The sequence below is a fragment of the Zonotrichia leucophrys genome, chromosome 7 (genome assembly GCF_028769735.1).
Source record: "Zonotrichia leucophrys gambelii isolate GWCS_2022_RI chromosome 7, RI_Zleu_2.0, whole genome shotgun sequence".
Lineage (NCBI taxonomy): Eukaryota > Metazoa > Chordata > Aves > Passeriformes > Passerellidae > Zonotrichia > Zonotrichia leucophrys.
The window spans coordinates 1,980,485-2,042,329 of NC_088177.1; the positions used below are offsets into that span (position 1 = coordinate 1,980,485).

Genomic DNA, 61,845 nt, shown 5'->3' on the forward strand with positions numbered 1-61,845 from the left:
AAGGTTTTGGTGAGTGTTGAAAACCCTTCACTCCAAAAATCCCCTGGAAACTGTCACAGAAGGGGTTTTAATTCTCCTTTTAGATTGTAAATTTGGCTCTGGCCAAACCACAAACCGTGCTTAGCAAAGCTGGGTTTAACCGAGCACAAACTTCCCGTGGCCAGGAATTCCATGGGGAAAATGTTCCTCCCCTTCCTGCAGGTGTGTGAGCCCAAAACCTGCAAACAGAAGGGAAATCCTCGTTCCCACGTTTGGGATTTTGGAACTCGTTCCTTCATTTTAAGAGAGGGAGAGGTTGTCCCATAATCAAACACTGCTCACGCTTGCAGCACCTGCAAATCAAAAAATCCTTCCCTCAGCCCGAGCTGATTTATAGGTGAAGGTTTTGGTGAGTGTTGAAAACCCTTCACTCCAAAAATCCCCTGGAAACTGTCACAGAAGGGGTTTTAATTCTCCTTTTAGATTGTAAATTTGGCTCTGGCCAAGCCACAAACCGTGCTTAGCAAAGCTGGGTTTAACCGAGCACAAACTTCCCGTGGCCAGGAATTCCATGGGGAAAATGTTCCTCCCCTTCCTGCAGGTGTGTGAGCCCCGAGCCTGCAAACAGAAGGGAAATCCTCATTCCCACATTTGGGATTTTGGAACTCGTTCCTTCATTTTAAGATAGGGAGAGGTTGTCCCATAATCGAAAACTGCTCACGTTTGCAGCACCTGCAAATCAAAAAATCCTCCTCTCAGCCCAAGCTGATTTATAGGTGAAGGTTTTGGTGAGTGTTGAAAACCCTTCACTCCAAAAATCCCCTGGAAACTGTCACAGAAGGGGTTTTATTCCTCCTTTTAGATTGTAAATTTGGCTCTGGCCAAACCACAAACCGTGCTTAGCAAAGCTGGGTTTAACCGAGCACAAACTTCCCGTGGCCAGGAATTCCATGGGGAAAATGTTCCTCCCCTTCCTGCAGGTGTGTGAGCCCAAAACCTGCAAACAGAAGGGAAATCCTCGTTCCCACATTTGGGATTCTGGAATTCGTTCCTTCAGGATGGAGAGGGAAGGCAGAGGTGGTGCCACCATCCAGAGGGAAATCAGGAGCTTGGGCTCGGTGACATCCCCAAAATCAGATCCCAAACGGGATGGGGTGCAGGGAAAATCTGCATGGAAACACAAAGGATTAACTAATTAATTAATAATAATGAATTATTAATTATTAATTAATTATTTAACCTCTAATAACCTCTAAACACCTGTGGGAATTTGCAGTCAGCCCCGACATGGGAAGAGATGAGAACCTTGACTCCATGTTCAGAAGGCTGATTTATTATTTCATCATATATATTATATTTAAAAAATGATATATTAAAACTGCACTAAAAGAATAGAAGAAAGGATTTCATCAGAAGGCTTGCAAGCAAAGGAGAAGAAAATGGAATGATAATAAAATCTTGTGACTGACTCTGAGAGTCCAAGCTTGTGATTGGGCATTAATTAAAAACTGCTGACTGTGATTGGCCATTAATTAAAAACAACCCACATGGACCAATCACAGGTGCAGCTGTTGCATCCCACAGCAGCAGATAATCATTGTTTTTCTTTTCCTCAGCTTCTCAGGAGAAAAATCCTAAGGAAAGGATTTTTCAGAAAATATCATGGCTGCAAACACCAACATCTATTGGTCCAGCATATTATTAAATACTTTAAATATATTCAATAAAATACATTTACATTATATGTAATATATTTATGTATCTGATTGTATAAAATGTATTTACTGTATCTGATTTGCACTTAGGAAATGGCTTTCCTAAGTGAAATTTGTTTTTATCTATTTATAATTATTTCTCTTATTATATAATAATCTATAATCTATAATCTATAATATATACAATATATACTATATACTATATACTATATAATATATACTATAAAAAAATGATTGAACCTCTAATTAGAAATAAAATGCAGATTTGGAGTGGCTGGGCAGGAGGAAAACCCCAATATAGAAATTGTATATAAATTATGAAAATAGATAAATTTAAAAATAGTATGTGCTGTTTATATTTGCATTTTATGTATAATGTTTATTTATATAATATTGAATTTTGTCTTTAATTTATTGCTTATTTATTATTTAGAATTATTTATATTATTATATAACAAGAGATAAATATAATAATATATAATATAAAGAAAAATTATATCATCTCTAATTAGAACTAAAAATGCAGATTTTGAGTGACCAGGCAGGAGGAAAAACACAATATATTAATTATATATCAATTATAAACATATATATATAATTATATACATTATATAAATAAAATTGTAAATATATAAATAAAAATAGTATGTGTCATTTTTATTTATATAATCTATACAATAGTTATTTATTTTATTTATTGTTTATGTATTTAATTTTTCTTTATTTATAATTATTGATATATTATATTATATTATATTATATTATATTATATTATATTATATTATATTATATTATATTATATTATATTATATTATATTTATAATAATATATAAATAAAATTATATATAATATAAAGAAAAATTATTGAACCTCTAATTAGAACTAAAAATCTATTTGGAGTGGCTGGGCAGGAGGAAAAACACAATATATAAATTATATAGAAATCACATAAATATACAAATTAAATAAATATCATATGTTGTTTATATTTATATTTTATTTGTAATATGGTTTTATTTTATATAATTTATATAATATTTATTATTTCTAATTTTTACCTGCAGAGGCATTTCCTGGTGAGAAACCAAAGCAAGCCATGAGAATAAAACAAAAATAGAATTTTTTTTTCCCCCCTTCCAAAGTGGTTTTCATTACAACCCTCCCAGTTTATGTTGTGAAATTTGGGGTTTTTTTGGCAGATGGATCCTTTTGCTTCACTCAGGGAGGGAGAAGGAAACCTGAGAGTTTTTGGCCTCAGGCCCCGCATTAATTCTTCCCTTTTTGAGAGATGTTGGCCTCCAGCTCTTGGCCAGGGAAAAAAGCAGGATAAGGCCACGTGTCCTCGTTGCGTGTATGGCTTGGGATCTGGGAAATAGAGGCAAAAAAAAACCAAAAAGAGCCCAAAAAGGGCCTTAAAATGGCCTAAAAACAGCCAAAAAATGAGCCTGGAAAGAGCCTTAAAAGGGCCTAAAAAGGAACTGAAAAAGGCCTGAAAAGAGTCTGAAATCAACCCAAAAAGAGCCTGGAAAGAACCTAAAAGGAGCCTAAAAATGCCTGGAAAGGACCTAAAAAGACCCTAAAAGAAAAGAGCCTAAAAAGATCCCAAAAAGAACCTGAAAAGAGCCTGAAAAGGGCCCAAAAACGGCCCTAAAAGGGCCCTAAAAGTGGCCTAAAAAGAGCCTAAAGACAGCCCAAAGAGAACCTAAAAAAAAGCCTAAAAAGGGTCTAAAAATGGCCTGAAAGAAGTCCAAAAAGAGCGTAAAAAAAGGCATGAAAAGGACCTGAAAAGAACCAGAAATTAGTCTAGAAAGAGGTGGAAAGGAGCCTAAAAAGGGCCCAAAAAGGTCCTGAAAAGGCCTGAAAAGAGCCTTAAAAGGGTCTAAAAAGGAACTGAAAAAGGCCTGAAAAGAGCCCAAAAAGAGCCTGGAAAGAACCTAAAAGGAGCCTAAAAATGCCTGGAAAGGACCTAAAAAGACCCTAAAAGAAAAGAGCCTAAAAAGATCCCAAAAAGAACCTGAAAACAGCCTGAAAAGAGCCTGAAAAGGGCCCAAAAACGGCCCTAAAAGGGCCTTAAAAGTGGCCTAAAAAGAGCCTAAAGACAGCCCAAAGAGAACCTAAAAAGAGCCTAAAAAGGGTCTAAAAATGGCCTGAAAGAAGTCCAAAAAAGAGCCTTTAAAAAGTCTAAAAAGGGCCTGAAAAGATCTTGAAAATAGCCTGGAAAGAGCCTGAAAAGGGCATAAAAAAAAGCCTAAAAAGAGCCTAGAAAGGGCCTGAACTGAAACAGAAATGTGTCTAGAAGAGGCTGAAAAGAGCCTAAAAAGGATCCTAAAAGGACCCTAAAATGAGCCTCATAAAAGGATCCCAAAAAGAGCCCAAAAAGACCCTAAAAAGAGCCTAAAAAGAGCCTGAAAACAGCCTGAAAAGAGCTTTAAAAGGAGCCAGAAAAGGGCCTTAAAGGGTCCTGAAAAGGGCCTAAAAAGAGCCTAAAGACAGCCCAAAAAGAACCTAAAAAGAGCCTAAAAAGAGCCCAAAACCGGCCTTAAAAGGTCCTGAAAGGAGCCTAAAAAGAGTCTAAAAGGAGTCTGAAAATAGCCTGGAAAGAGCATAGAAAGAGGCTGAAAAGAGCCTCAAAAGAGCCTAAAATGGGCCTTAAAAAGGGCCTAAAAAAGGCCTGAACGGGGCAAAAAAAGAGCCTGAAAAGACCTTGAAAAGGGCCTGAAAAGAGCTTAAAAAGAACTGGGAAGATGTCTAAAAAGGGAGTGAAAAGAGCCTGAAAAGGGCCTAGAAAGAGGCAGAAAAGAGCCTGAAAAGGGCCTGAGAAGGTCATTAAAAAAACCTGGAAAAAAATTTAAAAAGGGAGTGAAAAAAGCCTGAGTAGGGCCCAAAAAGAGCTTGAAAACAGCCTGAAAAGGGCCCAAAAACGGCCCTAAAAATGGCCCAAAAAGAGACTAAAGATGGCCCAAAGAAAACCCAAAAAGAGCCTAAAAAGAGCCTGAGAAAGGCCTAAAAATGGCCTGAAAGAAGTCCAAAAAGAGTCTAAAAAAATCTGAAAAGAACCTGAAAAGAACCAGAAATTAGTCTAGAAAGAGGCTGAAAAGAGCCTAAAAAGGGCCCAAAAAGGGCCTGAAAAGGGCCTAGAAAGAGCTTGGAAAGAACTAAAATGGGCCTTAAAAAGGGCCTAAAAAAGGCCTGAAAAGGGCCTAAAAAAGGCCTGAAAAGAGCCTAAAAAAGGCCTGAAAAGGGCATAAAAAGAACCTGAAAAAGATCTAAAAAGGGAGTGAAAAGAGCCTGAAAAGGGCCTAGAAAGAGGCAGAAAAGAGCCTGAAAAGGGCCTGAGAAGGTCATAAAAAAAACCTGGAAAACATTTTAAAAGGGAGTGAAAAAAGCCTGAATAGGGCCCAAAAAGAGCTCGAAAACAGCCCAAAAAGAATCGAAAAAGAGCCCAAAAAGGGCCCAAAAAGGACCTGCAAGGATTTCTGTTGGGTTTCAAAGGTGCCTTCAGCCCCACCCTCACCACAACAACAACAAAAAGATAAAAAACTGGAATAATCAATCATCACACGGGAATGAGGCGCAGAAACGAAGGGAAAGGAGACATGGAAAGTTCTGGAGCCTCCATCGTGAGGGGGACGGAGCTGCTCTGGGATGAGGCACCCGGATGGACCCAAAGATGCCTGGAATGGTGATCAGGCTCCATTCCAGCAGCACTCTGCATATTTATGGAAGATTTTTCCTTTTTTTTTTATCCCAAACAGTTACTCTTCACCTAATTTTTTTTTTTTCAACAGTAAAATAACAAAAAAACCCCAAACCCACTGAAATCCAGCCACTTTTACTATCTGCAAATTCATCTGAGAGATTTACAGGGCTGATGGCAGCCAGGGCTGGGGGAGCTCTGGAATTCCTCGCCCCAGGACGGCGCATTCCGGAGCAGCTGCGGGAGCTGGGGCAGTGACAGCTCGGGAAGGGCCGCTGACAGACGGGAATTGGGAATTGGGAATTGGGAATTGGGAATGGTCCTGCTGCCCGTGCCAGCGCCCTGCTGCCAGCAGGAATCCCTGCACCAGAAATTTCGGGAATTGAGGGGGCTCTGGAAGCGGCAGCAGCTGCATCCTGCTCCTCTGGGATCCCAAACTGGGGTGTGCAAACCCAAACTGGGACGTGCAAACCCAAACTGGGATGTGCAAACCCAGATCCCAAACTGGGATGTGCAAACCCAGATCCCAAACTGGGATGTGCAAACCCAAACTGGGATGTGCAAACACAGATCCCAAACTGGGATGTGCAAACCCAAACTGGGATGTGCAAACCCAAATCCCAAACTGGGGTGTGCAAACCCAGATCCCAAACTGGGATGTGCAAACCCTAACTGGGATGTGCAAACACAGATCCCAGTCACAACTGGGACCTACAAACTCAGATCAGTCATAACTGGGATGTGAAAACTCAGATCCCAGTCACAACTGGTATGTGCAAACTGAAATCCCAAACTGGGATGTGCAAACCCAAACTGGGGTGTGCAAACCCAAACTGGGATGTGCAAACTCAGATCCCAAACTGGGATGTGCAAACCCAAATCCCAAACTGGGATGTGCAAACCCAAACTGGGATGTGCAATCCCAAATCCCAAACTGGGATGTGCAAATCCCAAACTGGGGTGTGCAAACCCAGATCCCAAACTGGGATGTCCAAACCCAAACTGGGATGTGCAAACCCAAATCCCAAACTGGGTGTGCAATCCCAAATCCCAAACTGGGGTGTGCAAACCCCGATCCCAAACTGGGCTGTGCAAACTCAATCCCATCACAACTGGGACCTACAAACTCAGATCCCAGTCACAACTGGGATGTGCAAACCCAGATCCCAAACTGGGATGTGCAAACCCAAACTGGGATGTGCAAACCCAGATCCCAAACTGGGATGTGCAAACCCAGATCCCAAACTGGGATGTGCAAACTCAGATCCCAAACTGGGATGTGCAAACCCAAATCCCAAACTGGGATGTGCAAACCCAAATCCCAAACTGGGGTGTGCAAACCCAAACTGGGATGTGCAAACCCAAACTGGGGTGTGCAAACCCAGATCCCAAACTGGGATGTGCAAACTCAAATCCCAGTCACAACTGGGACCTACAAACTCAGATCAGTCACAACTGGGATGTGCAAACTCAGATCCCAAACTGGGATGTGCAAACCCAAACTGGGATGTGCAATCCCAAATCCCAAACTGGGATGTGCAAACCCAAACTGGGATGCGCGATCCCAAACTGGGATGTACAATCCCAAATCCCAGTCACAGCTGGGCCCCACAACCTCTCCCCTTCCCAAAGCTCTTCCCTCCCTGTCCCAGCCACCCTTTCAGGTCCCACTTGGATTTGTTAAACTTTTAAACCCGGATTAGCCAAACTTTCAGGCTTGGATGGGTCAAATTTTTAAACCTGGAGTAAGCCCTGATACCCTGGTGGGGTTGTGGGAATTCACAATTTCCAAAAAAAAAAAAAAATAAATTCAGTTTATTCTTTGCCTTGACTCCAGTGGAAAGCAGCAGAGCATTTCCTCAGAGATAATGAGAAAATCAAATTAAAGCTGCTCAGCCATGGTGACCAAAACTCATTAACAGCACGTGCTTTTCACCAGGATTTTGAATTTTTTAACCAAATTTGAGGAAGTGCCAAGGCAAAGACAGGAGCCAGCCTTGATCCCCAAATGATCCCAAAAATCAGGCTGGGATTTGCATTATCCCAACCCAGGCAGGGATTAATTAAGGATAAATTAATTAAGGCAATAATTAATCCTGACCCCTCAACTTTGAGAGGTGAGAAGTGACCCACAACCCTAAAACTGGCTTTCCTGCTGTAAAACAAAACATTAATTTTATTATATCATTAATTTCTGACTTTGGTATCTCATCTAAAAATCTATCCCAATTTTTTCCATATTTAATTTGCTTTTTTTCAGAAATTCTCCCTTCTTCTTTTCGTCCTAAATACATCCCAACACCATTAATAAGAAGGAAGTGAAGCATGAACAGGATTTAATTTAATTTCTGTCATCTCTTTCCATTCATGTCCCACTTTCTTCGTCAGTGTCAAAAATTCCTTCCATAGAAAAAAAACCACAGACACTAAATTTAAAAAAAAATCCAAAGGTTAATACTATAATAATAAGAATAAATTAGAATTAATTTAAGAATAATCTGTACTTATTATTAATATTTTATATTATTAATATATTCAGATAGTAATATTAATTATAGGAAACAAATTATTATTATTATTATTATTATTATTATTATTATTATCCTCTTTCCTCCACAGGTTTTGTGTTTTCCATGTTATTTTTTGATTTCCAGAATATTTATGGATATTGGACGTCCCCACTGCTCCTCCCCGTGCTGTTAAATCAGAAAATGAAGTTAAAACCAACCCAAAAAAGAGGGGAAAAGGGGAAAGAAAAAAAGGAAAAAGAAGCAATAACTAAAATTTAAAAAGAGATTAAAAAAAAGAAGAAAGAAAAATAAAAAAGATAAAAAAATGTTCAAAAGCCACCAAAAAATAACAGTAAAAAAAGTGAGGTACAAAAAACAAAGAACTTGAAAATCACCCACAAAAAATTAAAAACTAAAAAAAGTAAAAAAAAAAAAACAAAACACTTTAAAATTCTCCAAGATAAATACAAATTATAAAAGCCCCAAATTACTATACAGTCCGTAAAAAATATATACATTTTTAAAAACTAAAAAAAGACAAAGATCCCAACTCCCCTCACAAAATTCAAAAATAAAAATCCCCAGCAACCCACACTGAAATTGGGACAAATTACCCCAAATGAACTTTGTGAGGGGACCTTAAACCCTTAAATCATTTCCCTTTTAAATATTCAAAAATAATTATGAATATTCAATATATTTTTCTTTTGTTTTCCCCCTCTCTGCCCCCAACCTGCAGCTGCTTTTTCTGCCTCTCCAACAGCAAAATAAATGAGATTTCTTTTCATTTTCATTAAAACAATAAAAAACGACAATTAAAATTATTTTAGCCATGATTCTAGCGATCATTGTTTTAAAAAAAATGCAAATAAAATTCAGTTTTCTTCAAGATTTCTGGGCTCTGAGGGTCTCTAAGAGGATAAATTACCCTAAAAAGGGATGGTAAATATTCCCAAAAATAATCCTGGAATACATCAAAGAAAATAAAATTTAAATTATGTTGAAGTCAGGGTAGAATTTAATTTAAACAAAGATTTTACCAAGCAATATTTGTCACCAAAAACAATTTCTCCACCAGAAAATATTTGAATATTTTTTATTAAAAGTGCCATTTCTGGAGAGGATTTAAAGCAGTTACACAGCAATAAGAAAACATCCGAACACTGAATAATGAAGAATTTTTCAGGATTTAAGTTTTAAAAATAAACCTTCTATAGGCTGTCCAGTGCAAAGTAAATAAAAATCATATTGCATACACATATATATCTATATATAAAACATAAAAAATACATTTAACTGCACAAATGGATGGAATTTGCCATTACTTCTGAATTATTTTCAGGTTCAAAAATTTATGGATTTACAGAAACACCATTCCCAAAGTTTAGGGGTGGATTTAGGCAATGAAAAATTGAATATATTTAAATTATTACATCTGTGAACCCAAAGTGAGACCAAGACATGACTGAAAATTGATTTTATCAAAAGAAAACTGGAACATATTTAAATTACAACATTTGTGAACCTAAAGTGAGATAAAGACATCACTGAAAATTGGTTTTATCAAATGAAAAGTTGAATGTATTTTAATTACAACATCTGTAATTTAAATTACAACATCTGAAATTTAAATTACAACATCTGAACCCAAACTGAGACAAGGACATCACTGAAAATTGGTTTTATCAAATCCAATAATACTTTTTTTAAGTTCTTCAGACAGAGATCTGAAAATTCTGATAGCTGAAAATATTTAATATAAAAATTCTGCCTTAAATTAAGGTCGGATTTCTGTACAGTCGTTAATCCTGCCAAAAATATGGTGAATTTTAAGACTCTTTTCTCAGCACATTTTCCTACAAAATCAGCATTTAACACCAAATCCAAGCAGAGTTTTCCATAAAAAAAAGATGAAGCAAAGGGAAAAAATTAAATTCCCTCTTAAATTCCATATTTCTTCTGCCACGTGCCTCTTTGCATTGCATTAAGAGCATTTGCATATTCAATTCCCCATTAAAAATAATCCCAAGATTTGCAATAACAAAGGGATTGGTGCATCCAAACAATCACAACTCATCATTAATATCCTCAATTCTTGGAATTCTAAAATTCTGATTTTAAAACATAAAACCCGAGATCAAATCCCTTCACATGCCCAGGTTGCACCCTTGAACCTTCAGCTGATTTATTGGGGTTTATCCCAAATAATTCTTTCAAATAAATCTTTCATATCCAAATAATTCTTTCCCAAAAGAGGTTTTTAAATTCAATTCAGAATTTCTTCACTTTCCAATGAGGGGGAAAAAAAATCATTCATCCAAGCAAAACAAAACCCAAAGATTTTCCCTCCTGAAATGTCATTTTTTGTTGTTGCAGCAGATTTTTGGGGTCTCCCTGCCATTCCCAAAAGCTCTGGAATGGCGTTTCCTCCATAATAATAATAATAATAATAGATTATTGTAAATTATTGACAGCGATTATACAAGACCACAGAGCTCTGGGAGGACTCGTTGGGATTGCAAGAGTTAATCCCAAAAATTGAATTTAGGAGCAATGACCCAAAATGTGGGAGCCAACTTCCACTTGGAGGAATTCCCCGTGGAGCAGAGAAGAAACCTGGGATGGTTTGTCCACCAGAAAAAATAAAAATAAAAATAAAAAAAAAATCAAAAATAATCTGGAAAAATCCTTCATGGAGCAGAAGGAGGAATTATGGGATCATCAGGGAATCCTGGAATGGTTTGGGTTGGGAAGGGCCTTAAAGCCCACCCGGATCATCCAGGGACACCTTCCCTGTGTAAAAGGGAAAATGTTTAAGGGATGCTGAGCTCTGTGCACAGAGCAGGGAGACAAAACAATTCCTGCTCCAGCTGGGCACCAAGGACAAATGACCCAAATCTCAGCCCAGGAGCACAAACAGCTGTGGGAGAGGTTTTACAGCAGCTTCTGTGAGCCACAGAGAATTCTGAATTTTGAAGAGGATCTATTTTTACCCCTGAAAGAATTTTCTACCAAGGTCTTTGATATAGAAACCAAGAAAGAAAGATAAATAAGTGAAACCTGCAGCTGCCTATTCCAATGGGCACTTTGCTTCTTGTGACCAATGAGTAAAGTGTAAACTTAGAAATTTTGTGAGAATGTATAAAAAGCACATTTGGAGCCTTCTGAAAATGGAGTGTGTTGCTTTGTGCTGTCTCTGTCTCCACTACAACAAACCCCGTGGGCTGCAGAGAGAAAAACAAGCAGGGTGGGACTGCAGGGGCTGAAGCTGGGATGGGACAATGAACTGCAAGGTGCAAATGGAGCAGAACTGATCCCAGGGACAGAGCCCGGGAGCGCTCGTGCATTTTGGGGCCATTTTGGTTCATCTTGGGTGCAGCCCTGGCTGGGCTCTGGTGCTGCCCAAGGTGGATCCATGGAGGAGATGCTGGGAATGAATCCCTGCTTTATTCTGGGGCTCTGCCCGGCCTTCCCAAGGCTTGTCCCAAGCTGCATCCAACCTGACATTGAGCACTTCCAGGGATCCAGGGGCAGCCACAGCTGCTCTGGGAATCCCATTCCAGCCATAATTTACTTGGATAATAATCACAAAATCATGGAATGGTTTGGGTTGGGGGATCTAAAGCTCATCCAGTTCAAACTGTTGCCCAGGGACATCTCCCACCATCCCAGGCTGCTCCAAGCCCTGTCCAGCTTGGCCTGGGACACTTCCAGGGATCCAGGGGCAGCCACACCTGCTCTGGGAATTCCATCCCATTCCCTCCCCACCTTCCCAGCCAGGAATTCCTTCTCAATATCCCACTCAAATCTTCCCTTTCCCAGTGGGAGCCATTCCCTGGCTCCTGTCCCTCCATCCCTGTCCCCAGCCCCTCTCAGCTCTCCTGGAGCCCCTTCAGGCCCTGGAAATTGCTGGAAGCTCTCCCTGGATCCCTCCTTTTTCCAGGTGAGCACCCCCAGCTCTCCCAGCCCAGATCACAATTCCAGCCCTGCTGGATGACACAGAATCCAGATAAGGAAAGAGAGAATCCAGATCTTGAGAAATGAGAGATCCATGAGAATCCAGACCCTGGAAAACCCTGAACCATCAAGAACCGTTTTCCTTCGGCAAGGAAAAAGCTTTTCCATCCAAATTTTGCAGCTGCACAATCGCCCGTCCAGGAGCCACAGACTGAATTCAGACACCTTTCTGCATTCTAAGAACACTATGGAGGAAATTTCGGAATGTCAACAAGCCTGGAAATATTCCAAAATCTTTTTTACAACCAAATATAATTAGTGACACAAACCAGCAAATAATTAAGGCAATATTGGTGTAAAAGAAGCCAAATTTGTAGCAACTCGAATTTTTCAGGGAGCAGCTCCAAATCTCTTTTTTGAGTTAGTTTGAGTGATCCATCCTTCCTGAAAACATCCATCAGGACAATAAAATTCCTGGGAGAAACCTGTGCAAATCAAGAGAGAACACAGCAGAGTTCCTTCCTTATTTATTCCAAGTGCTCACTTGGAATTTTTAGGATAATGAAGCGGCTTGACCAGAGCTGTGATTTCGAAGTGGTGATATCCCAATATCACAAAAATAATATTTTAAAATAAAAAACTTTATATAAAAAATTTAAAAAATAATATTTTTGTGATATTCTGCGGGGACACCCAATTGCAAAGGAATAATCCCTTTGCTTTGCAAGATCAGGAATTCTGCTCTGGCTGCTCCAACAGAATTTGGGATAGGAATTCTACATTTTCCATAGCTTCAAAACAGGAGGAGGATGAGGCATTTTACAGAAAGAAAATATTTAATTTTGTATTATTGCCAGGAGAAATAAGAGCTCTGATCAAGCAGAAAAAAAAAAAAAACCAAGCTCGTATTTGTTGTCTATGAAACCAGAGGTGTTCTCTATGAAATCAAGATAAGCTCACACACACCCTGATAAGAAACTCTGAGTTGTTTATGCACATCAAAGGTTTAAATCCAGTTCCCACCTTTCCATGTCATCCACCCAAAGCTCCTTGCGAGAGTCTGTCCAAATTTTCCCTCATCCGCCTCACGACTGTGAATTTTTTTGACTTTTGATCGTGATTGTCACAGTCCTGTCCTAAAAACCAAAAAAACGTGCATTTTCCTCAGAAAATGGGGGATTTAAAACTCGAATCCTCCCCGCTGGGGGGGTTTTTGTGGGGTTTATTTCCAACACTGTCGGGGAAGGATTCCCACTGAAACACCCACGGAGTTCGGGACGCGCCTTCCCGTAAATCTGCTGGGATGGAATCAGCGCTTTCTCCTTGGGGACCCTGCGGGTTCCTGGCGCCGGGGGTGTCCCTGGAGCTGTGTCAGGACAGGGCCATTGCCACCAGCGGTGCCACCAGCAGTGCCAGCAGTGTGCCCAGGCCGGGCAGGGCACGGCTGCCCGCGGCCGCCCTGCGCGCCTGCAGCACGGCCAGCACCGCGTTGGTGGCGTTGGTGGGGATCTCCACGTTGCAGATCATGCCTTCACAGCACGAAACGCACTCCTGCCGGGACAAAAGGGTCATTAACTCACGGTAATTAGCTCGGGGTAATTAATATAGAGATTAATTCGAGGTGATTCATTCAGGGCGGTTTTAAGGGAGAAACGCGCATTTGGTGTCGCGAAGCTGAGCTCAACAGACCCAGCCTGGCCAGGGCAGCAGGTGGAGCAGATAAGCTAAAAACCATCCTAAAATCCAATTTATCCATGAAGCAATCCTCCAGATCAGGAGTGCGGTTTTTACCTGGAGTCACTCATCCCCAGGCTGAGGTGGGATGTCACAGAGCCACTCTGGCACTGCAGAAAACAGAGCTTCCCTTCCTAACACATCCACTCAAAATCTGCCCTGCAACCTTTCCAGTTTCAGCTGTTTTCAAGCTGAAAAATTCTGACTCTAAAAACTTTGTTCCCACTCAATTTTCCCTTCTAGGTTTTGTGCATGAATCCCATTGTTCCCCCTGCAGAGCATGCAGAAATCCCATTGTTCCCAGTGCAGAGCATGCAGAAATCCCATTGTTCCCAGTGCAGAGCATGCAGAAATCCCATTGTTCCCAGTGCAGAGCATGCAGAAATCCCATTGTTCCCAGCATAGAGCGTGCAGAAATCCCATTGTTCCCAGTGCAGAGCATGCAGAAATCCCATTGTTCCCCTGAGTAAAGCATGCAGAAATCCCATTGTTCCCAGCATAGAGCATGCAGAAATCCCATTGTTCCCATTCCAGAGCATGCAGAAATCCCATTGTTCCCAGCATAGAGCATGCAGAAATCCCATTGTTCCCATTCCAGAGCGTGCAGAAATCCCATTGTTCCCAGTGCAGAAATCCCATTGTTCCCAGTGCAGAGCATGCAGAAATCCCATTGTTCCCAGTGCAGAAATCCCATTGTTCCCAGTGCAGAGCGTGCAGAAATCCCATTGTTCCCAGTGCAGAGCATGCAGAAATCCCATTGTTCCCAGTGCAGAAATCCCATTGTTCCCAGGGCAAGAAATCCCATTGTTCCCCAGAGTAAAGCATGCAGAAATCCCATTGCTCCCAGTGCAGAAATCCCATTGTTCCCAGTGGAGAGCATGCAGAAATCCCATTGCTCCCAGTGCAGAAATCCCATTGTTCCCAGTGCAGAGCATGCAGAAATCCCATTGTTCCCAGCATAGAGCGGGCAGAAATCCCATTGTTCCCAGCATAGAGCATGCAGAAATCCCATTGTTCCCAGTGCAGAGCATGCAGAAATCCCATTGTTCCCAGTGCAGAAATCCCATTGTTCCCAGTGCAGAAATCCCATTGTTCCCAGTGCAGAAATCCCATTGTTCCCAGTGCAGAGCATGCAGAAATCCCATTGTTCCCAGTGCAGAGCAGCTCCTGGCACATCCTCCTGGAACAACCAGCCCTGGAATCACCACCTCCACCCCCAGGAGCAGCGAAGGAGTAGGCCAGGAGTAGGGCAGGGTAGACCAGAAGCAGGGCAGGAGCAGGAGTAGAGCGGGAGTAGAGCGGGAGCAGGGGAGGGTAGAGCAGGAGTAGAGCAGGACAAGAGCAGGGCAGGAATAAGGCAGGGTCAAGCAGGAGCAGGGTATGAGTAGAGCAGATGTAGGGCAGGAATAGGACAGGAGTAGGGCAGGAGCAGGGCAGAGCAGAGCAGGAGTAGAACACAAGCAGGCAGAGCAGAGCAGGAGTAGGGTATGAGTAGAGCAGGAATAGGGCAGGAGCAGGGTACAAGCAGGACATGAGCAGAACACGACCAGGCAGTGCAGAGCAGGAGTAGAGCATGAGTAGAGCAGGAGCAGGGCACGAGTAGAGCAGGAACAGGGTACAAATAGAACATGAGCAGGGCAAAGCAGAGCAGGAGTAGAGCAGGAGCAGGGTACAAGTAGATCAGGAGCAGACCAGGAGTAGGGCAGGAGCAGGGTATGAATAGAACACAAGCAGGGCAAGGCAGAGCAGGAGCAGAACACGAGCAGAGCAGGAGCAGGGTACGAGCAGAGCATGAGTAAAGCAGGAGTAGAGCACGAGCAGGGTACAAGTGAGCATGAGCAGAGCAGGAGCAGGGTACAAACAGAACACGAGCAGGGCAGAGCAGAGCAGGAGTAGAGAAGGACTAGAGCAGGAGCAGGGTACGAGCAGAGCAGGAGCAGAGCAGGAGCAGGGTACAAATAGAACACGAGCAGGGCAAAGCAGAGCAGGAGTAGAGAAGGAGCAGAGCAGGAGCAGGGTACGAGCAGAGCAGGAGCAGAGCAGGAGCAGAGCAGGAGCAGAGCAGGAGCAGGGCATGAGTAGAGCAGGAGCAGGCAGGAGCAGGGTATGAGCAGAGCAGGAGCAGAGCAGGAGCAGGCAGGAGCAGAGCAGGGTACGAGCAGAGCAGGAGCAGGGTACGAGCAGAGCAGGAGCAGGCAGGAGCAGGCAGGAGCAGAGCAGGAGCAGAGCAGGAGCAGGCAGGAGCAGAGCAGGAGCAGGCAGGAGCAGGCAGGAGCAGAGCAGGAGCAGAGCAGGAGCAGAGCAGGAGCAGGGTATGAGCAGAGCAGGAGCAGAGCAGGAGCAGAGCAGGAGCAGGGTATGAGCAGAGCAGGAGTAGAGCAGGAGCAGAGCAGGAGCAGAGCAGGAGCAGGCAGGAGCAGAGCAGGAGCAGAGCAGGAGCAGAGCAGGAGCAGAGCAGGAGCAGGGTACGAGCAGAGCAGGAGCAGAGCAGGAGCAGGGTATGAGCAGAGCAGGAGCAGGGTATGAGCAGAGCAGGAGCAGAGCAGGAGCAGGGTACAAATAGAACACGAGCAGGGCAAAGCAGAGCAGGAGTAGAGAAGGAGCAGAGCAGGAGCAGGGTACGAGCAGAGCAGGAGCAGGCAGGAGCAGAGCAGGAGCAGGGTATGAGCAGAGCAGGAGCAGAGCAGGAGCAGAGCAGGAGCAGGGTATGAGCAGAGCAGGAGCAGAGCAGGAGCAGGCAGGAGCAGGGTACGAGCAGAGCAGGAGCAGAGCAGGAGCAGAGCAGGAGCAGAGCAGGAGCAGGCAGGAGCAGGGTACGAGCAGAGCAGGAGCAGAGCAGGAGCAGAGCAGGAGCAGAGCAGGAGCAGAGCAGGAGCAGGGTATGAGCAGAGCAGGAGCAGAGCAGGAGCAGAGCAGGAGCAGGGTACGAGCAGAGCAGGAGCAGAGCAGGAGCAGGGCAGGAGCAGAGCAGGAGCAGGCAGGAGCAGAGCAGGAGCAGGGTACGAGCAGAGCAGGAGCAGAGCAGGAGCAGAGCAGGAGCAGAGCAGGAGCAGGGTATGAGCAGAGCAGGAGCAGAGCAGAGCAGAGCAGGAGCAGAGCAGGAGCAGGGTATGAGCAGAGCAGGAGCAGGGTATGAGCAGAGCAGGAGCAGAGCAGGAGCAGGCAGGAGCAGGGTATGAGCAGAGCTGGAGCAGGCAGGAGCAGGCAGGAGCAGGCAGGAGCAGGCAGGAGCAGAGCAGGAGCAGGGTACGAGCAGAGCAGGAGCAGAGCAGGAGCAGAGCAGGAGCAGAGCAGGAGCAGGCAGGAGCAGGGTACGAGCAGAGCAGGAGCAGAGCAGGAGCAGGGTACGAGCAGAGCAGGAGCAGAGCAGGAGCAGGGTACGAGCAGAGCAGGAGCAGAGCAGGAGCAGAGCAGGAGCAGAGCAGGAGCAGGGTACGAGCAGAGCAGGAGCAGAGCAGGAGCAGAGCAGGAGCAGGGTATGAGCAGAGCATGAGCAGAGCAGGAGCAGAGCAGGAGCAGGGTACGAGCAGAGCTGGAGCAGGCAGGAGCAGGCAGGAGCAGGCAGGAGCAGGCAGTGCTGACCGTGTGGCCGCTGTCCCCGCGGCGGTGGCAGCCCACCAGGTGACACTCCTCGCCCGTGGCGCAGCGCTTGGTCACCGAGGTGCTCTCCCCGTGCGCCGTGAACAGGTGGGCGGTCAGGCAGTACCGCGTGCCTGCAACAGCCACACACAACAGCTTGATTCACAGCATTAAACACAAATCCGGAGTTTGATTCATCATTAAAAGGAATCCGGAGTTTGATTCATCATTAAAAGGAATCCGGAGTTTGATTAATCATTAAAAGGAATCTGGAGTTTGATTGCCATCATTAAAAGGAATCCAGAATCTGACTGCCATCATTAAAAGGAATTCTGGAGTTTGATTGCCATCATTAAAAGGAATTCTGGAGTCTGACTGTCACTATTAAAAAGAATTCTGGAGTCTGATTCTCATCATTAAAAGGAATCTGGAGTGTGACTGCCATCATAGAAAGGAATTCTGGAGTTTGATTGCCATCATTAAGAGGAAATCTGGAGTTTGACTGCCATCATTAAAAGGAATCTGGAGTTTGATTCCCATCATTAAAAGGAATTCTGGAGTTTGACTGCCATCATTAAAAGGAATCCAGAGTTTGATTCCCATCAATAAAAGGAATTCTGGAGTTTGATTGCCATCATTAAAAGGAATTCTGGAGTTTGATTGCCATCATTAAAAGGAATTCTGGAGTTTGCCATCATTAAAAGGAAATCTGGAGTTTGACTGCCATCATTAAAAGGAATCTGGAGTTTGATTGCCATCATTAAAAGGAATTCTGGAGTTTGATTGCCATCATTAAAAGGAATCGAGTTTGATTCCCATCATTAAAAGGAATTCTGGAGTTTGATTCCCATCATTAAAAGGAATTCTGGAGTTTGACTGCCATCATTAAAAGGAATCCAGAATCTGACTGCCATCATTAAAAGGAATTCTGGAGTTTGATTGCCATCATTAAAAACAATTCTGGAGTTTGACTGCCATCATTAAAAGGAATCTAGAGTTTGATTGCCATCATTAAAAGGAATTCTGGAGTTTGCCATCATTAAGAGGAATCTGGAGTTTCACTGCCACCATTGAAAGGAATTCTGGAGTTTGATTCCCATCATTAAAAGGAATCTGAAGTTTGATTCCAATCATTAAAAGGAATTCTGGAGTTTGATTCCCATCATTAAAAGCATTTCTGGAGTTTGATTAATCATTAAAAGGAATCTGGAGTTTGATTCACATAATTAAACACAATTCTGGAGTTTGACTGCCATCATTAAAAGCATTTCTGGAGTTTGCCATCATTAAAAGGAATTCTGGAGTCTGATTCTCATCATTAAAAGGAATCTGGAGTGTGACTGCCACCATAGAAAGCAATTCTGGAGTCTGACTGCCATCATTAAAAACAAATCTGGAGTTTGACTGCCATCATTAAAAGCATTTCTGGAGTTTGATTCCCATCATTAAAAGGAATTCTGGAGTTTGATTCCCATCATTAAAAGGAATTCTGGAGTTTGATTGCCATCATTGAAAGGAATCTGAAGTTTGATTCCAATCATTAAAAGGAATTCTGGAGTTTGATTCTGATCAATAAAAGGAATCTGGAGTTTGATTCCAGTCATTAAAAGGAATTCTGGAGTTTGATTCCCATCATTAAAAGGAATCTGGAGTTTGACTGCCATCCTCCAGGTTTTTTCAACAACATCTTTAAATTAACTCTTGGGAAGCACATAATTATGTGTATATACACAGAGAAACATATATAGGTGATTAATATGGATGTATTATTAAAAAGCTGCTTTAATATTATTTTTTTGTCATATAAAACTGAGAGATGGAGATAAATAATTTCTCACTGTTGCCTTAAAACCCTGAAGAAAATAAAGCTACAGAGGAAATTCTTCAGGTGTTTTAAACAAGATTAAAATTAACTCTTGGGAAGCATATCATTATATATATACACAGAGAAACACATATAGTTAATTAATATTTATGTGTTATTAAAAATGTGTAAATAAACATTTTTAATTAATAACTATATAATTTTATATAATTAATAATTATTTAATTTATAATATAAAATAATTTATAATTATATAATATTTTATGTAATTAATAATTATATAATTTTATATAATTAATAATTATATAAAACTGAGAGAGATGGAGATAAATAGCTTTTCACTGTTGCTTTACACTCTGAAGAGAATAAAGCTACAGAAAATTCTTCAGGTGTTTTAAACAAGATTAAAATTAACTCTTGGGAAGCACATCATTATATACACAGAGAAACACATGTAGTTAATTAATATTTATGTGTTATTAAAAATGTGTAAATAAACATTTTTGTTATATATTAATTATATAAAACTGAGAGAGATGGAGATAAATAATTTCTCACTGTTGCCTTAAAACCCTGAAGAAAATAAAGCTACAGAGGAAATTCTTCAGGTGTTTTAAACAAGATTAAAATTAACTCTTGGGAAGCACATCATTATATACACAGAGAAACACATATAGTTAATTAATATTTATGTATTATTAAAAAAACCTGTAAATTAATATTTTTGTTATATATTATATAAAGCCAGGAGAGATGCAGATAAATAGCTTTTCACTGTTGCTTTACAGTCTGAACAGAATAAATCTACACAGGAAATTCTTCAGGGTTTTAAACAACATCTTTAAATCAACTCTTGGGAAGCACATAATTATGTGTATATACACAGAGAAACATATATAGGTGATTAATATGGATGTATTATTAAAAAGTTGCTTTAATATTATTTTTTTGTTATATAAAACTGAGAGATGGAGATAAATAATTTCTCACTGTTGCCTTAAAACCCTGAAAAAAATAAAGCTACAGAGAAAATTCTTCAGGTGTTTTAAATAAGATTAAAATTAACTTGGGAAGCATATCATTATATATATACACAGAGAAACACATGTAGTTAATTAATATTTATGTGTTATTAAAAATGTGTAAATAAACATTTTTGTTATATATTAATTATATAAAACTGAGAGAGATGGAGATAAATAGCTTTTCACTGTTGCTGTACACTCTGAAGAGAATAAAGCTACAGAGAAAATTCTTCAGGTTTTTTTAAACAAGATTAAAATTAACTCTTGGGAAGCACATCATTATATATATACACAGAGAAATATACACAGGTAATTAATATTGATATATTAGAAATCTGTTGGTATATTAATATTTTATTCTTATATATGATATAAAATGGAGAGAGATGGAGATAAATAGCTTTTCACTGTTGCTTTACACTCTGAGGAGAATAAAGCTACAGAAAATTCTTCAGGTTTTTTAAACAAGATTAAAATTAACTCTTGGGAAGCACATCATTATATATATACACAGAGAAATATACACAGGTAATTAATATTGATATATTAGAAATCTGTTGGTATATTAATATTTTATTATTATATATTACATAAAATGGAGGGATATGGAGATAAATAATTTTCACTGTTGCTTTACACTCTGAGGCGAATAAAGCCACAGAAAATTCTGATTTTTTTAAAACAAGATTAAAATTAACTCTTGGGAAGCACATCATTATATATATACACAGAGAAATATACACAGGTAATTAATATTGATATATTAGAAATCTGTTGGTATATTAATATTTTATTCTTATATATGATATAAAATGGAGAGAGATGGAGATAAATAATTTTTCACTGTTGCTTTACACTCTGAGGCGAATAAAGCCACAGAAAATTCTGATTTTTTAAAACAAGATTAAAATTAACTCTTGGGAAGCACATCATTATATATATACACAGAGAAATATACACAGGTAATTAATATTGATATATTAGAAATCTGTTGGTATATTAATATTTTATTATTATATAAAATGGAGGGATATGGAGATAAATAATTTTCACTGTTGCTTTACACTCTGAGGCGAATAAAGCCACAGAAAATTCTGATTTTTTTAAAACAAGATTAAAATTAACTCTTGGGAAGCACATCACAATATATATACACAGGGATATATACATATAATATATAGTATAATATAATATATTAATATATATTAATAATATATTAATAATAGGTAAAATATACAGATGCATTGTAAAACATTACAATTATTTTAAATAATATTATACTAAAATATTAATGTTATAGTAAACATTAATATTTAATTTAATATTAAAATATTAGCATTATTTAAAATTGTATATTAATATTTTTGTTATATATTATATAAAACTGAGAGAGATGGAGATTAATAACTTTTCCCTGCTGCTTCACACTCTGGAATGGCCAAAATTGTCAGATCAGCAGAAAATTCCTGACTCAGCATTACCAACACCAAAACTGCTGGCACATCGATGCCAAGCATGAGCCAGAATTCTCCAGGGGGGTGGGTCAGGGAACAGCAGGTTTGAATATCACAAACACATAAAATATTTAAATTATATTTAAATTATTATAACACATTAAATATTTAATATTTATGACTCACTTTCAGGACACCACCTGTCCTCAGCCCATCGGTTGCAGTTGTAGTTGTCCACTGCGTTGTCACACGTGAAGCACTTGAAACTGTTTGGGAATGGAGTGGCTTGGAAAGGGTTAAAAAAAGCATTAAAATGCAGTCAGTTGGGAAGCACTGGGAGAAAAAATTAAAATATTCAGAATTATGCTTGTACACGCATGCATTTACAGAAATAAATTAGGTATATTTACATCTTTTCACTGTTAGACAAATAAAACAAGTTTGGCAGAAAGATTTTTGTTTTCTCTCTAGGCTTGAACTCAAAGTATATCCTCATGTTTTCACTCTCATAATCCAAAATTGAGGCAGTGGTGGGGAAAGCAGGGAAGAGGGAAGAGTTTATCTCCCAAACCTAAATCTACATTTTGCTTTGATGGAAAAATTGCATTTCCAGAGCTTGAACTCCCACTCGGAAAGAGAAGTCGGATCCTTTAAACAAAAGGTCTTTAAAAATCTCATTTCCATGATTTCAGTGAATTATTGGAAGGTGCAGGGTTCATTAGGGGCAGGTATTATTTGCAGCTATTATATCCTGGCTGCTTTAACGATGCAGATAATGCAAATGAAGGGATGGAACACTGACAATACCAGATAAGAGGGGAAAAAAAAAATGAAATAAATAAATTATTCCATTAGTGCCAACCGGCCTCGCAGGTCCCACGAGGTTTTTAATTACCTTCAGAGTGAATTAATTGCAGGCAGCAACACCTATTCCTCCCCTGACAAAACCCCCAACAAGATAAAAGACCAAAACCACCTGTTCTGGATTATTTACAAGGAAACCACAGCACCATTTCCTCTGCAGGGAGACAGAAACAATACAAGAAAAGCCCTTAAAATGCCAAACTCCTTGTGCACTCTTTATTTGGCAAGTATTTGATTTATTTTCATTTGTTCAACTTGTCAAACATTAGGGAGAAAATGCTGCGGGGTGAGAGGCAGAATGTTTATTTTAAAGTTTCTGTGGAGACGAACGGTGAAACGCAAAGGGCTGGGAGGCAAAAAATTACAATTTTAACCTAGAATTCCATATAGAAAAGGCAAGAATTCCACAAAAAAAGCTACTTACGGTCTAGTGGAGGCCTGATGTTGTGGAAGTTGATGTTCTCAGCTGCAGCCCAGCGTCCTGAGAGGATGAGGAAGGGGAGAAAGGCCGCGAACAGCGCGCGCCGCAACGCTCCCATCGCTGCACAGGGAAACCCTCAGGCCTGGAGCAGCAAGGAAACACATTATTATTATTATTATTATTATTATTATTATTTATTATTGTTATTTAGTGGGAATTGTGAGGATCTGAGCTGTGGGATGGTGAATATCCAGCCGGGAACGCCGGCGAGCGGCGCCAAAGCTGAGCTGGTGGTGCCTTCTGCTGGCCAGAACCCCTCACGCAGGGCTGGGACGGGCAAAATAAACTCAAATTCACGGTATTCCCCTCATCTGTTTGTCCTAAAAATTCCCTAAAAGGATTCCTAAAAATCAGCAGGATTGAGGTCCTTTAGGTCCAGCACGAAACAATGTGGAATAAACAGCACCAAACGCAAAGAAATCTCAATTTTAACACCAACAACCAATCCCTTGCCTGGGATAAATAAATTTCACTTCACACAAGCTGCACCATCTGAATTTTAAGTGCACTTCGCACTGCCACAGCATTAAAATTTTTAAGTGTGAAAATTCAATTTATTTCTTTTTAAGCGCATCCCAAGGGAATGCTAAGGAAGATGGCACAGATGTTTTGGACAAGGGGAGGGCGGAAGTTCACTCATCCCAAAAATCCATTTATTTGGGTGCTCTGCCAAGGCTTTAGAGGGAAGAACTGAGCATTTTGTATTCAGATTTCCACACCTCCAGACAAACCCAGGGAATTGGGGCAAATTCCAGCGAGCCTGGGGCCGGGTTCAGATATTACAAATCACAACCTCGCTCCTCCCATGCAAATTCCCAGCAGGACAAACAAGCTGGAGTGGAGGCTCCTGCCAAACCAGAGCCAAAGGCATTCCCTCCAAACTTCCAGGCACACCCTGGAAATGGTGCTCAGCAGAGAATTCCAGGAATTTCCCTTTTTTTGGGCTGGTTTGGGTTTTTCCTTTTCCGGTGGAGATGGTTTCGCCAACCAAGCAAACAGGAGAATTTGAAGAATTGTGAATTTTGCTGTGAATTTAACCACACTGCTTGAGATCTGCTCATTAAAGCTCGGCTTTATGGATATATTTCAGGAGAAATTCCAAATTCCCAGCCTACCTCTGCTCCCTGTGCACTCCCAACCCTCTTTTCCATAGAATATTCCAGATTTCCTCTGGCTGCAGCCCAAATTCCCAGCAGGACAAACAAGCTGGAGTGGAGGCTCCTGCCAAACCAGAGCCAAAGGCATTCCCTCCAAACTTCCAGGCACACCCTGGAAATGGTGCTCAGCAGAGAATTCCAGGAATTTCCCTTTTTTTGGGCTGGTTTGGGTTTTTCCTTTTCCGGTGGAGATGGTTTTGACAACCACGCAAACAGCAGAATTTGAGGAATTGTGAATTTTGCTGTGAATTTAACCACACTGCTTGAGATCTGCTCATTAAAGCTCGGCTTTATGGATATATTTCAGGAGAAATTCCAAAGTCCCAGCCTACCTCTGCTCCCTGTGCACTCCCAACCCTCTTTTCCATAGGAAATTCCAGATTTCCTCTGGCTGCAGCCCAGGATCTGGAGGATTAGGCAGAAGAATCTGTGGAGAACAAACAGCAACAGATGATCAAAATTCTGTTTTCAAGACAGAAATAGCATTAAATTAAGATGAAAATCAGGTGTTTATAATGAAATATTTGCAGAAGCACTTGAGCCACACAATACGGCTCTCACTGAGCGCTGTAGAAATTGAAATTTCCTCCTTCCTGGGATATTCCAGTGCCATAAAAGACAAATAAAAGACAAAAAGCGAGGGAATGGGGCTCAGCCCAGCCCTGAGGATGAGATTCCTCCAGGAAAATCACTGCTGAGGGGATGGCCTGGGTGGGACCACACCAGGGAACATTCCCATTCCACAGATTTCCCAACTTTCCCCAGGAATTCTGCCCAGAACAGCAGCATCAAGGGAAGCTGAGGGAGTGGAGACAAATGAACAAATTCCCCCCAATGTGTGGAGCTGATCCAACTCCTGGAATTCCAAGGCTGCAATTTCCAGAGCCACATTCCTGATCCCAATCCCCATCACCTCATCCCTGTGCCCCTGCACCAGCAGGGATGCAGATTTCCCGACTCCAAGAAGGCCCCAAACCTTAAAAATGCTTGAGGGATGTTGGTAACAACATAAAAAGTGCCTCGAGTCCTCGCTGTCCTTCCTGGATCCCTTGCAAATAACTGTTTATCCTGGAATTCCAGGGTGGAAGGGAATTTAAAGCTCATCCAGTTCCACCTCCCTTCCACTTCCACGCCTTCAGTTTGCTCCAAGGCCTTCCAACCTGGCCTGGGACACTTAAATCCTTGGAATATCCTGATTATACCCTTGGAAAAGCTCAAGCAAGCCAGTTTGGATCAAGAATTTCACAAAATTACCAGTGTAATTATAAGCTTGAAGTGTACTTTTAAATGATTTCTGCAGGAATGGAGGGAACTGAATCACTCCAGCATTTCCAGGCCTTCTCTCCTTGCCCTGCTGGTGAAGGAAACTCTGCCTTGCTGGGCTGTAACTGGATCTGAAGCAGAAATAAAAGGCAAAATTCCACTTGTGCACAGCCCCCTGCTCCCCTGGCTCTCCCTCGTGCCAAATGGAAAATCTGAGGGAATACAAACACAAAATTTGTGGTTTTTTTAAACACAAAAAAATGCAACTCTGGCCGGGGGCAAGGCCCAACCTGGTGTCCTTGTTTGCCAGTAAATAATGGACGCTGTTTGCCATGGCTTGGTTACACAGCTGCACCACCAGGGCGTTCTCCAGGCAAAAAAAAGAAAATATTGGCCCCAAAAATGGCTTTCATATCTCACCCAGGATCTCTCAAAAGCTTATTTTCTTCCCCCGAGCCTTATCTCCGTGGAGCTGGCAGGTAATATTATCTAGCAGGGTGAGTAAATGTTTCATTAGGCCCAATTAGGAGCTCGCATTAATGAGGGGTGGGGGAAAAATGTCACAACATGGAAGATTAACTTTTATATAAACAGGAGCAAAGAGGGAGCTCCAGCTTTCCTGAGGGAGGGAAAACAACCCAAAAGGGAAGGTGCTATAAAAAACACGTTTTTTGTTAAAAAAAACCCATTTCAAGAAAACAGCCAGGAACACAATGGCTGAAATAATTAAAATATTCCAGAGGGCTGGGACCTTTTGCAGGGTGGGAGTGATGGAAAAGTGGGAATGAAATAATGAAAATATTCCAGAGGGCTGGGACCTTTTGCAGGGTGTGATGGAAAAGTGGGAATGAAATAATGAAAATATTCCAGGAGGCTGGGACCTTTTGCAGGGTGGGAGTGATGGAAAAGTGGGAATAATTAAAATAATTAAAATATTCCAGGAGGCTGGGACCTTTTGCAGGGTGCGATGGAAAAGTGGGAATGAAATAATTAAAATATTCCAGGAGGCTGGGACCTTTTGCAGGGTGTGATGGAAAAGTGGGAATGAAATAATTAAAATATTCCAGGAGGCTGGGACCTTTTGCAGGGTGGGTGTGAGGGAAAAGTGGGAATAATTAAAATAATTAAAATATTCCAGGAGGCTGGGATGTTTGCAGGGTGTGACGGAAAATTGGGAATGAAATAATGAAAATATTCCAGGAGGCTGGGACCTTTTGCAGGGTGGGTGTGATGGAAAAGTGGGAATAATTAAAATAATTAAAATATTCCAGAAGGCTGGGACCTTTTGCAGGGTGTGATGGAAAAGTGGGAATGAAATAATTAAAATATTCCAGAGGGCTGGGACCTTTTGCAGGGTGGGTGTGATGGAAAAGTGGGAATGAAATAATGAAAATATTCCAGAGGGCTGGGACCTTTTGCAGGGTGGGTGTGAGGGAAAAGTGGGAATGAAATAATTAAAATATTCCAGAAGGCTGGGACCTTTTGCAGGGTGGGTGTGATGGAAAAGTGGGAATGAAATAATGAAAATATTCCAGAGGGCTGGGGCCTTTTGCAGGGTGTGATGGAAAAGTGGGAATAATTAAAATAATTAAAATATTCCAGAGGGCTGGGACCTTTTGCAGGGTGGGTGTGAGGGAAAAGTGGGAATGAAATAATTAAAATATTCCAGAAGGAATATGAAAACGTGGGGGAAAGTGAGTATTTTGACTGAATTAAATCAAAATTAATAATTAAATAAAGATTAAAGCACCCCAAAAAATTATTGCAGACCCGCAAATTTAAAACTCTTTGCTATGGAAGTTTTATCTTTTTTTTTTTTTTTTTCCCCCTGCTGAGTTAAGTCAGTATTTTTTCACTTTTTGCCTCACAGCACGTTATCATTAGCACAACACACCCCAGAAAAATGGGTTTGACATCACACTGACAGACATCTGCAAGGAGACAGAACCCGAGTGAACTCATCCACCGGATCTCCAAAAACCACAATTTCCTTTCCAGAGCCCCCTCCTGGAACTAAAACTTGGCTTTAATTCCCAGAAATTACCGAGTTCTTTATCTGGGATCTTGTAAAAGCGCAGCACAACACGGTTTTAGCCAGGGGCAGGATGCTGGCAATGGGAGGTGACTGCACCAAACACTGAGGTGATTTCAGAAAGAAAATAATCCCTGATGAACGCGATAAAACATCAATGCAGGGAGGGATCTGGGAGCTGAAAACGGGCAGTGAAAATTAAATTATTCCTTTCACACCTCAAAATGACACTCAGTTAACTTCAGCTTCAAATCCAGAACCCCCCCAAGGTGCACGGATGGATTTTCCCCATGTGGAAAATAATTCATTTTGTCTAAAAACCCATTATTGAGGTGAAATTTCGGCCAGTTTTCCATTTCCTCAAAGAACTGAGCTTTGCCAAAGCCAAAAGTTGAGTTTGGAACACAAACTCGCTTTCATACATCACCTGCAGCTGGTTTGAATCTCCCCTCACCTGTGCAAGGCTGGAAACTGGAATTTAATATTTAATGTATAATAAAATATATAATATTGAATATATAAAATATAAATATTATATATGTATAATATAGTTTATATTATTATATTATATTATATTATATTATATTATATTATATTATATTATATATATTATATTATATTATATATATTATATTATAATATCATAATATTATACATAAATAAATATAAATAAATAATATAAATATAATATTTAATAATTTAATATGGCTCTGGAGAAAAAGGATTACAGGAATAAACAGCTTTTTCTTTTGTTTTTGTTGAGATTTGATTCCACAAAATTAAATATACAGGCCCCAAATAGGTTTCATCCTATAGATGAAAAGAATATATATATTTTAAAAAGAATATATTCTTTTAAAAAAATATTGTTTTAAAAGAATATGATATATTCACATATATATATATAATACATATATTCATTAAATCTTTTAAAATAACATAATTTTGTTAAAATAATATAATATATTTTATAAAAATAAAAGATATTATAAAATATTTTTAGAAAATATAATTAAAATAATATAATATTGTTCACCCTGCTGTAGGTTTTTACAGGGAGAACTGAAGGGTGGACGCGGAGTTGGTGGGATAATGATTGCTGTGATTTCATGGTCGAGTTTTGTAAATTGAATTTTTTCCTTCTGCATAAAAAAGCTGTTTGGTTAGGGTATAATTTTTTGTAAACTTTCATAGTTTTTCCTTCTGCATAAAAAAACTGCGAGTTTCATGGTTGAGTTTTGTAAATTGAATTTTTCCTTCTGCATAAAAAAGCTGTGGTTTCAGGGTTGAATTTTGTAAATTCAATTTCCCTTTTTTAGGGTTTTTTTTTAAGCCTGGAGGATTTTACAGAACAAAATTACCCAGCCAGGGGAAATCAGCCCCTTGCACAATGCCAGGGAAAGACAGAGGAAGCAATAAACTTTATTACAGGGGCGAAAAAAGGTTCAACAACCTTTGAAATAAGAGAAGTTTATGCTGCCATTCTGGGCTCTCACTTTTATTTTTATTCAGGGGATGTGTCATGGTCGGGATAAAGGGAGGCTGCTCCAAAAAACTCCTCAGTGCCCGCAGGAAATGCCTTAAAATATTCTAAATATTGTCAAACCTACAAAGAAATGGGTGCAGCAGCTCAAGGGTGGAAAATTGTGCATCTGCTCCCTTCCTCTGCCTCTGATAGAAAAGAATTCCATCTGTATTTTATATATTATATATATATATTTTTTTTATATATATAATAAATATATATAAATACAAAATATTATTAAATATATATATATATTTTATAAATATATATATATAATAATAAAATATTTATTATATATAATATAGAAATATATATATATAATATATATTATATATATATAATATAGTATATATTTTACATATATACATGAATATATACTTAAAAAATATGGAATGAATATATATTTTATATATATATATATGAACTTATAGTCTTTCAAAAGATTGAATGAATATATGTATTATATATATATATAAATATATACTTTAAAAAGATGGAATGAATATATATTTTATATATATATATGAACTTATTATAGTCTTTCAAAAGATGGAATGAATATATGTATTTTATATATATATATATGAATATATACTTTAAAAAGATGGAATGAATATATATTATATATATATCTATGAATTTATTATAGTATTTCAAAAGATTGAATGAATATATGTATTATATATATATAAAAATATATACTATAAAAATATGGAATGAATATATGTATTTTATATATATATATATATGAATATATACTTTAAAAAGATGGAATGAATATATATTTTATATATATATATGAACTTATTATAGTCTTTCAAAAGATGGAATGAATATATGTATTTTACATTCATATTCATATACATAAAATACATATATTCATTCAACCTTTTAAAATAATATAAAAATGAATAATAAATGAATGAATATATGTATTTATATATATATGTTAATATATTATATATATAATACATATATTCCTTCAACCTTTTAAAAGAATATAATAAATTCATACATATATAATTATATATATTATATATATTCATTCCATCTTTTAAAAGAATATCATCTATTCATACAAATATAATAACATAAATAATATATATTAATTCAATTTTAAAATGTATATATTCATACACATATAAATATATATAATGCAGAGATTAATTAAATCTTTTAAAAGAACATATTAATACATATATATATAAAATAAAGATATATAATACATTTATTCATTAAATGTTTTAAAGTAATATAAGCTATTAATACATATAGAATTATATATAATATTATATATATATTAATTGCATCTTTTAAAAGAATATTATATATTCATATATATAATATACATTGATATAATTGAAGATATTCATTCACCCTGCCTTGCCTCCCTCCCTCATCATCTCTCAAAATCCTTGGCTGCTCAAAATCATTTAATTGGAAGTAATTTCTGACCTGGGGATAATGGGTGTAACTAATGAAAATTAATAGAGTTAACAAAAGGAAATTGAATATATTATTAGTAATAACAAAATTTTAATATTCCCTTCCAAACCACAGCTTTTTTTATGCAGGAGGAAAAATTGAATTTACAAAATCCAGCCATGAGAACACAACAATTATTACCCCATCCACCCTTCGGTTCTCCCTGTAAAAACCTACAGCAGGATGAGCAATAAAATCTATAGGATGAGATTTTATTATATATTAATATAAAATATTAATATATATTATATAAGTTATATATTATATATATTATTACTATTTATATATATATATATAGTCTCATCTATAGGATGAGATTTTATTATATATTATATAAATATTAATATAATATATTAATATATATTACATAAATTGTATATATAATTATATATATAATTATATATAATAACATATATTATATAATATTAATATATATTATATAAATATAATATAAAATATTATATTTATATTTTATTATATAAAATGTAATAATATATAGTTATAATATTATATATTTATATAGATTATAAATATAAATTATTATATATATTTAATATATATGAAATAATTATATTACATATTCTATAAAATCTATATAGATGAGACCTATTTGGGGGCTGGTGCTCCTCTGATGGATTGAGAACAGTCCTGAAAACAAAAATCTCATTAAAATATTCATTAGCCTATCCCAAAGAACTCAAATCACAAAAATAATTTATAAACAATTATGGCAGGAAGGGATTTTTAGGTCAAAAAAAGAAACTCGTTGTCCAAGAAGAGAATAAAAAATTCTACTTTTCCTCAGAAAATTCTCAGGAATTCCTCAGGAATTCTACTTTTCCTCAGGACAAAGGCCTCAGATTTCTCCGACACCCTGGGACAGGGCCGGGAGGAGCTGGGGGTGTGAGGAGCGGGAAGAGGCTTTGGGGAGGAGGCAGCAGGAGCGTGGCAGCCCCAGGGGACACAAATCCCAGAAATCCCGCTTTTCCAGCCCCATTCTCTCCCCCAGCTGTATAAATGTCTCACACACAGAGCAGGAACTCGGCAGCAGCTCAGGCTGTGCTGTCACAGAGCTGAACTCCAGTTTGCCCCAAACCCAAGGCCGCTCCCAGCCCTTCCTGGGGAGCTGCCTCGCATTCCTGACGTGTTTTGGGGTTGGCTTCACCTGAAATCCCAAAACGCAGCCCCTGCTGCAGGCACAGCCTGAGGGGTTCTGGCAGCAGAGCCAGGGAAGGGCGGGGACTGTCCCAAAAAAACCCAATTTTGGGAGGCACGGGCTGCTGGGTTTGACCTGGGTGTGCTGGTGGCACTCCAGGGCCTGGGGACAGGGATGGAGGGACAGGAGCCAGGGAATGGCTCCCAGTGCCAGAGGGCAGGGATGGGTGGGACACTGGGAATTGTTGGGAATTGGGAATTCCAGGCTGGGAGGGTGGGCAGGCCCTGGCACAGAGAAGCTCTGGAGCGAGTCCTGAGGAGGCCACGGAGATGCTCCAAGAACTGGAGATTCTCTCTGGGGACAAAACGCAGCAAAATAATTGTTCCAAAATCTCCTTTTCTTACCCCTCCCTGCCTTCTCCCCATGGTGCCTCCCAAATCCTGATGCTGGGCCAGAGCAGCACATGGAATTGTGGATGATGGCTGGAGAAGGGAAGGCTCCAGGCAGAGCTCAGAGCCCCTGGCAGGGCCTGAAGGGGCTCCAGGAGAGCTGAGAGGGGCTGGGGACAAGGGATGGAGGGACAGGAGCCAGGGAATGGCTCCCAGTGCCAGAGGGCAGGGATGGATGGGACGTTGGGAATTGGGAATTCCTGGCTGGGCTGGGATTGCCAGAGCAGCCCCTGGATCCCTGGCAGTGCCCAAGGCCAGGCTGGAGCAGCCTGGGACAGTGGAAATGTCCCTGCCATGGCAGGGCTGGATTGGGATGGGATTTAAAGTCCTTCCCAATCCAAACCTGGCTGGGATTCCATAATTCTCTTCAGGCAAAGAAAAAGTAGAAACTGGTGAGGAACAGAGCAATCAAACAGGTCGGGAACTCAGATTTGGAAAAGCAATCCACGTGGAAAGAGAAAATCCAAGAGGAGAGGCTGTGCCTCAGGAGAAGGGAATTCGGGAAGAACCAGGCCTGGGGCACTGTGAGGAGTAAGGAATTCTGACATTCCCACCCTGGGCGCTCACATTTACCATAATTCACTTTTAAAAGTGGATTTAATTCAGGAAAAGGCTTTGGAAGGGCCCAGGGAGGTTTGCAGTGCCCATCCCTGGAGGTGTCCCAGGAATTCCTGGAGGTGGCACTCAGGGCTGGGGACAGGGTGGGCATGGGCACAACTCGGACTCCATGGGCTGAGGGCTTTTCCAAACCTTTTCCTGGGGCTCCATAACCTCCTTCCTTGCTTCTTTAATTTTTTTTTTTGTGGGATTAGCCAGAAGGTGAAGGCAGAGTTGCCCAGTTGGAAGCTGGAGGTGAAATTCTGTGTTTGAACCTTTATGCATAAAAAAACCACACTGAAATAAACCACTCAAAGAATCCTGGCTGCACATAGATAATATACAATGTACAATATATAATCAAATAATAGATAATGCATAATATATAATTATTATATATGTTATATTATAATTATATATATTACATATTATATAATATATATAATACATTATACATTATATATATTATAGATAGCTCTATATTATAGATCTTTTCTAGACAGATCTATATTATAGATCTTATATAACATATATAAGATACCTTATATATAATGTATATGATACCTTATATATAATGTACAATACATAATATACAAATAATATATAACATAATGCACAACTATATACTATAATTATTATATAATTATATACTATATATAATATAGTATATACTATATATTATAGATATTATAGAATATATAAGATATATTATATACAATGTATAATACATAATGTGTACTATATAACATAATATATAATTATATATACTATAATTGTTATATAATTATAATTATATACTATCTATAATATAGTACATATTATTGATAGTATGTAACATATATAAGATACATTATATACAATGTATAATACATAATGTGTACTATATAAAATAATATATAATTATATATACTATAATTATTACATAATTATAATTATATTCTATCTATAATATAGTATATATTATCGATAGTACATAACATATATAAGATACCTTATATACAATGTATCATACATAATGTATAATGCTCAATGTACCATATCTAACACATAAAATATATAATATATAACATATTTTCAGTGCTAACTGATTCATTTGAAAACTACATCATCCCCTCCAACTTTTACCTCCTTTTGTTCTCAGACTCTATAAGTGGAAACATCACTCAAAACATTTCCTCTTGCACCACCAACCATTTTGATGTGGTTTTAGTCCTGCTCCAGTGCCTGAACTGACTCTGGCACCCTGAGGACTCCTGGTCAGTCTTGCACCATGTGGAAAAAAAATTAAAAGAGAATTTCCACATGAATTACTAAAAAAAGTTAATAATTAAATCATCTCGTTAGGGCCGAAATGAAAATTAAGCAGAGAGGAGTTAAGAGCTAAACCCCAGAAAATCATGGAAGAGGGAAACCTGGGGAAAAATTTTAAAATCTTATTTTTGCTAAATCTTTTCCCTGATTTTTTAACTGAATCAGGTTTCTTACCAAGTTCATCCCTGCACTGCTGCAGGCAGAGAAAGCCACACCACCTGGGAAATGCCACACTGAGGGTGAGAAATCATCACCTGCCCCACGCCAAATTCCAGTTAATGACTCCCACACAACAATCAAAACCATTAAAAATAAGAGTTTTCTCCTCCTCTGAGGGGGCTACCACAGGATGAAAGCCCAGAATTGTCAGCAGCACCCCCAAGAGAAGGGGGCTCATTAACTCCACAGCAGCTCCTGGCACAGTTTGGGGGCAAACAAAGGGACTGTGTCTGGAATCCCCTCGGAATCAATTCCTGAGAAACCCCCGAGTGCCAAGGAGACACAAAGCTGGCATTTGCAATTTCCCCAGCCCTGATTCCATGGCCTGGAGCCAAGGGAATTACTGAGGATCCCACACCTGGAGGTCACCACTCGGCACATGGAGCCCCTCTTTTCCCATTTTTCACACAAATCCCAGCCCCTTTGAAGCCCAGGTTTTAATTGGGGATCATTCCAGACAAGTGCGTGGGGTTTATTTAGAAACAAGGGGAATATAATGAGAATTCAAGAAGAGTTGTTTCCTTCTGTGCAGTGGAAGACACCACAGACTTGTTTAATGTGGAGTAAAACTGGGTTTAATGCTCACTTCAGGGTTTAATGTGAAGTAAAACTGGGTTTAATGCTCACTTCAGGGTTTAATGTGAAGTAAAACTGGGTTTAATGCTCACTTCAGGGTTTTCTGTGAGGTAAAACAGGGTTTAACGCTCACTTCAGGGTTTTTAGGTGAAGCAAAACAGGGTTTAATGCTCACTTCAGGGGTTTTCTGTGAGGTAAAACAGGGTTTAATGCTCACTTCAGGGTTTAATGTGAAGTAAAACTGGGTTTAATGCTAACTTCAGGGTTTTTAGGTGAAGCAAAACAGGGTTTAATGCTCACTTCAGGGTTTTATGTGAAGTAAAACAGGGTTTAATGCTCACTTCAGGGTTTTTAGGTGAAGTAAAACAGGGTTTAATGCTCACTTCAGGGTTTTCTGTGAGGTAAAACTGGGTTTAATGTGAGGTAAAACAGGGTTTAATGCTAACTTCAGGGTTTTCTGTGAGGTAAAACTGGGTTTAATGCTCACTTCAGGGTTTAATGTGAAGAAATACTGGGTTTAATGCTAACTTCAGGGTTTTCTGTGAGGTAAAACTGGGTTTAATGCTCACTTTAGGGTTTTTAGGTGAAGTAAAACTGGGTTTAATGCTCACTTCAGGGTTTAATGTGAGGTAAAACAGGGTTTAACGCTCACTTCAGGGTTTAATGTGAGGTAAAACTGGGTTTAATGCTAACTTCAGGGTTTTCTGTGAGGTAAAACTGGGTTTAAACGCTCACTTCAGGTTTTCTGTGAGGTAAAACTGGGTTTAACGCTCACTTCAGGGTTTTCTGTGAGGTAAAACTGGGTTTAACGCTCACTTCAGGTTTTCTGTGAGGTAAAACAGGGTTTAATGCTCACTTCAGGGTTTAATGTGAAGTAAAACAGGGTTTAATGCTCACTTCAGGGTTTTCTGTGAGGTAAAACTGGGTTTAATGCTCACTTCAGGGTTTTCTGTGAGGTAAAACTGGGTTTAATGCTCACTTCAGGGTTTTTAGGTGAAGTAAAACTGGGTTTAATGCTCACTTCAGGGTTTTCTGTGAGGTAAAACAGGGTTTAATGCTCACTTCAGGGTTTAATGTGAGGTAAAACTGGGTTTAATGCTCACTTCAGGCAAACAACTGCTTGGGCCTGGCCTGGAGAAAACCCCACACATTAAAAATAAACAACTTCTCTATTTCTTGATGACAGAGACAATAAACAAGCCCATGCTCCACATCAATTCCTGCCTCTTCCAGAAGAGTAGAAACTACAGATTAAAGAATGTGAAAAGTCTTGGGAGGAGAGCTAATCCCTGGGGAAAGATTGCTTTGGGTTTCAAATGTGGAGCCATGTTTTGAAGTGAAGGAGATCAATAAAAAAGCCTTTTCTCAAAGCAGCGTTACCCAGCAAAAAGAACAGGTGTTTGGGTTGGGGTTTAAAGTGATGAAAGCAGAGGGGAAAATGTGTTGAGATTAACAAAAACCTAAAAGAAAGCATCAGCAGATTCAAACAGGATTGTGCTGGACTTTTTTTTTTTCCAGGATTTTCACTTGGATTTATGACCAAAACCAAAACTCTAATTCAAACATGGGTTGAAGCCTCACACTTGCTACAAGTTAATTAAAAAGAAAAAAGGTTTAAACCTCTCATATTCTCAGATTTCTCTTCTGATTTCCCAGTCTCCATCCAGGCATTTGCTGAGGCCCCTTTGCCCTTGGCAGCTTCCAGGGAATTCTCCTGGTCCCTCCTTTGCTCTGAAATAAATTTCACTGCAAACACATTGGCTGGGTCTCACTCTATCACAGAATAAAAATCTCCTAGAATTTCATTTCTGGCAAAAATTTTCCAGTTTTTCCAAACAAAGAGAAGCTTGTGGTGTTGGTTTGGGGTTTTTCCCTGCCCTACAGAAAAACAAGCAGGTGCACATTTAAAATATTTTAATTGCCCCAATTTGCTCCCATGCCCATTACAGAAATTAAGGCCTGGAATTCACATATAAAATCCCCAAATACTTCCAAAATGCCCTTTTTTAAACAGGAAAATACACAGGGTTTGATTTATGTCTCCTGTGCTGCCTCTCCCATCACTGCACTCAGGTCTATCATTTCCAAATATTGGTTCCTGCTGTTAAAAGAAAAAGCAATAAAATCAATTTCAGGGTGTATTTCATTCCCATTCCTGCTGACATGCTAAAATCTGCATCCAGTGTCACAGTTCTTGGCCTTTTCAAGTCTGTTTCCCTGTCAGGAGCTTAATGAGCAGAAAGCCAAACAAGAACTCCAAAGATCAATGTCATTCAACAAAACCTTTTGCCTTTTTTGTTGAACATTCTTGAGAAGACAACGATGACAGATTGGATGTCAGGACCTTTTACATTTTTTCCTAACTATTTACTTTTTTTTTTTTTTAACTCATAAAAATAAGCTTGGCTTCTTGGAGCTTATGCAATGTGAAAGCCAAAGCCCTGGAATAAAAAATACAATTGGCCTTCAGCTGAGGTTTATTTAGCAACTCTTGTTTCTTATTTCATGGGTCTGGTTATATTTTATTTATAGAAACACCTTTTTTTATTAAGTTAATGTAAACATTCAGGTGTTTCATTGTGGTAATTTCTCCAAGACAGCAAATATGGAGCTGACACAATTCAAGTTGAGTGCAGCAAGCCCTGACTTTGGAATTCCCTTCCCAGCATCACTCCTGGCTGCTGCTGACTTTTGGCAAATCCCTGCCCCAGCCTGAGCCCTGCTCTCCACTGATCCATAACCCACGGATGAGCCTCCATGTGCCGTGGAAAATGGAATTCAATCCAAACAACCATTCTTGCTGCTTTTCCAGAGAGCCAATTTCTCAGCACTGAAGTCACAGGGGGAAACAGGATCTTAAGGTTTTGAGTTGTTACAAGCCTGAGCAATTAAACCTCACACAAAAAACACATTAATGCGTGGCCTAAGAGTTGCTGAGGTGAGGAAAGATTAATAACCCTGGCATTTAACATCCTGATGTAGCTACAGGCACCAGGAATTTTCTCTGTCTGCTGCACCTGGGGGATTGCACTGCACAATGAATATTCACAGCCTCAGGCTTTTCCATCAAACAGAAAATAACAATTCCAGCTCTCTAAACCGCTGGACACTGCAGGGACAGGTCAGTCCTCTGGCAGGGAAAGGGGTTTGGGGGTTTCATGCACAGCCAGGATGGCAAAACGCAGCCAGCCAAGCCAATCCTTCCCATTCCAGTCCTTGCCCACCAGCAGAGGCTGAAAAATCCCCTAAACTCCAGAGGAACCACTGCTGACACGAGTCATGAACGCCATGGCATTCCTGCACATCAATCCACCACCAGAAATCACTGCTGGGATGGGACCTTAGAGTGGAGCTGATCTTGGGATCACAGAATATTCTGAGTTGGAAGGGACCTACCAGATCATCAAGCCCAACTCTCAAGTGAGTGACCCACAATGGCATGATGGCTTTTATAGAGATATTAAACAGCAATTCTTCTCAAGCACCTGACTGTAAACCCACAAAAGGAATTTATGTTTTAAAAAAATAGGAAAAGAATCAGAGCAATGAATAACACAAACTTCACATTCACCCTCTCAGCTGCCACCAAGATTCCCCAGGCACCTCGAAGTTTTCCATGCTGCAATCACACGAAATTCAGATCCCAGGCACACCCAGAGCTGGCAGGTCTGAGCAGCTCCCACCCCTCTCCCAGCTCAGCCCTGCCTGTGCTCACAGGCCCTTCCAGGGCTGATCCCCATGGCCCCGGGACAGATCCAGCCTGGAGAGAGCCTGGGAGGCTGAACCACAGCAGGGGCTGGGCAGAGCCCCAGAATAAAGCAGGGATTCATTCCCAGCATCTCCTCCATGGATCCACCTTGGGCAGCACCAGAGCCCAGCCAGGGCTGCACCCAAGATGAACCAAAATGGCCCCAAAATGCACGAGCGCTCCCGGGCTCTCTCCCTGGGATCAGTTCTGCTCCATTTGCACCTTGCAGTTCATTGTCCCATCCCAGCTTCAGCCCCTGCAGTCCCACCCTGCTTGTTTTTCTCTCTCCAGCCCACGGGGTTTGTGCTCCTGGGCTGAGATTTGGGTCATTTGTCCTTGGTGCCCAGCTGGAGCAGGAATTGTTTTGTCTCCCTGCTCTGTGCACAGAGCTCACCATCCCTTAAACATTATCCCTTTTACACTAAAGCAGCACAGAGCCTGAAAAATATAAAAACCAAAACCTGAGGCATCAGGAGGGGAGGGAATAACTGGGAGCTCCACTCGAAGGAGTTTAACAACACTCAGGGAGATGTGAGGGAATTCCTGCTGGATTTACGTGGTTTCTCCAAGGAAATGTTCTATCAAACACCATTGAATAAATTCACATTCATAGGACTATAACTAAATAATATAATTATAGGAATTTATTTAGAGAAGCTGAGCAACTTGTAGGAAACAACAAAGATCCATCCTGCAAACAGGAAGGGTCCAGAAACACAGAGAGAATCACAGAGAGAGAAAAATTAATGCAAAAAGAAATCCAAAAGTTACACCAAAACATACACACAGAAAAACACAGAGAAAGTCAATATACAGATGGGAATAAGGTACAGCAGAAAAGCCACCAAGGGAATGGTGCTGCAGGAAACCCAGGATAATCTTAGTGATGGGGGATAAAGATTGGAATTGTGAAGGATGAAAAATCCCTCTCAGATTGAGTCCAACCATTCCCAGCACTGATCCACACAAAGCCCCACCGAGAAAAAACACACAGAGAAAGAGAGGAAAACACACAAAGGCACAGAGAGACACACAAAGGACTTGCACACACAGAAAACCTCTCACTCATACACAGAGAATGACACTGAACTCTGACTCTCACACACAGAGAAACTCAGAAATCACACACAATCACACACAGAAACACACACAGATAAATCACACACAAACACACACACACAGAAATCACACAGACAGAGAATTCATACAGAAATACACACAGAAGCACAGGGGAAGGCACACACAAAATCACACAGAAGGACACCCACACAGACTCACATGGTAAGACTGAAATATTCACACTCACACAGACCTCACTCACCCCCAAAAAGGCTCCACACTCACACAGAAAGACTCCCAGAAAGACACACACCAAAATCACACCCACAAAGAGAAAACACACAGGAAAAGGCTCCACACACCCCCAAAAATATTCCACAGACTGCACACAGATTCTACACACACAAAAATCACACCCACAGAGAAACATACACAGAAAGGCTCCACACACCCCAAAAAATATTCCACACTCAGACTACACACAAATTCTACACACACCCCCAAAAATATTCGACACTTACACAGACTACACACAGAAAGACCCACACAGAAATCACACACAGAAATCACACACAGAAATCACACACACACAGAAAAGCTCCACACACCCCCAAAAATATTCCGCACTTACACAGACTACACACAGACCAATACACAGAAATCACACACACACAGAAATCACACACAGAAAAGCTCCACACACCCCCAAAAATATTCTACACTCACATAGACTACACACAGATTCTACACACACAATGACACACACAGAAAAGACACCCACAAAAATCACACCCACACAGAAACACACAGGAAAAGGCTCCACACACCCCCAAAAATATTCCACAGACTGCACACAGATTCTACACACACACAAAATCACACCCACAGAGAAACATACACAGAAAGGCTCCACACACCCCAAAAAATATTCCACACTCACACAGACTACACACAGATTCTACACACACAATGACACACACAGAAAAGACACCCACAAAAATCACACCCACACAGAAACACACAGGAAAAGGCTCCACACTCCCCCCAAAAATATTCTACACTCACATAGACTACACACAGAGAGAAATCACACAGAGAAAAGCTCCACAACCCCCCAAAATATTCTGCACTTACACAGACTACACACAGAAAGACCCACACAGAAATCACACACACCCAGAAATCACGCACAGAAATCACACACACACCCCCAAAAATATTCTACACTCACATAGACTACACACAGATTCTACACACACAGTGACACACACAGAAAGACACCCACAAAAATCACACCCACACAGAAACACACAGGAAAAGGCTCCACACACCCCCAAAAATATTCCACAGACTGCACACAGATTCTAACACACAAAAAAATCACACCCACAGAGAAACATACACAGAAAGGCTCCACACACCCCAAAAAATATTCCACACTCACACAGACTACACACAAATTCTACACACACACACAAAAGCTACACACACCCCCAAAAATATTCAACACTTACACAGACTACACACAGACTGTGTGTACACAGACTGTTTCCACACAGAAATCACACACACCAGAAATCACACACACCCAGAAATCACACACAGAAAAGCTCCACACCCCCAAAAATATTCTACACTCACACAGACCACACACAGATTCTACACACACAATGACACACACAGAAAAGACACCCACAAAAATCACACCCACACAGAAACACACAGGAAAAGGCTCCACACTCCCCCCAAAAATATTCCACAGACTGCACACAGATTCTACACACACAAAAATCACACCCACAGAGAAACATATACAGAAAGGCTCCACACACCCCAAAAAATATTCCACACTCACACAGACTACACACAAATTCTACACACACCCCCAAAAATATTCGACACTTACACAGACTACACACAGAAAGACCCACACAGAAATCACACACACAGAGAAAAGCTCCACACACCCCCAAAAATATTCTACACTCACATAGACTACACACAGAAATCACACACACAGAGAGAAATCACGCAGAGAAAAGCTCCACAACCCCCCCAAAATATTCTACACTCTCACAGACTACACACAGATTCTACACACAGAAATCACACAGGAAAAGGCTCCACACACCCCCAAAAATATTCTACACTCACACAGACTACACACAGATCCTACACTCACGATGACACAGAAAGACACACAAAAATCACACCCACACAGAAAAGCTCCACACACACAGAAAAACCCCACGTTGACACAAAAAGCCTCACACACACACCCTAAAAAGCCTTCAAACTCCACAGAGAGCCCAGCATCACCTGGGAGGAGGAGGAGGACCTGCATTCCAGGCTTTGTTTCCCTTTACCCACTCTTTTATCCAGTGGCTGTGCCATATAAAACATCTGCATTCCCAGGGAGCACCAAGGCCCCTGGTAAAGCAGAATAAAGCTCCCTATTTCCAGAGAGAGAGGTGTTTAAAGGTGGTTTCCCTCTCCTCCCTCTGCACAGCCCCAGGCAGCTTCCCACAGGTAGGAGGAGGCCCCTGGCAGCTGCTGTGAATTCCCTGCTATCACTAAAGAATCCCAAACACTGATTTTTAGGGTCCCACGTGGCCTTTCCTGGATTTCACTGCTGTTTTAAGGGCTGCTTTCAAAATGTGTCAGAGCTTTCATGGGTTCAGAGCTGGATAATCAATGTCTATCAGGGCAGATTGTTGAAGACATGCAGGGAAAATGCATTTCACCCAATGAGTTCACACACTTCTAATTCTGATTAACAATTAACCCTCCTCCAATCAGACTCAGAAGTTGATTAACTACCCACCCTTGGTGCAGAAAGGAAACAATTCAGGTAAAGAAACCCAAATAAACAAGAGTTTAAAATTCTCCCAGAAGAAAACAACCCATTTGTAGGAACAGAGTTGTCAGAAAAATCCTGAAGGGATTTCCCCTCATCTCCTTTTCCAGAGAATAAATCCCATATTTCCCACACAAACCCACGTTTTACGGGTATCTACATTACATCTCCCTGCAGTAGTAAAATGAGTGAACCTGAAGCTTTCAAAGGAACTTTATTGCTCATTTTATGGATTTCCCTTTGATGAGCTGCCATTCCAGCAGGCAATCTCAGTTTTTGTACCTTTGGTGCTCCTCCTCTGCTCTGCCCCACCCATTTCCAGGCTGGCTGTGGGAACAGCAGGAGCTGGGAATTTTGCCAGGCATCTCCCATCAGGAATCCTCCCAGCCGGGAGCCAAACCCCACAAGGACTGGGTCCAAATCCACCATGGAGAGAGATAAAATACAATGGGAATAAGGCACAGCAGAGAAGCCACTGAGGGAACAGTGCTCCAGGAAATCCAGGCTAATTTTAGTGATGTGGAATAAAAATTGGAATTGTCAAGGATGGAAAATCCCTCTCAGACTATTGAGTCCAGGCATTCCCCAGCACTGCCCCAGGTCCCACATCCACAGGGCTGTGGAATCCCTGCAGGGATGGGGACTCCACCTGAGCACCTTTTCCTGCAGGAATTGCCCCAAAATCCCCCCTGAGCTGCCCTGGGCCAGCCTGAGGCCGTTCCCTCTGCTCCTGTCCCTGTTCCCTGGGATGATCCCAAATCCTCCCGGCTGTGCCCTCCTGGCAGGGAATTGCAGAGAGGGAAAAGATCCCTGGGGATCCTCCTGTGCTCCCGGTGAGCCCTGCCCGGCTCCCTCAGGGATTGTGCGGCCCCTGCCCGGCTCCCTCAGGGATTGTGCGGCCCCTGCCCGGCTCCCTCAGGGATTGTGCGGCCCCTGCCCGGCTCCCTCAGGGATTGTGCGGCCCCTGCCCGGCTCCCTCAGGGATTCTGCAGCCCCTGCCCGGCTCCCTCAGGGATTATGCAGCCCCTGCCCGGCTCCCTCAGGGATTCTGCAGCCCCTGCCCGGCTCCCTCAGGATTCTGCAGCCCCTGCCCGGCTCCCTCAGGGATTCTCCAGGCCCTGCCCGGCTCCCTCAGGGATTCTCCAGGCCCTGCCCGGCTCCCTCAGGGATTCTCCAGGCCCTGCCCGGCTCCCTCAGGGATTGTGCAGCCCCTTCCAAGCTCCGTTCCCTTCCCTGGCCCAGCTCCAGCCCCTCAGGGTCTCCATTGCCACGAGGGGAAAATCAAAAAGTGAGAGAAAACATGAGGGGAAAAAAAAAAGTGAGGGGAGTCTGAGGAAGGCTTTGATGAAGAGTTTTCCCTTCTGAATCCTCCTTTTCTCCAGACTGAGCCCCTTCCCAGCTCCCTCAGGTATTGCTCAGCCCCTTCCCAGCTCTCCCATCTGCTCCTCACAAGATCTGTGCTTTTTGGATTGCTTTATCCCATATCAATACAGAAATAAATGAATTTTGCTTCAGCCATGAGAGCTGAACCTCCTCCTTCAGTAGCTCCAAATAAGTCAATTTTCTGCAGGTCTGAACCTTGAGTTTCCAATGGGGCAGCACTTTAAAAACAAAGACAATCCCAAGATTATCCCCATCCCATGGAAGGAGCATTCTCCATCCAGGGATTTTGGAACAGATCCTAGTCCAGCTGTTCCTCCTATGTCTAGCAATCAGGTGCTGAGGCTGACCAAAGAAATGTAAATCCTGAATCAAATTATCTGGCAAAGCACGTGAAGAAAACATCAAAAAGCTACAAGCTACAAAGTGGAGAGAGGGATAAAAATGAAAGACACTTGCCAAAATCCACACAATTCCAATTCCTGCCTTTGTTTGGGCGGATAATCAAATCCTGCAGGTGCTCAGAAGAAAATTCTTGATTTAAATGCTACTTTCAAATGGAAATACATCAGCACTTTACTCCATGGTTGCAAAGTTTATTATTTTTCAGATTTCTTCTGCAGAACAACCTGCAATGAGCTCCATTCTGGTGGAGGACAAACTCCTCATCTGCCTACCTAATCTGGCTGCTGGTAATTAATTTTTAACAGATTTTATATTCAATTTCTACATGAATTTTAAACATTTTTTCAGTCAATAGACACAGACATATATTTACGCTTGGAGCTGGTTTTCAGGGCTGTTCTGCCTTGGAAAAAATCTGTCCTGTGGTGTCCAAACCCCAGAAAATGTCACTGGACATGCGAATTTATTGATGAGCACCCTTTGTGTGCCAGGGGAAGCACAATTAGGGACATCCAGAAGATGTCACTGGACATGCGAATTTATTGATGAGCACCCTTTGTGTGCCAGGGGAAGCACAATTAGGGACAGCCCTGGGATTTTGGAGGCTGGTGGATGCACTGTGGACAATCAGCAGATGATTTTTGGCAGCACAGAGAGGGAAGGAAGAGTTTCCTCTCCTCTCCTTGCTTGGGGCAGCCCTGAGAGGAGAATTAGGGAGTGAGTTCAGTGATTGCTCAGGTGTAAAACCAGCAGCGCTAAAACACAAACCCTGGTGGCAAAGCCCAAATACCCCACCTCAAATCTCACTTTTACCTGATAAACTCCAGAGAAAACTGAAGCAGCTTGACAGCAACACCTGGGCTGAAAGCAGTGCTTGAAAGGCATTTTTTTTTCTGCTTTTCTGTATAACTAAGGAACAGTTAAAGAGCTGTGCTGTGGCTGCTTTTAGCCGTGTTGACTTTAAAAGTGTCTGAAGTGCCAAGTTTCAGGTTTCACCTCCCGCATGTGCCCGGACATGTGGTTTAGCACATTATCCTCAACCACGGCAGCATTTTTGTTTTTTTTTATGGAAGCACCTCAGGATAAAACGGGGCAGCGCAGTGGCAGGGAAGGCAAAGCATTCCCTCCCCAGCCACAGTGGATTATCTGGGGAAACACTTCATCAACTGATAACATTCCTCAGGCACAGCAAACCCCTCTCAAAGGCACAGAGAAAAAAATAAATAAATAAATAAAGCACAAAGCGATTTAAATGTGAATTGCAGCATCAACCCCTCACCTGTTACAGCACGGGGAGACAGTCCATGATCTTATCTAGGGGTGGTTAACCACAGGCAAGGTTGTAAACATGGATTTCACCAGTTAAGACAATCCTGACAATTCCGAGAAGATCTCAGCTCCTTTTATTTTGGCAGCTAAGCACACAAGTAAAAATTCCTTTGGCAATGAAATGTTCTTTTTGAAAGAGTTTATCATGTAATTGCTTCACTGTGGTGGTTAAACTACCTACAAAGCCACACAGAAAAATATACTTTAAATAAATATATATACTATTTACTAATAAATAAATATTTTATATATAAACAATACATAATATTGTCTGTTAAATAATATATATTGCCTATAATGTAATGTAATGCAATACAATGTAATATAATATAAAATAAATTATATAATGTATTGGGTAATAAATTATATTATGTATTCTATATTCTATATAATATATAATAAATATTATATAATATATATTATATAATATATAACATAAATATATAACATATAACATGTAATATATAATATATTATATATAATATATTATATATCATATATATATTATATATTATTACATATTACATATTATATATTATATATCATGCTTGTTATACTTTATATAATTTTTCTAATTTAATAAATATATACTCTGCACTTAGCTGGGTATTAACTGAGAAGAAAAGAGTTGGTTTCTATCCACACAGAATAAAGGAAACTTTCTGTGGTAAGAAAGCTCCAAACTGGACTTTCTCATCCTCACAGAGGCAATGCCACATTTTTTGCAATATTAAAGAAAATGGGGCTGTGGGTTTAAAATCCCCAAACCCTAAAAATGACATTATCTACTCTGAAAAGTCACCAGGCATCCACGGAATTCCATAATTAAAATACCCAGGTGGAATATTAAGACCATTCATAAAATCAGAAAAAAGCAGATTGGCAATATTATGTACAAGTCTGAGTGATTACCCAAATAAATCCTGAAATATCCTTGATTTTTGAGAATAAACACAACCTGATAACCAACTGGAACAACCCCACAGCTCATCCTTCCCAAGACTCCCAGGCCCCCAATTTTGACCCTCATTACCAAATTCACATGTCCAAGGACATTTTCTGGTGTTTGTACACCACAGGATAGGTTTTTCCAAGGCACAACAACCCCAAAAAACAGCTCAAAGTGTAAATATATGTCTGTGTCCTTAGATGGAAAAATTGTTTAAAATTCATGCAAAAACTGAGCATAAAATCTGTAAAATCTGTGCTCTCTGTTGGGATATTGGGACACAAGACAGACGATGGACTTTGGACCTGGTTAACATAAGAGATCTGAGAGACAAAATGCCTTGGCAAGAGCAAACAGAACTTTGAGAATTAAATCAAGATTGCAAGAAGATTAAACCAGAACTGGTTTACCAGAACATTTCATTAAAAACTGCAAGCAAGAGATGTTTAAAATGCCTTAGTTTGTGAATGTGATTTTAACCTGATCATTGCAGTAACCATTACTAATCTCCCAAAACAGTGTATCAGTAGTCCACAATAAATTTGGATATCAGTCTTCCCTGTTTCAATCACTGACACCAAATCCTTCAAATCCCAGCATTGTCCCTGATTGTGCTTCCCCTGGCACACAAAGGGTGCTCATCAATAAATCCACGTTTCCAAGGACATTTTCTAGGGTTTGGACACCACAGGACAGTTTTTTCCAAGGCAGAACAACCCCGAAAAACAGCTCAAAGTGTAAATATATGTCTGTGTCCATAGATGGGAAAATTGTCTAAAATTCATATAAAAATTGAGTATAAAATCTGTTGGGATGTTGGGACACAAGACAGACGATGGACTTTGGACCTGGTTAACATAAGAGATTTGAGAGACAAAATGCCTTGGCAAGAGCAAACAGAACTTTGAGAATTAAATCAAGATTGCAAGAAGATTAAACCAGAACTGGTTTACCAGAAAATTTCATTAAACTCTGCAAGCAAGAGATGTTTAAAATGCCTTAGTTTGTGAATGTGATTTTAACCTAATCATTGCAGTAACCATTGGCAGTCTCCCCAAAACAGTGTATCAGCATTGGCAGCCCACAATAAATTTGGATTTTGATCACCTGTCAGTCTTCCCTGTCTCCATCACTGACACCAAATCCTTCAAATCCCAGCACTGATTGTGCTTCCCCTGGCACACAAAGGGTGCTCATCAATAAATTCACATGTCCAGTGACATTTTCTGGGGTTTGGACACCACAGGATAGGTTTTTTCTGAGGCAGAACAACCCCGAAAACCAGCTCCAAGCATAAATATATGTCTGTGTCCATAGATGGGAAAATTGTCTAAAATTCATATAAAAATTGAGTATAAAATCTGTTGGGATGTTGGGACACAAGACAGACGATGGACTTTGGACCTGGTTAACATAAGAGATCTGAGAGACAAAATGCCTTGGCAAGAGCAAACAGAACTTTGAGAATTAAATCAAGATTGCAAGAAGATTAAACCAGAACTGGTTTACCAGAACATTTCATTAAACTCTGCATACTCTGAGAGTATGAGGTTTGAAAACCCAAGAGTAGCCTAAATACAAAGCAAGAAGTTTGGGTGATCCGTTATTATGGGATAATAACATTCCATTGCAGAATGCCCTTTAAAAATTATTTAGAATTAAAAAAAGCACATCAATGCCTGACCATTCCCTGAGTAAAAACTCTCTCTGGAAAGACCAAATGCTCAGGTTTTATTGCTGAGGAAGACATGACAAGGTATGGAAATGAAGTGGAAAATGCCTTTGATCAGATCAGATCTGCTGTCCCAGCTGGCTCCAGTCAATGCACAGAACCAAAATTCTGATGCAGAAAGACAAATTCTGCTCCTTTCAGATGTTACATAACCCAGCAAAAATGCATTTAAAGTATCTGATGTGACTTCAGTTACCCCGTTTGCCTTTTGGTAAAAAGAAGAAGAGGAAAGAAACTCCTCTGTGTCAAAAACCCACATCTCATTATTGTCCTTTTTTCGAGCTTGCCCTTGGTGGGCTCACTAAGTTCTGCCAGGGAAAAATAAATCCTGTGGCACTGAAATACACGAACAAAGGCCTTTCCCTCCTCTCCTGGGAATTTTAAGTGATATATTTTTCTCTGCCTCTGAAATGTGGCTTCAAACCACAGCAAACAATGCTCTGCCAGCAGCCAACCCCCATTTGTCAAAGCACCAGGGCATTTCTGAGTCAGGGCTGGTCAGGAAAGGGAGTCAAGGCTACTCCAGCATTCCCTGGGGAATTCACAACAGCTCAGGAACTGAGCAGGTGGGTGGGAGGGATAAATAAATGTGAGGAGTTGGTTCAAAACAATCATTGCCACAGCCAGGAGTGACTGCAGCTGGCAAGGAGGGACAACAAAGGGACAAAAAACCCAATAAAAACAAAGGAGCTGTGGTTTGAGTCTCTACAAGACAAATCCATAAATAATATAAAGTGCTATGGCCTGATTTTGAAAAATAAATCTGTTTGGTTACAATATCCTGAGCTGCAAGGGACCCACAAGGAGCATCCTGCGCCTCTCCCACAGGGAAAGGCTGAGGGAGTTGGGAATGCTCAGCCTGGAGAGGAGAAGCTTTGGGGTGACCTCACTGCAGGAAAGATGGACAGAGATTTCCATGGGATGGAGGGACAGGACACAGGGAATGGCTCCCACTGCCAGAGGGCAGGGATGGATGGGACATTGGGAATTGGGAATTCCTGGCTGGGCTGGGATTGCCAGGGAAGCTGGAAGGGTCCAAGGCCAGGTTGGAGCAGCCTGAGACACTGGAAGTGATGCCTTGTTCAGGCTGCCCTGGAGCAAAGATTAGACAGAGCCCCAGAATAAAGCAGGGATTCATTCCCAGCATCTCCTCCATGGATCCACCTCGGGCAGCACCAGAGCCCAGCCAGGGCTGCACCCAAGATGAACCAAAATGGCCCCAAAATGCACGAGCGCTCCCGGGCTCTGTCCCTGGGATCAGTTCTGCTCCATTTGCACCTTGCAGTTCATTGTCCCATCCCAGCTTCAGCCCCTGCAGTCCCACCCTGCTTGTTTTTCTCTCTCCAGCCCACGGGGTTTGTTGTAGTGGAGACAGAGATGGTACAAAGCAACACACTCCATTTTCAGAAGGCTCCAAATGTGCTTTTTATACATTCTCACAAAATTTCTAAGTTTACACTTTACTCATTGGTCACAAGAAGCAAAGTGCCCATTGGAATAGGCAGCTGCCGGTTTCACTTATTTATCTTTCTTTCTTGGTTTCTGTGTCAAAGACCTTGGTGGAAAATTCTTTCAGGGCTAAAAATGGATCCTCTTGTCAAATTTCTCTGTGGCTCACAGAAGCTGCTGTAAAACCTCTCCCACAGTTGGTTGTGCTCTTGGGGCTGAGATTTGGGTCATTTGTCCTTGGTGCCCAGCTGGAGCAGGAATTGTTTTGTCTCCCTGCTCTGTGCACAGAGCTCACCATCCCTTAAACATTATCCCTTTTACACTAAAGCAGCACAGAGCCTGAAAATATAAAAACCAAAACCTGAGGCATCAGGAGAGGAGGGAATAACTGGTGAAGGGGCTCTGCCCCTCCTGGGAGCTCCACTCGAAGGAGTTTAACAACACTCAGGGAGATGGTGAGGGAATTCCTGCTGGATTTACGTGGTTTCTCCAAGGAAATGTTCTATCAAACATCACGGAATAAATTGCTTTGTCTCCCTGCTCTGTGCACAGAGCTCAGCATCCCCTACACATTATCCCTTTTACACTAAAGCAGCACAGAGCCTGAAAAACATAAAAACCAAAACCTGAGGCATCAGAAGGTGTCCCTGCCCACGGCAGGGCTGGGATGGGATCATCTTTACGTTCCCTAATGCCCCAAATTCCAGTTTGATTTAGCACAGAGTTCACAGAGCCTGGGGCACTCAGGGAGGCAATGGCAGCCCTTCATCTCTGCCTCCCAAAGGACAAAAAAAATGCAGATTTTAGCTAAATTAGCAGGATGCTTCAACCAAAACCTCACTGCTCTGAGTATTTCATCCAGCTGTAGTAGAGAGTGCAGGTCAAAGGACACTCAGAGCCCTGCGCCCCAAATCTCTCATTTCCTGTAACCAGTGAAGGAGAAATCCTGCCTGGCTCCACGCATCACTCTCCTGGTCTAATTGGGCTGTAATTATTAACTTCACTTATTGCTTCACAGAAAAGAGATTTTCAAGTCTGTGCACATCAGCTGTAAATCTGCAGCTCTTTGATACCTCATGAATATTATAAACACCAATTTTAAGGTTTTCTCCACTACAGATCATTGGTGCCAGTGTCAGCTTTTTAGCCATGATTTCACAAAGTTCTCCAAATGTGAGAATTATTACAGGGAAGGAAAGGAAAGATAGGAATTCCTGTTTCTTCCTTTCTTCAAATTTTTAGTCATGGTTTCACAAATCTCTCCAAATGTGAGAATTATTACAGGGAAGGAAAGGAAAGATAGGAATTCCTGTTTCTTCCTTTCTTCAAATTTTTAGTCATGGTTTCACAAATCTCTCCAAATGTGAGAATTATTACAGGGAAGGAAAGAAAAGATAGAAATTTCTGTTTCTTCATTTCTTCAAAGTTGTTCAATTTGAAGAAATTTCTGTTTCTTCATTGGAAGAAATGAAGCCAAATAGTAAATTCTGAAATGCTATAGAGACAGTGTTTAAATATATGTATGTGTGTGTATGTATATATATATGTATATATGTGTCTGTATGTATATATATATATATATATATATATATACACAAATAAATAAAGCCTGAAATAAAGAAACAAGAAAATGAAACATAAAAACCCACAGCAAAAGTCCTTCCTGAAACAGAAAGAATTCTTCCCTTCTGTGCTGTGGATTTTCAGTGTTATCAGACTAGATTGAAATCAGGCAGTGTCGCAACAATCTCAGAAAAATAAAATAATTATGAGGAACAGAAAGCAGCCCCAGGCTGGAATTAGCTGTGCACGGGGAGATTCCCCAGCCCTTACACCCACATGGTGTTCCAAAACCTGATATCCCAGAGGAGCAGCTGCAGTGCCAGCATCTCCTGGGTTTGCCTGGACATTCTGCTTCCTTGACTTCTGTTGGGTGAAACGAATGAAATTCATTTTTATATATTTATATCAGCACCCTCAGATTTGACTCTACATCCACGTGAGGCAGATGAGCTGCACTCAACCTTCCCAAAGAGGGAGGTACCACTGTAATCTTAATTTTGGGGTTTTTGATGTGTAGGTTTAAAGGATGGGCACAGGACAAACTCCAATTTTGGAGCAGCCACGTTTTCCTGCATAGCTGGGACCCAGCAGCTGCTGATGAAACAGCCAAGGAGGGGATTAATTATCCCACAGAGCCCAAGGTGGGAATTACAGGAACAAGGATGAGCCTGGGAAGATGTTTGTATTTTAAACACTGTGCATTTCTCCAGCCAGGCACAACAGATGGGCACCGTGAACTTCCAAGGGAAAAACGATGATCCCAGCCAGAAAACGGTGCTGGGACCTGATGCTCTGAAAGTAAAAGCCAAGGAAAAGCCATAAAACATAAAAACCCTTCCTGAAACACAAAGAATTTTTCCCTTCTCCGCTGTGGATTTGGAATGTTATCAGACAAACCACAGAGAGACTTTGGTGTGAACAGCCTGGGGAAAAGAGTGAGGGGAGGGAGCCTCAGCCCAGCCTGGACGCTCCTCCTGAGGGGCAGCTCCCATCTCTGTGACCCAGGGAACACCTGGAGCTGGGTGGATGGATTTCAGGGCAAAATTCGGATGGATTTCAGGGCAAAATTCGGATGGATTTCAGGGCAAAATTAGGATGGATTTCAGGGCAAAATTCGGATGGATTTCAGGGCAAAATTAGGATGGATTTCAGGGCAAAATTAGGATGGATTTCAGGGCAAAATTAGGATGGATTTTAGGGCAAAATTAGGATGGATTTTAGGGCAAAATTCGGATGGATTTCAGGGCAAAATTCGGATGGATTTCAGGGCAAAATTCGGATGGATTTCAGGGCAAAATTAGGATGGATTTCAGGGCAAAATTAGGATGGATTTCAGGGCAAAATTAGGATGGATTTCAGGGCAAAATTAGGATGGATTTTAGGGCAAAATTAGGATGGGTTTCAGGGCACAATTCGGATGGATTTCAGGGCAAAATTCGGATGGATTTCAGGGCAAAATTCGGATGGATTTCAGGGCAAAATTCGGATGGATTTCAGGGCAAAATTCGGATGGATTTCAGGGCAAAATTCGGATGGATTTCAGGGCACAATTCTTCCCTCAGAGGGTTCTGGCACTGCCCAGGCTCCCCAGGGAATGGGCACAATCCCAAGAGCTCCAGGAGTTTTGCACAGCCAGGAGTGCCCAGGGTGGGATTTTGGGGTGTCTGTGCAGGACCAGCAGCTGATCCATGATCCTGTGGGTCCCTCCCAGCTCTGGATATTCCATAAAATGGATTTCCTTAGCTGCCAGCTGAAAGAAGGAACAGCCACACTGTCCAAGCCCTCACATCTAACACATGAAAACTCTTCACATCCCAAGCACCAAAACGCCTCAAGCCCAGCCTTAAATGACATTTAAACCGAACCAGCTCCTGAAAATAAGTTTTGAGGCACTCAGGAGGCACACGAGGCCCCTGGCTGTGCTTCTCTCAAAGCTTTTAGCTCCATTTCAGGCTCTAAGCTGAGCTCTGAATTAGTGCAATTTGCCGCAACAGGTTTCTTCACATCAGGACAAAACCGGGGCAGCATTTTTCCCAAAAAAATAAGAAGGGATTAGATGACGCTAAGTGCTAAGTGCTCCCATCTGCGTGTTTAGACTCCTGAGCAGGTAATCACCATGCTCCAGGGCACATCCCCAGGGCTGGGGAGATTAGCTGGTGTCTGCCTGATGCTCCTGACGTGGGGAGGGTGGAAAAGCGCCCTGGAGCACCAGGAACTCACCAGGGCCAGAGGCGGCTCCTTCCAACCCCAAACAGCCTCGGCCTGAGTCGGTTCTTTGGGTTTTTTTCGTAAAGTCAGGATTAAATGTGTGAGATGGGGTTTCTAATTGGGACTCAGGTGTTTATCAGTTCTTATCTATTTTACAGTCTCACAAACCCTGAGTTCTGCAGAACTTCACTCTGACACACTAAAAACGGAGCTGTGTCTCTCTCTCTGCAAGGCCTTTTAAGGATAAACTGTCCGATTAAGAAATTATTTTCAATTTTAAACACTGTGCATTTCTCCAGCCAGGCACAACAGATGGGGCACCGTGAACTTCCAAGGGAAAAATGATGATCCCAGCCAGAAAACGGTGCTGGGACCTGATGCTCTGAAAGTAAAAGCCAAGGAAAAGCCATAAAACATAAAAACCCACAGCAAAAGCCCTTCCTGAAACACAAAGAATTTTTCCCTTCTCCGCTGTGGATTTGGAATGTTATCAGTTATTTTCAATTATTTTCAATTATTTTCAATCTAACCCAAAAACCAATCACTCATGGCCTGCAATGGGGACTTTTTTATCCAATTGCACAAAACCACCCAAACCCATGGAGGAGAAGGAGGGGAAGAAGAAAGGAGAAGAAAGAAGGAGGAGAGGAAAGGAGGAGGAGAAGGACAAGGAGAAGGACAAGAAGGACAAGGAGGAGAAGAAGAAGAAGGAGAAGGTAAAGAAGGAGCAGCCTCTGCCCTAAACCCTCCACCTTGCTCTATATACATTTCTCTATTCTAAACTCTTAAACTCTGAGTTTCCCCCCTGTGCTATCACACACTTCTATCCAAACCCCACACCCACAATCCCAGTTCCATCATTCCATTCCGGAAGCTTCTCCACAGCCTCAGGTCAGTGCAGTGCTCTCCTGGGGGTCAGTGCCTGCCAGCACAGAAATCTGAAATTCCCAGCACAGAAAATCTGAAATTCCCAGCACAGAAAATCTGAAATTCCCAGCACAGAAAACCTGAAATTCCCAGCAACCAGGGTTCCAACATCTCTCCCTCCTATTTGAATTATAAACACTGTTTTGTCTTCTTTGTTAAAAATCTGTTGGATATACTGAAGTAGACAAGGTATAAATACTATGATAACTATGATGATAATTAACACATACATGTTTATTTTTCAAAGTTTTCTCTATACTGGTTTTTCTACAACCTCAAATCAAACACAATATTCTCTTAAAAATCAATACCTATCAACACACAAAAAATCAAAAATTCTCAGTAACCATAATTCCAACATCAACCCTGCATTGTGTGGCAGGGATTGAAAGGGTGAAAAGTTCCATGGGGCCACCAGGGAAGGAATTGTTATGATGCCACTAAAGATGGTGTTTCACACAGGTTTTTTGCTTGTTAATTTTGAAGGAACAGACAAAAATTGCAATATCTTGCACTTAAAGCTAAGGCAAGGCTGCTCCTACAACTTGTTAATTCTCCATCCATACAAATCAAGGCAGGCTGAAGGATTTCAGTCTTAGCTTCCCTAACATTTGGAAATAATCGTGCAAGTGGGCTACAAGGAAGAAAACCACATTTCTTTATAGGAAAACACAGGAATTTTGACATAGGAAAGCCAATTGTTCTCACAAGCACACTAATTTATGGGCAAAACTAATTGAGAGCGTGAGAACAACTCTATTTCGACATTTTGAAGCAGCAGAATGTCCAATCTATTTATACACCTGATTTTTCACGCCGTTGTTGCAAGGATCTCTTCCCACTTTGTTCTTTAACATGCAGAAAATGCAGGATAATGAAGGATGACAATGGAGGATGGAGTGGAAACACTGAATTTAAGAAACTCCAATTTTCCCTGCAGAGCAGTGAGGGCGGTTCTACCCCTGCCACCTGTACAAACCTCAGGAGAATTGCTGGGAATGGGATGAGCTTTAAGGGCCCTTCCAACCCAAACCATTCCAGGATGATTCCTTGGGGTTTTTTTAAGGTTCTGATCCTTTACTGCCCCGCTCCCAGACCTATAAGATGATAACACCAATGGGGTTTGTAAGTTTATTCCAAGCAGCTTTCACACAACAGCTCAGATTTGTGTGAACATCAAAGCAAAAACCCAAATAAAAGCCATTTTACCCCCAGTTTGGTCCCAAGCCAAAGCCTGTAGTTCAACCCAGGCACATCAAAAAGCTCCAGGCAAGAAATCCCAATCTCGTTTTGTTGGATCATAGCATGGGCACAGGCAAGAAAACGGGGAATGCCAACGGTTATGAAAACATTAGAAATATTAGAAATAATAGAAATAGAAATAAAATTAGAAATAAATATTAGAAAACATGGAATGCCTTCACTGAAAATCATGGAATCCCTGGATGGTTTGGGTTGGGAGGGACCTTAAATTAATCCAATTGCATCCTCTGCTATGGGCAGGAACACCTTCCATGGTCCCAGGCTGCTCCAAGCCCTGTCCAAGCTGCCCTTCAGCACCTTGGAATGACCATCCTGGTGATCCAACACCTGCAGAAATCACAGAAATCACGTGCAAAGCCCAGCTGAAACCTCCTTATTTAGGCTGAAAGATTCTCCCAGCAATTACTGGAAAAAAAATCCCTGCCAGCATCTCATGCATCACTCAATCCGCCCCAATCCCTCAGGAAAGCTGCCACCTGGAATTCCTTCTGAAGTTTGCTGGCAGGGAACTATCAAAGGTGCCTTTTCAGCACTCCTGAGCTCTTGGACATGCCCCTCATCCAGGAGGCCTTTGAGGCACACACGGCAATAACCGAAGCATTCCTTTCCTTTGAGTCCACAACACCCAGCCAATAGATCTGAGCAAAGGAATTAAAGTGTTGAGGAACACAGGCTTGGGTGGGAAAAAAAAAAAAAAAGGGAAATTTTCAGACTTCATGCAGCAGAATTATTATTTTTTAGGATTTTTAAGCATAAAATGGGTTTGGGTTGGAAGGGAGCTTAAAGCTCATCTTGTTGCAATCCATTGCCATGGGAAGGGAATCTTCCACAGGCAGGGAATCTTCCATGGGTTGGGAATCTTCCACTTGGTGATTTCTGAGTTTGTAACTCCTGATTCTGCAGAGTTCTCCTATGTAATTAGCACAACCATATAAACAGGATAAAAGGAAATACTCCCTCTTTCTTCTCCCACAGCTGAAACTTGGGAAAATGCAAAACCAGCAGGAAGAGATTGGGATAACCTGCCTTGAGTTAACAAGGTGTCTCTCCTACAGAGCTCCCAAGGGTGCAGGAAAAGCTAAAAAATGGATTTTTGTCCTCGCAGCACCTCGGGCTGCCGATGGCAATCACCTCCCTGACCTGGAGACCTCATCTCCCCCACCTTGGCCGTGCTTTCCCTCCTCCCTCTCCTCCTGCCAGACAAAGGGAATTCATCCCAAGAGGATCAGCAGGCGGGATCCATCCCGTGTAAGCCGATTATGGGATGTCCCACTCCTGACAGCATCACCCAGATGTCAAACCTCAGAGGGAGGGCCCTGCAGAGCCAGGGGCTGCAGATTATCCATCCCTGCGGAAGGGATGTCACCGAGAGCATGGGGCTGGCAGAGCAATTATCACGCTGGGAAGCGCTAATTGACTTAAAGCAAGGAAGGCACGGCGGGAAGAGGGGGAGCTCTGCTAAACGAGTTAATTGTGGGCTGACTGAAGGGTAAAATATCACCATGCAGAGGTTGATGAATCACCAAGCTGTGGAACAACCTGGACAACTCCCCTGCTCCCTGCCATAAAACATCCCTCTGCAATTACCTCTGGAATTCACCTGCGCTGCAGGTACAGGGGACACAGACACACAAAACACCGACAGAGTCAGCTCTGAATTCTCCTCCTCTGAGCTCATCTTTGAGTTCTCACACTTTACTCTCTGTCAGAATAAACATTTTAATATTTTTGTCCTTTTCTCAGAAACTCACCCAAGCAGAGGTGTGACAATGGGGAGGTTCAAAGCTTGAAAACTCAGAGCTTCAAAACCGACCTGAGAAACAGAGATGTGTACACTTTGTATTTTACGATTTTAAACAAAAACGTGTTGATTGAGGGAGAGAAACTTGAAAGCCTCATCCAAACTGGCCTTGGACCCTTCCAGGGATCCAGGGCAGCCACAGCTTCTCTGGGCACCCTCCTGGCCAGGAATTCCTTCCCTTGACGTCAAGTTTCATTGCTGCAGCACACGGCTCTGATCCCTGCCCTCTGACGGATGGGAATCACACAGTCCCGTTCTCCTGACACTGCCCTCAGGAACCAACCAGCTGGGCCTTGCAAACCAGCTCTATCTGAGTGAGCCACGTGTTCTGCTCAGCCCCACGAGTGTTTTCACTCCCTGCATCAGCACAGCACCCAGGGCATTGCGCAGAACTGAGCCCTCGGTGCCCACAATCCCCACCATCCCCACACCACTGCTGGGTGTTGTTCCAAGGATTTACAGCCTGATTCTGCACCAGGATATGCACCTGGATTTAGGGAATAGGCACCAGAATCCAGTGTCCTTTCTGAAGGAAAACACCACGCTAAAGGCAACGCTTTTCCAACCTGCCAGAGTCACCCTGCCCATGTGCTTCTGTAGGATCACAGGATGGTTTGGGTTGGGGGAATCTTAAAGACATCCCAATCCACCTTAAACACATCTCAGTCCACCTTAAACACGTCCCAGTCCACCTTAAACACATCCCAGGCTGCTTCAAGCCTCATCCAGACTGGCCTTGGACCCTTCCAGGGATCCAGGGGCAGCCACAGCTTCTCTGGGCACCCTCCTAGCCAGGAATTCCTTCCCAAAATCCCATCCAGCCCTGCCCTCTGGCAGTGAGAAGCCATTCCCCCTCGTCCTGCCACTCCAGGCCCTGATCCAGAATTCCCTTGCAGCCTTCAGGGTGGGCAGCCTGTATTTTTCACTCACAGATTTTGCTGCACTAAGTACATTTTTAAGGCGTTCTGTCACTTCCTACGGTGAAGCCCCACTGCTGAAGAGCCCGAGGTTGGCGTCCACACCTGCGGAACACGGAGCCCAGCTCTTTTTACAGCTCTATAATCATCAGGGGATGTGTAATAACTGCACTTTTACAAGGGACCTGTTAAACACAGGCTGCGAACCGGGTCCCAGGCACTTGACGCTGCACAGCCAGCGCTTCCCACAGCCTGGCTCCTTCCTGCCACGGCTGCTGGGGACACCCTGGCGTTGGTGACACCTCCTGCGTGCTGTGTGGCTGGGGACACCTTGATTTCAGTGCCACGTTCTGCTCCCCAGCACTGCCAGGGTTGGAGACACCTGTTTGCAGCGCTACCTCCTCCTTCTCCTCACAACAACCAGAGCTGCTGGCACGCTCATTTTGGTGCTCCCTCCTGTTCCCCAAAACCAGCAGGCGTGGGGACACCCTCTTGTGGTGTCACCTCCCACTCCCCTGAACAGGTGGGGCTGGAGACATCCTGATTTCATCCTGACACCTTCCACTCCCCGGGAGCTGGGGACACCCAGATTTCAGCGCCGCTTTGTGCTCCAGGTGGGGCTGGGGACACCCTGATTCCGGTGCCACCTCCCAATTCCCATGGGGCTGGGGACACCCAGATTTCAGCGCCACTTTGTGCTCCAGTGGGGCTGAAGACACCCAGATTCCGGTGCCACTTTGTGCTCCAGTGGGGCTGGGCACACACAGATTTTGGTGCTACTTCTCGCTCCCCAAAGGGGCTGGAAACACCCTGATTTTGGTGCCACTTCCAACTCCTCGTGGGGCTGGGGACACACAGAATTTGGTGCCATTTTGTGCTCCGGTGGGGCTGAGGACACCCAGATTTTGGTGCTACTTCTCGCTCCCCGAGGGGGCTGGAAACACCCTGATTTCAGTGCCACCTCCCGCTCCCCAGGAGCTGAGGACGCCCAGATTTCAGTGCCACTTCTGGGGACACTGAGATTTCAGTGCCAGTTCACCCTCCGGTGGAACTGGGGACACCCAGATTTCTGTGCCACCTCCCATTCCCCAGGAGCTGAAGGGACACAGGTTTCAGTGCCACTTCGCCCTCCGGTGGAACTGGGGACACCCAGATTTCTGTGCCATCTCGCTGTGCTCGTGGGGCTGAGGACACCCAAGTTTCAGTCCCACTTCACCCTCCGGTGGGGCTGGGGACACGCAGATTTTGGTGCCACTTCGTGCTCCAGTGGAGCTGGGGACACCAGATTTTGGTGCCACCTCGCTGTCCCCATGGGGAGCTGGGGACACCCAGATTCCGGCGCCACCTCCCACTCCCCATGGGGAGCTGGGGACACCCAGATTCCGGTGCCACCTCGCTGTCCCCGTGGGGAGCTGGGGACACCCAGACTCCGGCGCCACCTCGCTGTCCCCATGAGGAGCTGGGGACACCCAGACTCCGGTGCCACCTCGCTGTCCCCGTGGGGAGCTGGGGACACCCAGATTCCGGCGCCACCTCGCTGTCCCCATGGGGAGCTGGGGACACCCAGATTCCGGTGCCACCTCGCTGTCCCCGTGGGGAGCTGGGGACACCCAGACTCCGGTGCCACCTCCCACTCCCCACGAGCTGAGGGGACACAGGTTTCAGTGCCACTTCGCCCTCCGGTGGGGCTGGGGACACCCAGATTCCGGTGCCACCTCGCTGTCCCCGTGGGGAGCTGGGGACACCCAGACTCCGGCGCCACCTCGCTGTCCCCGTGGGGAGCTGGGGACACCCAGATTCCGGCGCCACCTCGCTGTGCCCCGGCTGGGACGCGGCTCAGCATCAGCTGGGGCGGCGGAGCGGGAGCCGCAGCCCCGAGCCCGCCCCGCTCCGCGCTCCCTCCCGGGCCCCTTCCCCGCACTCACCCTGCGTGCCGGGACACCGGGACAGCAGGACACCAGGACACAGGACAGCAGGACAGCGGGACAGCAGGACACGGGAGCAGCAGGACAGCAGGACACAGGACAGCGGGAAATTCGCCGCTGGCCGTGCGGGCGGAGCCGGCGGAGGAGGCGCCGGGGCCGGGGCGGAGCGGGCGGCTCGGACACGCCGTGCCCGCCCCCGGGGCGGTGGCACCTGCGGGCAGGGCGGGACCCGGACACCTGCGGGGACAGGGGGCGGCTCCCGAACCTCCCCCGGGATCCTTGGAACTGGAACCGCCCCGATCCCCCCTGCCCCGGGAGCCACGCATCGGTTTTCCATCAGAAAATCAGGGATCCCATCATCAGGGATCTCGATGCCGAACTACCGAATATCCTCATTTTAGGATAAATCCGGCTTCCCTCGGGATCAGCAAGTGTTTCAGTTTAAGAAATGTTTGAATCAATAGCGGCAGCCTTGCGGTGGGTCTTTTTCTAGGGACGCGAGTCCCATTCCTTTGTTTTCCCTGGGCTCTTGCGAAAGGTGGATCTTGGAAATGGATACGGTAATTTGTGCTGTTTTTATAAGAGTTAATTAACTGCTGCAATCCCACATTCCGAAAACGAAATTGTAGGGATACAATTCCTGCAAACAGTCTGCTCTCTAATTGAGTTCATCCTCCAGGCATGAGCTTTATCGGGCAGATCTTGCAGGGTGAGTGTTTTTTGAGTCATGGCAAGAGCTCTGGCAGCCTGCGGTGTTTGCCTTCCTCTGCAGGGCTTTTGGGGAATGTTTGGACTTCCCACCTGCTGTCCTTAACATAAACCATCTCCACTGGAAAGCCTCTCCTTCCCAGGTGGAGCCATCCTCATCCTGCAGGAGCTTCTCAGAGGGTGAGGAAACGCCTCTTACGCACGGAAACCAACATTTATCACAATCCAAAATTTATTCATCAGTTTTAACAATCGACTCCAAATTTTAAGGGACTGATTCCTAAGTCTGCTCGTGTTTTTATGGTGTAAAAACCACATAATCTTCATTAGGAGTCTACTCAGCAGCAAAAAAAAGAGAGCAAGCCATTCCTACAGAAACCTTGGAGCACCCGGAATTTGCATTGCCGAGGAGAAAAGTAATGATTTAATTGTGAAATGCTCAGAGTAATAATTACTGGAAATAAGCTGTTTCTAAAGCTCCCGAGCATGACTTTAGGGAAGTGGCAAGGACACACGAGCTTTTACATAAAAAACATTCCTATAAAAATGGAAATACATGCACAAGGGAAGTGGAAGAGTCTCCCTGTCATCCTCGGGCTAATGAAAAAGAGGAGGAAGAAGGAATATATCCATGGAGAGGTAGTAGAGATGATGAAATGATTTATTAAAAAGATTTAAAACTCTGCTGTGTTCATTCCCCAGTGACCCAAATCTTTCAATGAGTGCCCCTGGATCCAGTGTCCAAATCCAGACCCAAATCTTTCAATGAGTGCCCCTGGATCCAGTGTCCAAATCCAGGCTGGACAGGGCTTGGAGCACCCTGGGGCAGTGGGAGCTGTCCCTGCCCAGGCAGGGGTGGAATGGGATGAGCTTTAAGGTCCCTTCCAACCCAAACCAGGCTGGGATTTTATCATTTTGGGAATGACTTTCTAGAGGTTCAGAAGGAAAGCTGAAATCCAGAGCGTGGACTCGGCCTGCTTTGGAGTGTGGTTCCATGTCCGGTTTTCGGCTGTTTGGAGGGCCTGGAAAGGCCCG

At 42.3% G+C, this 61,845-nt stretch overlaps 1 protein-coding gene across 5 annotated transcripts; it reads right to left on the bottom strand.

The window, feature by feature from the left end:
• Nucleotides 1–12,975: 12,975 nt before the first annotated feature.
• Nucleotides 12,976–60,221, bottom strand: LYPD6B (LY6/PLAUR domain containing 6B). Of its 5 annotated transcripts, none has more exons than XM_064718212.1 (7): nucleotides 27,285–27,442; nucleotides 25,259–25,371; nucleotides 24,310–24,404; nucleotides 22,764–22,902; nucleotides 21,662–21,760; nucleotides 17,175–17,305; nucleotides 12,976–13,409 (listed from the first exon to the last, which is right to left on the bottom strand). In XM_064718212.1, the coding sequence occupies exons 4-7, from the start codon at nucleotides 22,876–22,878 to the stop codon at nucleotides 13,230–13,232; spliced, it is 525 nt and encodes a 174-aa protein (XP_064574282.1). In that variant the 5' UTR covers nucleotides 22,879–22,902; nucleotides 24,310–24,404; nucleotides 25,259–25,371; nucleotides 27,285–27,442; the 3' UTR covers nucleotides 12,976–13,229. The 5 variants fall into 5 exon arrangements, with proteins under 5 accessions (XP_064574282.1, XP_064574281.1, XP_064574280.1 ...); XM_064718211.1 differs by having other exon boundaries at nucleotides 25,232–25,371; XM_064718210.1 differs by lacking the exons at nucleotides 25,259–25,371; nucleotides 27,285–27,442 and adding an exon at nucleotides 60,103–60,221.
• Between the last annotated feature and the right edge of the window lie 1,624 nt (nucleotides 60,222–61,845).

Excerpts from the sequence above, each read along its gene's own strand:
- LYPD6B (XM_064718210.1), bottom strand. The coding sequence starts at position 22,878 with ATGGGAGCGTTGCGGCGCGCGCTGTTCGCGGCCTTTCTCCCCTTCCTC. Across the intron at positions 17,306-21,661 it reads GGACAGGTGGTGTCCTGAAA|GCACGCGGTACTGCCTGACC; the intron begins GTGAGTCATAAA and ends TGGCTGTTGCAG. Across the intron at positions 13,410-17,174 it reads GCGGGGACAGCGGCCACACG|GAGTGCGTTTCGTGCTGTGA; the intron begins GTCAGCACTGCC and ends TTGTCCCGGCAG.